At 45.1% G+C, this 72,089-nt stretch overlaps 1 protein-coding gene and 1 pseudogene across 1 annotated transcript; one reads left to right on the top strand and one right to left on the bottom strand.

Moving 5' to 3' along the window:
- The first annotated feature begins 3,135 nt into the window (after positions 1-3,135).
- On the top strand, positions 3,136-5,909 carry LOC136551714 (RING-H2 finger protein ATL48-like). Its single transcript, XM_066543255.1, has 2 exons — positions 3,136-3,330; positions 5,460-5,909. Exons 1-2 carry the CDS (start codon positions 3,225-3,227, stop codon positions 5,645-5,647), a joined length of 294 nt encoding a protein of 97 aa, XP_066399352.1. The 5' UTR covers positions 3,136-3,224; the 3' UTR covers positions 5,648-5,909.
- Positions 5,910-6,699: 790 nt separating this feature from the next.
- LOC136549795 (CST complex subunit CTC1-like) lies at positions 6,700-25,312 on the bottom strand (annotated as a pseudogene).
- Positions 25,313-72,089: the final 46,777 nt, after the last annotated feature.

Genomic DNA, 72,089 nt, shown 5'->3' on the forward strand with positions numbered 1-72,089 from the left:
TGGCCCGGCGTAGCGCGGGCTAAGCTTGCCGCGCCGGCCAGGCACAAGGGATTGGGCCGGACGATGAAGAAGGCGGAGGAGAACCCAAGCCCCGACGTCGAACGTCAAGGCACGGTGGTGCGCGTCGTAGTAGCGCTTGGCGTAGTTCTGAGCCTGGAGAAGACGGTCACGGACGTCGGCGAGGAAGGCGTCGCGGTCCTGCAGGAGACCGTCCACCGTGGCAGTGCGCGCTGTGGCCGGTGCGTAGGGAAGTAGTGCCGGTGGCGGCCGCCCGTAGACCACCTGAAATGGAGTCGTCGCAGCGCCGAGTGGAACGCCGTGTTGTAGCAATATTCGGCCTAGGGGAGCCAGTCGAGCCACGCACAAGGCCGGTCGCCGGTGATGCACCTTAAGTACATTGCGATCGTCTTGTTCACCGCCTCGGACTGCCCGTCCGTCTGCGGATGAAAGGCGGTGCTCAGTGCGGAGCTGCACCCCAGCCATCTTGAAGAGGTCCCTCCAGACATGTCCTGTGAAGACGGGGTCACGATCGCTCACGATCGAGACCGGAAACCCGTGAAGGCGAACCACGTCGTTGAAGAACGCGCGCGCGACTGATGACGCCGTATAAGGGTGGCCCAAGGGAAGGAAGTGCGCGTACTTGGAAAAGCGGTCCACCACGGTGAGGATCACGCTCTTGCCGTTCACCTTGGGAAGGCCTTCAACAAAGTCGATCGAAATGTCAGACCAGACCTGTGTGGGGACGTCAAGAGGCTACAATAGCCCGGCCGGGTGCAGGGCCTCCGTTTTGTTCTTCTGGCACGTCTGGCAGGAGCGAACGAAGTCCTGGACCACGACGCGGTCGTGATCCACGGCGAAGTCGCGGCGTAGTCGTTGGAGCATCCTCTGGACGCCTTCATGCCCTGCCGTGTGCGCGAACTGAAGCACCACCTTGGAGCAGGTTGGACGTCGGGGGCACATAGACGCACGCGCCCTTGAGGATTAGGCCGTCCTGGACGTGCCATGGCTCGCCGCGTGTAGTGGCGATGGAGTCACGCAGCTGGCGCAGTTGCGCATCGGCCTACAGCTCCGCGCGGAGGTCGTCGAAGAGGCTGAACGTCGGTACGGACAGCACAGCCAGGTGCTCGACATCGGAGTGACGCCGAGACAAAGACATCTGCTACTGTGTTCAATCGCCCCGGCCTGTACTCCACAGTGAAATCAAAACCAAAAAGCTTACTGATCCATTGGTGCTGAGGCACCGTCGATAGGCGCTTGGTCGAGCATATATTTCAGCGCGTAGTGATCCGTGCGCACGGACGAACTGGCGACCCCAGAGGTAGGCCCGCCAATGGCGAACCGCCTGCACGAGCCCAATGAGCTCACGCTCGTACGCCGCCACCTTCAAGTGTCGCGCGGCGAAGGGCTTGCTGAAGAACGCCAGCGGTCCAGCAGCCTTGGTGGAGCACGGCGCCGAAGCCTGTCCCGGAGGCGTCGCAATCCACCATGAAGGCCTTGGTGAAGTCGGGGAGGTGCAGCACTGGCGCCGTGGACAAAGCCTCCTTGAGCTGCGGTGAACGCCGCGGTCGCCTCGTCGGTCCAGCGGAACCCCTCCTTGCGAAGAAGTTTGGTGAGGGGCGCGGCCACCGTGCCGAAGTCCTTGATGAAGTGCCGGTAGTACCCGGCGAGGCCGAGGAACCCGCGCAAGCCGCGCGCCGACGCTGGCTGTGGCCAGGAGGCCACGGCCTCCACCTTGTCACCGTCCATGGCCACCCCGGACGCCGAGATGACATGGCGAGGTAGGCCACGAAGGACGTGGCGAAGGCGCACTTGGAGCGTTTGATCCGGAGTTGGTGCTCGCGTAGGACGGTGAAGACGGCGCACAGGTGTTGCAGGTTCTCGGTCCACGTCTTCGCTATAAATCAATATGTCGTCAAAAAACACCAGGACCACTTACGAAGGAAGGGTTGCAGGACCGCGTTCATCAGGCTTTGGAACGTCGCTGACGCGTTGCTGAGGCCAAACGGCATCACGAGGAACTCAAAGTGCCCGTGATGCGTCCTGGAATGCGGTCTTCTCGATGTCATCCGGGTGGACGCGCACCTGATGGTAGCCGGCTGCGCAGATCAAGCTTGGTGAAGAACCGTGCGCCGTGCAGCTCGTCGATGAGTTCCTCCACCACAGGGATGGGGAACTTGTCCTTCACCGTGTGGTCGTTGAGAGCGCGGTAGTCCACGCAAAAGCGCCACGACGTGTCGGCTTTCTTGACGAGGAGTACGGGCGCGGAGAAGGGCGATGTGCTGGGACGTATGAGGCTCTGCTCCAGCATGGTCTTGCACTGCGCCTCCAGCTCGTCCTTCTGGAGCTGGGGATAGCGGTACGGATGGACCGCCACGGGCGCTGTATTTGGCAGCAAGTGGATCCGATGGTCACAGGCGCGCGGTGGCGGCAGGCCCGACGGTGGCTCGAAGATGTCGGCGAAGGACTCCAGGAGACGGTCGAGGAGGGCGGGCTCGGTGCTGGTCGCGACGTGGAGGCGCCCAGTGGGAGGAATGTCGGTCCGCTTGGACCCGATCCCCTTCCACAAGACACGCTTGTCGTGGTGCCAGAAGGCCATGCAGAGGTCATCAAAGTCCCATAGAATGGGGCCCAGCGTGCGCAAGAACTTGACGCCCAACACCATGTCATAGCAGTCGAGCGGTATGGCGTAACAGTCGACGTTGATGTACTCGTCGCCGATTCGGATGGCGACGTCGTGGGCGAGGCCGCGACAAGCGACGCGGTCCCCGTTAGCGACCACCACATGGGCGCCTTGGCTGTCGTTGAAGTGGAGGCCTATGCGGCGCTCCGCCCCCGAGCTGATGAAGTTATGTGTCGACCCGGAGTCAATGAGGGTCATGAGCTCGTAGTTGCCGATGGACACCCGGACCTGCATCGTGTCTTCAGTCCGGATGCCGGTGATCGCCGAGAGGGAAATGAGCGGCGGAAGCTCGTCCCGCGGCTCCGCAGGGGCAGGGCATGGTCTTCATCTGGCAGGGGAGGCTCGGTGTCGTCGAAGTCGGTGACCTCCAGGTAGAACAGGCGCTGACACTTGTGCCCGCGCACGTACTGCTCATCGCAGTTGTAACACAGGCCTTGCCGCAAGGCTCTGCAAACCCGAAGCGCAGCGCCGCCGCTGTTGCAAAAGGCGCCTCTTTTTTTTTTCTTCTTCTTGTTTCTCCTCCACCCCGGCGACGCAATTCGGAATGGAGAAGGGCAGTGGAGGCAGCGCTCCGCCGCCGCCGCCGCTCCACATGGAGGACTTCCAGCTGGAGGGGAAGAAGCCCGTCAAGAACCCCTTTGTGCCCATCGGTATGTACGCGTCTCCGGCCTCTCTCTCTCTCGTTGACGCCAGCGGACCTACCTAGTCCCTTTTCGCACTGAGGACGGGGAGAGTACCTGCCCCGGATGCAGGGTCGTCGGATGTAATCCGTGCGGGGTTCAGGTTTTGGATTGGTAGGGTGGGGTGGGGTGGGGTGGGGGATCTAGCTCTGTTGTTTCCTATGAGTAGGACCGTGTTTTTTCTGTTTTGGATTGCTTATGGCGGCACTAGACTGATGGAGGCGCTACTGCAGGAATTAAGTTGTGACAACTGTCATGAAATTAGATATCTGTTGTTTGATTTGCTACTGCTACATACATAATAATCCATATAGGCTGGGTTGCAATTTGTCTATTCGTTTTACTTCTTTTGCGTAGCATGCATTCTTATTTGCATTGATCAGTAACTGCACTATGTGGGCTGGGCAGGAGAAAACGAAATTTGAGATGGTAGCAATTTGCCTTGCATGAAATTTTGTCCCTGTTTTGTATGCATATGGTGGTCGAAATTTTCTGCCTTATCAGTAATCAAATAGTGCATAGGTATTCACCCTGTAAAATGTGGCCATAAAGGATTGCTTTGTTGATGATAGGGGTAGACAAACTGTGGAATAGACCTAGGTTTCTATGGATGGTTATTCGTAAGCACATTTACATCCATTTTCATGTACCTCTATGAATGAATGATAATAGCTGAGTTGCTTATGTGTGCATTCTAGGACAATCAATATTTGTTATTCTCGATGCACGTTATGGTGATCTAATATAGGCTTTGGTGGAATAAAGTTAGTTGACTAGATCCAAATCAGTGACTAGTTTGAAGATGTCTGGTGCTGTTATTGGTTAATTGAACTTTCTTCTTTTATATAATACTAGCAAACATGTCCGTGCAACATAACGTACAGTTTGACCAATTAGACTCTTATCCCTAATTCATCACGTACTACTACTATTAGTAAAACTGGCCAGGACTCTTATGCTCTGGGGAGTGGGAGGGACTGACAAACTGGGAGAGGGTGATGGACCTTGGAGGAAGGATTTTCTCCTTTTAATATTAGGTATAGATTTATTGCCAGCAAGATCTTCTTCATCTTATAATGAATTTTGCAGGTTACTCAATGAGTTTCTAAAGCAGTCGAAAGTAATAAAGGTAGCTTACGTGTGTGTGAGTGGGTGGGGGTGGGGGGGGGGGGTGCCGGGGGGCTCATGACAGTGAGGGAGGCGAACGTGTGGCGCTGCCGCGCTGGTGGCTAGTGGCAAGTGATAGGTGGGCCTCAACCCAAGCAGGGAGAGGAGGTGTGCGGGGAGTTTAAATGGGACTTCTCACTAATTCAGGTGCTGTTAACTAATCGAATGGTTTTGTTAATATTTCAAAAATGGTTTGTAAAGTATTTTGCTTCTTGGTTGGGTGTATGAGAACACTAGCTATTGTGTGACCAATAGACTGTTTGATGGAAACAAAAATGAGGTAGCTAGGTTAGCTCAGGGTAACCTGTAACCGTTTGAGATGGGGATGAGGAACTTTCATCTGGTTTAGCCGTTTAGGGGACATACTGTGGTGATTCTTGAGTTTGTAGCATAAATAATGGATGTTGGAGTCAGGACATGTGGCACCCCCATGAGCAACACTTCAAGAGTTGAATTTGATGATGCCCTTACAAATAATAGTAAGAGCATAAAGAATGGAGGCTGGATTCAGGATGTTCTGAAAATTTCAGCCTCTTTGGCATAACTATCCATCAGCTTCAAGATAATTCATGAAGTATGGGCCAATGTCCTTGAAGTATTTAGATTTATTATATTAGGAAGTCTTATTAAGTCTTTGATTTGTTCTGAGTTTATCATCCTTGCTTTGCTAGTTCTCATTTCGAAATCTCAGACCATTCAATAACATATTTTACTGCACTTTCTGGATCTACCAACCATAGGGTTTTGTGTGTGTGTGACAATTTTACTTTATATATAGTTACCAATGAAACTTTCTGTCATGCTGTAATGAAGCAGAAACTTGACTTGGCACTCGCTGCTAAAATTTTAATTTATTAGTAATGTTTGGATTGGATGCCTTAAGCTTAATCACTTGACGACTAAATTCTTATAATGTTCGCATCTTTTTTCAGGTGCACTGGTTACTGCTGGAGTTCTGACAGCTGGTCTGATCAGTTTCCGATATGGGAACTCTCAGCTGGGTCAGAAACTGATGAGGGCACGTGTAGTTGCTCAAGGCGCTACAGTTGCTCTGATGATTGGCAGTGCTTACTACTACGGTGATGAAATCAAGCTGTTCAAGAAAGGGTCAAGCCCATGATCTTCCATGAATATTGCTGCTTTTTTGGTGTATGGAGGAATGTCTTGTATACGCTGAAATTTCACCTGGACCCTGCTGTTCGCCCCTTTTGACATCATTTTGGCCTGACATGTGATAGCTAACAAGAAATCGCTGTTGGTCCGATCGGCAGGCTTGAAAATAAATAATTTGTTTGTTGATTAGGTTATGCATCAATTGCTACATGTTTGTACAAGTGCGTTCTGTTGTCTGGCAACCAGCAGCTGAGGTGACCATCTTGCAATTCTTGCTGACCTAAATTTGAAATGTGATAATATCAATTGCATGATATATAGCTGAGGCGCATTGGTCATGGTAGTCTACTAACTGTACCATAGATACAAAAGTGTGCTGTGTGCTTTTGTGGTCCTCGCAATTCTTGAGTTTGTGTGTCCAAACTCTACAGCTGATCTTGACACCCTCAGATGATAGTGGTAGGGTAGGAGACAGGAAGCATGATCAGTTATCCAAAATTAACGTTTGCTTTTGGGAGCTTGGAACGTTGGATACAAAAGGGCGAAAGGTCCGCTCGTTCAGCAAATCAGCATCAACATCAAAAGGGTACATCGATACGGAGACCGAACAGCCAAATTTGTATACACGTTGCAAATAAGAATCAACATCAAAAGGATATATTGTTCTGCAGCACTACTTCAGCAGTACTTTTCAGCAAATAAACTGTGTTTTCCTCTCACAACAAATTAGCATAAGCTAAAATTCAGCGAAAACGAACAAGGTCATCGTTCGTTCACCGTTCGGATATTCCTTACACGTTGCAAACTCGTCAGTATATTTCTCACACGTTGCAAAATGTGGTGGAACAATCTGGGATCAACTTCAACAGAGATGAGCAACCGAGCACCCAGAGATCAGTCTCTATCATCCCCCAGCTTCACGATGTAAATGAGTTCATTTGCTGTGTCCGGAGGTCATGTTATAGCTTGCTTGTATGATACTCCATCCCGAAAAGAACATAAATCTCGTTTTTTGATGAGTCAATCAGTCCAAATTAAACTAAATATACATAAAATTTATTAATATTTATGATTCATAATAAATATCATTAAATCATAAAATTGTAGTCTACCACACAATCTCCAACATTTCAAATTCTGAAACTTTGTACAAAGTATAAATCAGGCAGGAGCTTGCTATTTTCTCATTGAGACTTGGGAGCAAAGTGCACACATGAATCTCAGATTGTAACTTGTAAGGTGCTGAAACTGCCATTACAGATCACAGCCTCAAAGAGCATAAGTACATAAATACAACAAAAAATTATGCCCCTATACTTTGTTCCAAGAGCACTTAATGCTGAAGTGCTTAAAATGATGATGCAACACCCTCCAATTAGAAAGTTCCGTCTGCCCCCTTGTAAGCACGACAGTATCATGGTGAAAGTGTGAAACACATTTTCTGTTTGCAAAAATCTCAGCAAAGTGGCCTTACGATCTGGACAATCCATCCTTTTTTGGATACTGCGTACTAAATCACCCAGAATGTGCAGTGCTTGCTGAACAACACTAGCTGTTTTCCAAAATATCACAAAGTCTGCGAGCTTCTTCCAAAGGATCTACTGGGAAAACTTCTTCTATCCAAAGCATCCGCATGTTCTGTATTGGAACAGGGAGCTCCACATTAAACCCATTTATATCATCTGGGTCTAGAGCTGATGTGATAACATTCTGCAAAAAATGTGGAGTTCATCAAATAGCATATATTTAAGAAAATTCAAGTATATTACTGATAAGCATAAGGCCTGGCCAACCAATGCAGCAATTTTCTAGTCATTATGAAACTAGAAATTAGAAAACACATAAAGAAAAGGAAAATTAGGTGTATATCTCATGAGACAAATCAAATCACTGTAGAAATGTACTACAAATCACCTGGCTAATGACGCAAATAGCAAATATTTTGTTACAGAACAATTCAAAGGCTGGTAGAATAATGTCAAGTTTTTCTATCTAATATAGCCGTACGGTATTAATATAAAAATATTTTATTAGCTCCAATGATATATGTGCTAGATAATGGATCCAAACTCAAACATGCTTTGACAACCAATGTATAGATAAACTCACCAGAGATCCCTTCCAACAAGCATTAAGGACAATAAATTTCAGAAGTTTGTCTTCCAAGCGATTTAAGACTTTGTCCGAAACAGAAGATGCATCCAAATCTCGGCAAGAGAAATCAGGAGGAATTCCACAGTTCTTTACGGTAACGCTTGTGTGCTTCTTCAACATTTTTTCAAGGCAGCATCCAATAGTGTATTGTAAATTTGTGCTGTTTCCTCCTTTTGAAAGCTTTAAATTAAAAGAAGCATCCAGATGTGCAATTTCCTGCAGTCTAAGCAATAATTCTGCCCTAGCATCATCAGCCCAGCCACAGCACAGGGATGATCCATCATCTGCAAAAAGCATAGGTAATATAACAAGATTAATAAATACATGTGCACTATACAAATTAGAACTGTAAAACATCCCTGTGTATCATTGAAACTATTTCGAATTTGAGTATGATGTATGATATTCTGTAGCTTAAACAGAAAAAATACTGCATATCTTACCAAGGATAAAACCAGCTAGCTGAACTCTTACATTTGGAGTTTCACCATGATTAGTCGGTTTGTTCAATACCAGCACAAGGACAGTTGCTACCTGGAAGAAAGATGATGACATCAGATGATAAATTCAAAATGAGTAAAGCAAAAGATAAAATTGAGCTAGCAACCAAAGAATACATCTGACCAACAGGACCCTGAAAGATTCAAATGTAGTACATCTGTAACATGTAGAGTGAACTTTGAGCAGAAAGCAACCTACCCTGCAGTGAAATTGCATGGGTCTACTGTCTGTAAAATACTTCTGATGAAAGAACAAGCACGGTGAAGCTGTGCTAAGTGAATCATCTTTTAACCAGTTAGACTTTGGTGACGAAATAACACTTTGTTCAGTAAAGTTAGCATGGCTGATGGAGCTAACCTCAATGTATGTCTCGGAGGTTAACAATAATCCATGCCTGCAGCCAGAAAACAGAGAATATAAGAAACAACCAGATAGAGAATGCAATTGCATATTTATAAGTAAATGTACCCTGAAGTTCAGCTTTAAACATTAAACCTGACATTATGTAAAAAGAATGTGATCCCAAGCAATTAGTACGGTGAGTTACTGTAAATTGTAAGGATTGACAAAAGTAGACTCATACTTTGTTGTTGTCGTTGATGTTGTGACAAAAGTAGACTCATAAAAATTAGGATGCAACTAAGTTAATTGACATGTTTATCCATGTGGAGTATAACATGTAAGCAGGGCTCACTAGTACTCACACTCACTTAAGCTGCATAATTTACCTCTACAACTAAAGATATAACTATCGGTTAGCTAGTCAGTTCGCTCAACTCGTTCTATTCAGTGTACCACCAAACTACCATTTTTTACAAAGCAAGCAAGGATAGACATCAGGTTCCTAGTCAGATCACAAGGTAAAAGCTACAATGCTGCATATGGGTAAATAGGGGTCTTTTGCTGCAAGGATCCTAACAAAACAATGGAAGAAACAATTAAAGAAAATCAGAAGAAAGGAAGGAGCAAACTGTTTCAAACGGACGCGATGGAATGTCACTGTTGCCCCTGGTCCTATGCCAACAGTAGAATGTTTATTTGAGTATCCACGGATATATACCTGCAAAGGATTGCCATGAAATGGAATATCAAACTAACAACTACGCACTTAATAAAAAAAAATGTAACCCGGTTATTTACCGCGTGATTATTATCAGCAATATGGATACATAGACTGTACTTCTCATTACCAGGAACACATCTTTCCCACTTACAGACAAGTGAATGTATATTTTCTACTTTTCCCTGTACTGATACTAATAAATCTCCATGAACCACTTCTTTAGTTTTGAAGTTAGCAGACACAGAAGCATCTTTAGGCATCATAATATCAACACATGATGACACACTTAAAACTTCACTGGACGGAGCACACAGCCCATTCAATACATGACATACGGTGTTATATTCTTCCATCTTTTTGCTTATTGCCTCACAAGAAAAATCCAAATGGAAATAAGAATTACGGTAAAAGTCATTCCAAGGCTGAACTAATCTTAGCTCATCATGGATGACATTTCTGGAAAATAGCCCATCCATCTTCACTGAAGTACTCCCTCCGTCCCCAAAAGAATGCAATTCTAGAACAGTGTCACGTTTTAGTATATCAAGTTTAACCAATTATAGATAAAAAAGTATAAATATTTATAATATAAAATAAATATCATTAGATTAATTACGAAATGTATTTTCATAATAAATTGATTTGGGGCCATAAATATGAATAATATTTATTAGAAACTTGGTCAAACATGAATCACTTAAAGTGGCACGCAACCCATAGTTGCATCCTTTTGGGGACAGAGGTAGTACCTCCAATAGATTGATCCCCAGTTGACCCCTTGATGTTTACATTACCATCAATGGTAATGGCAAAGCTCCAAAGTCTATCTTGAGAATCTATCGAGACTTTACCACCTCGCACACATCCACAACTTCCCATGGTGCAAGTAAAACCTCCACTGGAACATTGGAGAATATAGGAACCATTGATTCGCGGTAACTGCATATTAATGTGGTTATGTAGAATTTAGAGATACGCTATAGAAACACAGCTAAATGTGGAGGTGACAATGAAATAATGAGAAAATAGACTTCTTCATCAAAACTATACCTGATATTTCATAAAACTTCCTGCCTTGAACTCCAACAAAATCCTTGTTTCTTTTAGAACAGTACCTTCTGATCCAGAGGAACCGGTAGACACCAGAGTACCACAAAGATTGGTGCTACCAAAGCTTAGCGAACATGGAATATTACATGATTTTGCCATAGAGGCTCCAGAATTACCTACTAAAGTAGAGTGTGACATTATAAAGCCCTCAGCATCCTCAAGAAATTCACCATGCCCAATAAACTTCAAAACATATGGAAGTATTACAGCTTCAGCATACAGGGACCCTGACATGCTTTGACATTGAATCTGAAATGGAAAATCGAAAAGACAGACACTATTTTGGGGCATGGTTATGCTAAAAATCTCATGATTATTGACATATGAAAAACGACTCACGTTGCTGTTCACAGGAAATATGTGGGACAATTTCAGCAGATGAAACAACCTGGTCCTATAATTAATATAAGAAGGAATACTCAAGGAAGGGCCAATATGAATTAATTCCCTCCACTGAACTATAACATAAATATTGAGGTGCTGTAATCTTTTTTTGTAAGGAAGCTTCTGAAACACAGCTTTACAGGACAGGGGATCAGCAACATCATAATGATCTCTGTAAGCCACTGGGCCTTCAAGGGCTAGTTTGTAATCGACGATCTAAATGGCAAAATGAAAACAAGGTTTAATATATACAGCCAAAAGATAAAATGGCAACTTTACTGTTCTGTGAATTTTGTTCAGCGTATAGCAGGAGATAATAGTATACCAAAATCACGACTTATTGTGAAAGAAAACGGAAAGTTCCATTGTATTAGATGTGAAAATCAGAAAAACAACTCAATATCTTCTTGTGAAATCAGACTCATACGAACATTTCTTCTACATATTTCCATTTGAGTGCAAAGAAATATGAAATACTCCCTCCGTTCCAAATTATAAGTTGTTTAGACTTTTTGGGTACATCCATTTTGCTATGCATCTAGATATAATAATATGTCTAGATACATAGCAAAATGGATGAACCAAAAAAAGTCAAAGCGACTTATAATTTGGAACGGAGGGCGTAATAAATATCATCCTAACATAGCAGCATGAACTTTACAAAAAGCGAGGCAACCAAGAATGGATGCCACTTGTAGGTGAGAAGATCATTATGGCAAACAGAATCATGAAGGTTCTACATTGTACAGACAATATTGCCTCCCAGCAAAAAACTTCCGGCAGGTCTAAATAGACCATCTTTGTTTTTTGAGAAAACAGTAGGGGTAAAAAACCACTACGTATTATAAAATTACTACTAAAAGAGTTAAAGATGCAAACAAATAGAAGATCAAACCAGAAACAAACAAGGAAATGAAAAAGATCAAAACAACTACACAAAAGCATCTTGCCATTGCTTTAATAACTGGGAAATGCTTATTTCTTGGCTCGATGGTTAACCAGAGAAAATTCCTTAAAAATAGATTTGCACTGCTGGGTTCTCGGCTTAACTACCCTGAAGAAGTCATTTCTTGAAGCCCCAAATACCCCATCACATGAGAATGATGATCTCCATGTAGAATGGAACTCCCAACTGCCTTTTGAAACCCTCCGATTCATAGAAGGGGAGGTCCATATTTTTTTCTTCTGAGAATATTATAATACTGAGCCTGTCTTTTAGGTAGGAGCAGCCAAAAGTAAGGGCAATGGTGATTTTGCCCTTACTTTTTAAACTTTGTAATTTTGCCCTCGCGATTTTAAAACGAAGCCTCCGTTTACCCCTTGTTTGTGACACCGTTAAATCTGAGTGAATTAAATGGCCAAAAAATAGAAAATAAAAGATACCCACGCAAAAAGACAAGATTGCCCTCTTCTTATCTTTCTCTCCTGACTGACTTCCTCTGTTCCTCACCGGTTCCTCTTTTGGGTCGGTCACTGAAACACCTCGAGGGCTAGGGTTAGCACCAGTGAGCAACCAGCGCAAGCTCGGCCCGGCGGCGGCGGACTGCGGCGCACGGGAGGCCACCGGCGGGCGCACGGAGGTGCGTGGGAGTCCCCCAGCAGGCGCGCGGGAGTTCCCGGCGGGCACGCGAAGGTGCTGGGGCAGCCCCCGGCGGGCGTGAGGCAGCGTGCAGGACGCGAGCACGACGAGTGCGCGGGACTGCTTGTGGACAGCCGGGCAAGCTCACGTGGGACGCGACTACGGCGAGCGCGCAGGGGCTCCTGCGGTGGTCGCACGCGGCATGCGGATGGCCGGTCGGGCTCGCGTTGGATGTGTACGGCAGGCGACCGGACGGGCGAATGTGCATGGCAGGTGGCCAGGCGAACACAGCAGGGGTCCTTGCAGGCAGGCGGCAGCTCGTGCTCTTTTGGGGAATAGCTTCTAGTTCGTGTTCCGTTAGCTTCTAGTGATGACGCCCAAGAGGTGTTCGACGAATTGGCAGCAAGGTTTGCTCTCCATCCCTTGTTGCCTGCATAGTACGCCAAGGATGCCATGTTTCTACAGTGCTCACCGAGGTATGATCCCAGATGCTTCAGCACCTTCTCGACCAAATTCATCAAGAAAAGTTCCCTGTCCGATCTAGTCTCCAGAGGAAGCATGAGCAGGAAATTGAGGACTTCCACAACTAGTGATGATTGGAGTGATGTCTGATCTAAAAATTGTTGAGTTTTGTACTCATTGAATTGTATAATTATGTATCAAAATTACCAAATTGCTGATCTAAAAATAGGGGTAAAAACATAAATATCAAAATAAAACAGGGGTAAAAACGCATGGGCAAAGTTGTCCTTTTGTCCAAAAGTTAACACCGTTAGGTGGACTTCACGGAATAGGGGTAAAGTCTTCCTTCGTTTTGAAATCGCAGGGGTAAAATCACAAAGTTAAAAAAAAAGGGCAAAATCACCATTTAGCTTCAAAACAAGGGTGGAAACACTTAAGCCCCAAGAAAATTTTGTATTTGCGTTGACAGGACTTACTCCAAAGCCACTTAAAACTGGATGCATCTCAAAATGTCCAATTAAAGACTTCTACGCCCGGGCTGATGTATAAAGATAAGAAGCACAAGTGTGTGTCCACCAACCAGTTTCATATGCCCGGCTTATCCCCTGTACCCCTAGTTTCAAAGCTTGTAGCTGGGCATATGCTTATCTTTAGCAAAAGAGTGAAGTTTCAGATAAGTCTGACAGGTGAGTCTTCCTTTACATAGATCTCAAAGTAAACAGATTTTACCATCTTCAATGATTACTGTTGCAATTCCCTTATAAGTGTCCAGAAGCTTCAAAATGTCCCTACACCAAATTGCCAAAATGAACCCTTATTTATGACTCAGCAACTTACCGCTTCGGTATTTTTTCCCCCAAACTCATTCAATCCATGGGGTATCTTATTGAAGAATTTGTGCAAACTTTTTCATCAGCAAAGCATCATTTTGTGTCCTCAAGTTTATAACCGCTAAACCACCTTCATCCCTGGGCTTGCATACCATGAATCAAGTAGCTTTTGGTGGAGTAAACTTATCCGCACGTTCCATCACTGTTAGTGCGTTGTGAATGTGCACACGAAGAAGGTTGGGAATGAGGCAAAGACTGAGTTAGTTAACTGCAGCCAACCTGCCTGTTAAAGATAGATGGATGTAATTGTGAGTCTTCACTCACATCTAGTGACCAATTGCAAGAAATCTTCCATTTTTGGGTTTGTAATTCCCAAAGGAAGTCCCAAATACGTGGAAGGTATAGTGCCTCTGGAGCAAGCAGAAGCTTTTGCAAGGATATCAAATTTGGCAGCCTCCACATTTATTGAATGCATTACTGACTTTGAGTAATTTACTTTGGATCCTGAAGAATCAGCAAAAGGTGTTGAGCAAGGGTTCCAAGATAAAAAGGTGTCAACTATACTACACCCTTCAATGATTATAAGTGTATCATCAGCATACCGATTGATGGGAAAATCTGCATTTGAGGAGACTGGAATTGGGAGATTTAAGAACCCTTGATTCTTTGCTTTATTCAAGATGGTATGGAGCAAGTTAGTAGCTTACACAGATAAGAGGGGAGAGAGTGTGTATCCTTGCCTCACACCTAGCAATGAAAAGTTTTTCCGGCTACACTATTTGATAGCATGTAGAAGTTCCTGAGTTGTTGTAGAAGTTCCTGAGTTGAAAATGAGCGGCAAAAATTCCCTAATCCCTGATACCTCATTATTCTCATCATAGCTAACCAATTCTTTTTTGGATTGGTGGCGAACAGGTCTGTAGCCTAGTGGTCACAGGAGCCTTAGTAACACCTCCCCTGTGGGAGCGAATTTAAACAGGTCCGGGTTAAAAAAACACCCCTTGTTGTGTTCACTACTCGTTCTTCTCAAGAAGTAACCGTGGGAGATGGGAGGACGTGGCTTGGGGTCTCGGCGGCGAGCGCGCGACGCCGTCCTGAAGGCCGGCGTCGAACACCGAGCGGCAATGGGTTAGGAGCGGAAGAGGTTAGATCAATCTCCAGCTTGCCTTTCATTATTCCATCTTTTAGGCTATATAACCGAGTGTTCCATACTTTTCTAACTGACTAACAAACTCAAGTGAATAATAAACGTGAATCTGAGATCCTAAACTCAAGGTACTGCTGGAGCCCGTGGCCGTGACCACCATGCAGCCGCATGTCCTCCGCGAACGTCGCTTGGCCCGTTTAGCCACGGCTCCGCTTGCGACGCTGGTAGACGCGGCCCACCATAACATCACTCCCGCCGTCGACAAACAGCTCGTCCGCGAGCTGGAAGTCCGGGTAGGCCGCGCGGAACTCCTCCACCGGCTCCCAGGTGGCGTCAGCTTCCGGCAGCCCTGCCCACTGGATGAGCACGTGCCACACCCCGCGACGCAGCTGAGCACGCATGGCACGTTCGGGAACCTCCAGAAGCTGACCGTTGCGCAGGGGAGGCAGCGCCGGAGTGGTTGTCGGAGGCACACCATGGAAGGGCTTCAAGACGCTTACGTGGAAGACGTCGTGGATGTGGGCGTCGTCTGGTAGTTGTAGGCGGTAGGCGACGTCGCCGATGCGCTCCCGCACCTGGAATGGCCCGGCGTAGCGCGGGCTAAGCTTGCCGCGCCGGCCAGGCACAAGGGATTGGGCCGGACGATGAAGAAGGCGGAGGAGAACCCAAGCCCCGACGTCGAACGTCAAGGCACGGTGGTGCGCGTCGTAGTAGCGCTTGGCGTAGTTCTGAGCCTGGAGAAGACGGTCACGGACGTCGGCGAGGAAGGCGTCGCGGTCCTGCAGGAGACCGTCCACCGTGGCAGTGCGCGCTGTGGCCGGTGCGTAGGGAAGTAGTGCCGGTGGCGGCCGCCCGTAGACCACCTGAAATGGAGTCGTCCGCAGCGCCGAGTGGAACGCCGTGTTGTAGCAATATTCGGCCTAGGGGAGCCAGTCGAGCCACGCACAAGGCCGGTCGCCGGTGATGCACCTTAAGTACATTGCGATCGTCTTGTTCACCGCCTCGGACTGCCCGTCCGTCTGCGGATGAAAGGCGGTGCTCGTGCGGAGCTGCACCCCAGCCATCTTGAAGAGGTCCCTCCAGACATGTCCTGTGAAGACGGGGTCACGATCGCTCACGATCGAGACCGGAAACCCGTGAAGGCGAACCACGTCGTTGAAGAACGCGCGCGCGACTGATGACGCCGTATAAGGGTGGCCCAAGGGAAGGAAGTGCGCGTACTTGGAAAAGCGGTCCACCACGGTGAGGATCACGCTCTTGCCGTTCACCTTGGGAAGGCCTTCAACAAAGTCGATCGAAATGTCAGACCAGACCTGTGTGGGGACGTCAAGAGGCTACAATAGCCCGGCCGGGTGCAGGGCCTCCGTTTTGTTCTTCTGGCACGTCTGGCAGGAGCGAACGAAGTCCTGGACCACGACGCGGTCGTGATCCACGGCGAAGTCGCGGCGTAGTCGTTGGAGCATCCTCTGGACGCCTTCATGCCCTGCCGTGTGCGCGAACTGAAGCACCACTTGGAGCAGGTTGGACGTCGGGGGCACATAGACGCACGCGCCCTTGAGGATTAGGCCGTCCTGGACGTGCCATGGCTCGCCGCGTGTAGTGGCGATGGAGTCACGCAGCTGGCGCAGTTGCGCATCGGCCTACAGCTCCGCGCGGAGGTCGTCGAAGAGGCTGAACGTCGGTACGGACAGCACAGCCAGGTGCTCGACATCGGAGTGACGCCGAGACAAGACATCTGCTACTGTGTTCAATCGCCCCGGCCTATACTCCACAGTGAAATCAAAACCAAAAAGCTTACTGATCCATTGGTGCTGAGGCACCGTCGATAGGCGTTGGTCGAGCATATATTTCAGCGCGTAGTGATCCGTGCGCACGGCGAACTGGCGACCCCAGAGGTAGGCCCGCCAATGGCGAACCGCCTGCACGAGCCCAATGAGCTCACGCTCGTACGCTACCACCTTCAAGTGTCGCGCGGCGAAGGGCTTGCTGAAGAACGCCAGCGGTCCAGCACCTTGGTGGAGCACGGCGCCGAAGCCTGTCCCGGAGGCGTCGCAATCCACCATGAAGGCCTTGGTGAAGTCGGGGAGGTGCAGCACTGGCGCCGTGGACAAAGCCTCCTTGAGTGCGGTGAACGCCGCGGTCGCCTCGTCGGTCCAGCGGAACCCCTCCTTGCGAAGAAGTTTGGTGAGGGGCGCGGCCACCGTGCCGAAGTCCTTGATGAAGTGCCGGTAGTACCCGGCGAGGCCGAGGAACCCGCGCAAGCCGCGCGCCGACGCTGGCTGTGGCCAGGAGGCCACGGCCTCCACCTTGTCACCGTCCATGGCCACCCCGGACGCCGAGATGACATGGCCGAGGTAGGCCACGAAGGACGTGGCGAAGGCGCACTTGGAGCGTTTGATCCGGAGTTGGTGCTCGCGTAGGACGGTGAAGACGGCGCACAGGTGTTGCAGGTTCTCGGTCCACGTCTCGCTATAAATCAATATGTCGTCAAAAAACACCAGGACACTTACGAAGGAAGGGTTGCAGGACCGCGTTCATCAGGCTTTGGAACGTCGCTGGCGCGTTGCTGAGGCCAAACGGCATCACGAGGAACTCAAAATGCCCGTGATGCGTCCGGAATGCGGTCTTCTCGATGTCATCCGGGTGGACGCGCACCTGGTGGTAGCCAGTGCGCAGATCAAGCTTGGTGAAGAACCGTGCGCCGTGCAGCTCGTCGATGAGTTCCTCCACCACAGGGATGGGGAACTTGTCCTTCACCGTGTGGTCGTTGAGAGCGCGGTAGTCCACGCAAAAGCGCCACGACGTGTCGGCTTTCTTGACGAGGAGTACGGGCGCGGAGAAGGGCGATGTGCTGGGACGTATGAGGCTCTGCTCCAGCATGGTCTTGCACTGCGCCTCCAGCTCGTCCTTCTGGAGCTGGGGATAGCGGTACGGATGGACCGCCACGGGCGCTGTATTTGGCAGCAAGTGGATCCGATGGTCACAGGCGCGCGGTGGCGGCAGGCCCGACGGTGGCTCGAAGATGTCGGCGAAGGACTCCAGGAGACGGTCGAGGAGGGCGGGCTCGGTGCTGGTCGCGACGTGGAGGCGCCCAGTGGGAGGAATGTCGGTCCGCTTGGACCCGATCCCCTTCCACAAGACACGCTTGTCGTGGTGCCAGAAGGCCATGCAGAGGTCATCAAAGTCCCATAGAATGGGGCCCAGCGTGCGCAAGAACTTGACGCCCAACACCATGTCATAGCAGTCGAGCGGTATGGCGTAACAGTCGACGTTGATGTACTCGTCGCCGATTCGGATGGCGACGTCGTGGGCGAGGCCGCGACAAGCGACGCGGTCCCCGTTAGCGACCACCACATGGGCGCCTTGGCTGTCGTTGAAGTGGAGGCCTATGCGGCGCTCCGCCCCCGAGCTGATGAAGTTATGTGTCGACCCGGAGTCAATGAGGGTCATGAGCTCGTAGTTGCCGATGGACACCCGGACCTGCATCGTGTCTTCAGTCCGGATGCCGGTGATCGCCGAGAGGGAAATGAGCGGCGGAAGCTCGTCCCGCGGCTCCGCAGGGGCAGGGCATGGTCTTCATCTGGCAGGGGAGGCTCGGTGTCGTCGAAGTCGGTGACCTCCAGGTAGAACAGGCGCTGACACTTGTGCCCGCGCACGTACTGCTCATCGCAGTTGTAACACAGGCCTTGCCGCCGACGTTCCGCCATCTCCGTGGGCGAGAGGCGACGGAACGGACGTGGAGGCGCGGGCAGCAACGCCGGTGCCGCGTTCACAGGCGCGGCCGGGGCCGGAGGTGCCGGTGCCGGCAGTACGGGCAGCTGAGGGCGCGCCGGAGGGCGCGGTGGGCGAGCAGCAGCGGGCGCCGCCTGTGTGCCGACGCGCCGTTCGTAGGCACGGGCCAAGCCCATGGCGCGCTGAAGATCCGTAGGGCCTTGTAGCTCGACGTCGGTGCGGATCGGGTCCGGAAGGCCACCGGTGAAAAGTTGGACCTACTGGAGCGGAGAGTGGCCCGGCGTGCGCCATCCGGGCCTAGAACGCCTCCTGGTACCCAGCCACCGAGCCCGGATACGGCAGCCGCGCCAAGTCGGCGAGGTGGTTGGTGGCGAGCGGCGGTCCGAAGCGCTGGTGGCAGAACGCTTTGAAGAGGGGCCAGGAGATGTTGCTGACGTCGCCGGCGTCGCGCTCCAGCATGCAGTACCAGTGCTGGGCCACGCCGTTAATGTGGAACGACGCGAGCCACACCTTGTCGACCTCCGGCGTGCGCTGGGCGCGGAAGAAGTGCTCACACTTGTTCAGCCTCGCCAGAGGGTCGTCCGCCCCGTCGAACGTCGGGAAGGACAGCTTCTGGAAGCGGGGTACGCCGCGGGCGTCCGGGTGGCCCTCGTAGTGCCCCGACGCGCCGCGGTCGTTGGAGTAAGCGCGACCGTCGGGGTAGCTGTCGTAGTGGTTCGGCGGTGGCGGTGCACTGAACGTCGGCAGCGGCGATGGCGAATGCGGGAAAGGGATCTGGGTAATGGGCAGCGGACCGGACGGTACCTGGGGCGCAGGTAGCGCGGTGGTGTGGATCACGATGGACCCGGTGGTGGCTGCTGCCGCTGCCGTCGCCGCCGGTAGACCACCGTAACCCGGGATGCCGTAGGGAAATGACACCAGGGGTGGACTGCTCGCGGACAGTCCCGTGACGGACGACGAGGCGCGCCCCTCCAGAGCGGAGAGGCGCGTGGCGAACTGCCCCATCTGGCGCTGCAGTCCAAGGATGGCGGCCGTGAGCGGATCGGAGGCGGAGGACTCCGCCGTGGCAGGCGACACAGTGGTGGTGGGTGCGGTGGTGGTGGTGCTGGGAAGGCCAGAGGTGGGCACACCGGTCGTCGGACTTGGCATTGGACCCGACATCGATACCAGATTGTTGTGTTCACTACTCGTTCTTCTCAAGAAGTAACCGTGGGAGATGGGAGGATGTGGCTTGGGGTCTCGGCGACGAGCGCGCGACGCCGTCCTGAAGGCCGGCGTCGAACACCGAACGGCAATGGGTTAGGAGCGGAAGAGGTTAGATCAATCTCCAGCTTGCCTTTCATTATTCCATCTTTTAGGCTATATAACCGAGTGTTCCATACTTTTCTAACTGACTAACAAACTCAAGTGAATAACAAACGTGAATCTGAGATCCTAAACTCAAGGTACTGCTGGAGCCCGTGGCCGTGACCACCATGCAGCCGCATGTCCTCCGCGAACGTCGCTTGGCCCGTTTAGCCACGGCTCCGCTTGCGGCGCTGGTAGACGCGGCCCACCATAACACCCCTCTTCAGTTGTGTCCCGGCCATGTGTCCTGGGCGTTTTGTGGCACATCCAGGGCAGCCGGCCTTAGGGGTGTTGATCAGCCTGCATGCAAGAAGCTGCTTCTTAATGCAATGCTGCGGGGGTGGTCTTCGCCTAGCAGGTCCGGTTTTTCGGATTGGTGGCATAAGTGTAAATACTCGAAGGACCAATTGAGGCAACCTTAAATTGTCCTTGATTTAAAGAACCCATATTGGTTTTTATGTATAAGGGTCATGGTCAGCTTCTGCAATCTGTTTGCCAAAAAAATTTTATGAGAATAATTGAACAATTGAGAAGGGAGATAGGCCTGAGATCAGCTACTCTTGATGGACCATCCTTATTGGGAACTTGAGACTTTCCTAGTAAATTGAGAGCTGGTAATCTCTACTAGTACTACATGAAGCTAACAAAAGTGAATAAGTCAGGCACTGTTAGAACTGTAACAGCGATACACCATTGTTCTGTACATTGAGTCATTACATTGCTTTAAAAACCCTTATATTAGGATAAGTATGTTGCAATCCGACATATGGAATTAGTAGCTGGTAATGCCTGTAGAATCATTAATCTGCAGATATATATATCTCAACGCATTTCTACAGAACAGAATTCTGTCCGCAGTCTGCACAAGATTGTGCAGCAAGGGAGTAAGCCCTGGAGGAGCTACCTCTTCTGTGTCTGCTGAGGAGACAAAAAAGCTGTTACTGGATTATCGGTTTGCACTGCCACCACTATGGCACCAGCTGGATTATACCCAACCTCATAGTGCTAGTTGATCATAGATTTAGGGTGACATAACATCCACCTCTACCGGATTTCTTAAACAACCATTCAAAGGTCTTTATTCTGATGTCAAAGTGATTAAGTGAAAATCATAAACTTTACAACAAGGCAGGCAACGCAATCGAGTAACAAAATTACAATAATAAGATGCATCACATATTCACAACATAGCCTTCTAGTCCCAAGCAAATTCTAATGCATATTTCATAGTAAACTATGGTTATTACCTCATAGATGCCATACAAGCTCTGATTCGGTGGAAGATCAGGTATAAAAATATCTATACATCCAGTGGAATCAACCAACTGCAGTCTCCCTGACAGTGGAGAAGTCTGTATGCACAAAAAACACAGGCATTCAAAATGTATCCTAATACTGATTCTTAAGAATTAGGTCATGAAGTAAAATCACCTATGCGGCTACGCAGCAAATTCATTCACTAGTCCGCACAATCAACATGCAAATGAACTATTTCCAAAAACCTCCATGTACTACTAAAATGTTTAACAGTTGTCAAACTCTATGCCTTCAAAATTGTCACATTAATTGGCCTAATCTATTTACTTGAACTCTATGCATCTGGATACAATAATAGATGAACTAGGGCTATACATGTTGAGTTCCAAGGTAAATGTCCCATCAGAGAATTCAGAAAGAAACAACAAAAACAAATTTTACTAACAAAGATTAATATTCCAGCTATTAAAAAATTAGTGAAAGGAAAACTCAGGGTTCAAAAATCTTACAAAATATTCGAGGTACCACAATTCTAGTATCTTATGACTTGATAAAAGTTTTTTAAAAGAAATATCATTACTTTGAGGTAGATAACGCAAGAATTAGAAATAACCTTGATGCTTCCCACTAAAACAAAATCCAGATCTTCACTTGAAATTAATCTTTTGGTACTGCTGGTATAGGAAAAACCATCGCATAAGAAACCCTGGCTCTTGTCCACTTCTTCAGAACCATTCCATAATTTAAGCATCGATGATATCCACAATGATTCACCCTTGAAGACTAGATTAGAGAATGGTATGGCCTAGTGAAGTCAATACTGAATTAGTAATGAGGATAAACCAAACTAGTTTCAAGTAAACAATTAAAGAAGATAGTAAGATACCAGTACCAATTTGAAACCCTCCAATTTAGATCCAAGGCTTAAGCTACCACAATTATGTCTACAGAATTTCATTATTAAACTTTCCTGCACAACCAAGTTCAAGCTAATTATTTCACAAGGAAAAGAGGTGGGATAAAGAACATTAGAAAGGGCTAATACAACAAGCACAACTAACATTAAACACTGTTGGTAAAGTTGGAAAAACTATAAACAGAAATTGTAAGTGTCTACATGCTGTACTTTAACTTCCAGCAAAAAAATTGTCCATGGGCATGACTCGCTCAAAAACACACCTTCTGCTCCCCTGCCAGTTCGAATAAAAAATTATACCAACTAAAGTTTTTTTTTGATATAAGTAACTTTCATAAAGAACCCTGTCCCTGAGGTGTGCCACAAGATATTCAGAATTTTAGTGCCTCATATCAGTCTTTTGTGTGTGTGTGTGTGGGTGGGGGGGGGGGGGGGGGGGGGGGGGTGTTTAAAAATATCAAAAGTTGAAACAAGCATATATTGGCAATTAAGGGCTACCCAAAAGCAAGGATAATTTCCTTTTGGCAGTGAACCAAACCAATTGTTAATAACATGCAATATTTTTAGCAGAAATCATATGCATTGCATACATTCAATGATACACTACCTCCATTTTCTTTTAACTTGGTATGACACGTTCTCTTAAATTACACTTTAACTATTTCTTTATTTTATATTATATTGTATTATAATAGTTGAAAATTGTTGGCTAAATTATTGGTCAAAGATTTAAAGTTTGAATCTTGATATGTGCGTGCACCTTATAAAAGAATATGGAGGGAGTAGATATACTACTAATAAACTTGCCTGAGGTTGGCACTTTGACAGGAGAAGTTTAGTAGCATAGGCATGAACCACTCCTTGCTTCTGTTGGTACCTTACAATACAAGAGTTTTAATTCAGTAAATTAGCTGCAGTTACAGTGGAGTGACAGTAAATAATTAATAAGTCTATAAACTGTTCCAATGATGAAATATAAACTACAAACATACATTTTGTGAGCCCAAAATCTCTTTATCAGAAAATAATTTAGTGAACTTCTGTTTAAAGCATGATATCAGGAGTAACATCCTGAAATAGAAATGGAGAAAACAATGAGCATACCTTGTGACAGAAAATTGTTTATTTTGTCAATCATTTATCATGGCAAGTATATTTCAAGAAGTTAAACCATAAAAGTTCAAACCAAAATCGAGCAGGCATCTCCAATGAGTCAACAAATGTTCCCAAGAGGCCCTTGTTCTCTGTCTTCAAATGACTTCTGCACCAAGAGTAGAAGCTGTTGGATGATATCTGTAATACTCCCTCTGTCCAGTTTGTAAAAAGGTGTGTTTTGAATCGGATAAATCAAACTTTGTAAGGTTTGACAAACATGTTAGACAGGGCTATGTTATGGGCCTTAGGCCTTATTAGCTTCAGCCATATGGGCTCATGTCCAGCCGGACTGATCTCTGTATAGAGGTCGGCTAGGGCTGTGGAGTTGTATTTGGACTCCAAGTCTGGGTCTCTAGTAGATTGAGTTGTATTAGGCAAGGATACTGGAGGTCAGTTGTGTTTCCATAAGCCGCCCCTATCCTCACCTATATATGTACATGTTCTTGTCCTTCAATAATCAATCTATAGTTTCCCCAACTTACAAAACAATTAGTTATATTATATGCATGTTTCGTCTATAAAAGTCGTATCAGTATATTTGTATTTCAAAATGCTTTTTATTATTATGTTTATTTTGTAGCAACTGATAATCTATTGAAAAAAACTAAAGGTGATAACCTCCTTTTGAAGACATCATCAAAATATATCCTACATTGATGGACAGAGGGAGTAGTGTATGGTGACATGGAAATATAGTTCCTGTCTTACTTGGAGTCCACCGAGGAGAAATAATTTACAGTAATGCAGGTTTTACAGCATGTTGCAAGCAGAACAATCCGTGTCCAAGCAAAATTCAGACATGTTGCCCGAAAGTTCTTTACAGAGACCTACACAGAAGTAGAATAGGTAAGTATCACCTTAAGATGGAAAAATGGAAGACTGAAAATTTGAAATTGAAGGTGGAAATTTGCAACATACAATGGCACCAACTCGAAGGGAATGTGGTGGTGGAAGCTGCTGATCATCAATCAGCAGCCATGCAGTGTTATCCAGCTCGACCACCAGACCCTGCGAATAAATTCCAGTGATAACCCCAGCATAGTCCCCACCGCACTTCTCAGGGAAGCTATCCAATGGCAGACTGCCCCTATAGGATGGGCACCATGCTATGGCTGTCTTTGCAGATGACACCAACATCGTGTGTGAGGCTTTGTCCCCAACAGAAACCATTTTTTTCTTTAACCCGGAAACATACACCAGCCTCCCCACAAGCCACACTAGAACCGGCCGCCACATGCTCCCCGCATCCACAAAGTAGACAAATTTCATCGTCTCAAACTTGTGACTCTGGGCATCTTCCGGCGGTGTCGCCCTGCAGCAGCGGCGACACCCACAACACAAAATCTCCGCCAGAAACCCGACTGAATCTCTGCTTCCTGCATCAGCCTTGGCGAGCGGCATACTGAGCACCACGCTGACGGACCTGACCAAACCAAATGCGCAGCCGCGGGTGGCCAGGTCGGGCTCTTGGTCGGGGAAATGGAACGGGACCGTCGCCAGGAAGTTACGTTTCGGGGCAGGAGCTTGCTCCTCCTCCTCCTCCTCCGCGAGGCGCCAACGGACCACTTCCAGCACGCCCGGGGCGGCGTGGAGGCGCACTGAGGGGAGGTAGTTCCACGCGAGGACGAGGATCTCGCGGCCCAGCGCGGCGGGGTCGAAGTCGAGGATGCAGCAGCAGACGGAGGCAGCCGCCGCGGAGGCCGGGGAGGCGGCAGCGGTGGGGGATGGGTCGGAGAAGGAGAAGCAGTTGCTGCGGCAGGAGGCCGGGGAGGACGCGGAGGGGAGGGAGAGCGTGCCGGAGAGGAGCACAGGGTGGGATATCGGGGCGAAGGGGACCGTGCCGGTGCTCCAGGTTGGGGCTGGGGCGGAGAGCTTGTGCCTTTTACGGGGCCGGGAGGTGGAGCTGGAGCTGGAGCTGGAGGTGGGGACGGAGGGGCAAATGAGGGAGGAGGCGCCGGTGGTGGGGCGGCGGAGCCGGAGGAGGTCGGCGACGGTGAAACGCGGCGGGGCGGGCGCAGTGGCCTCCATGGCTAGGGATTGGGGGGGGTTTGGGGTTTGGGAATTTTTTGGGAGGGGAGGGAAGAAGAAGAAGAGGGGGCGGCGAGCGGGCGGGAAACGAGGAGGTGGGGACTGGTTGTGGGGCCCTATTGGCCGTGGGATGACGTGTGGGACGGGTTGTGAGCTTAGATGGGCCTCGTATCTTTGGGTTGGGTCAGGGAAGACGGGCAGGCATGTTGGGCTCAGGTCTTGTTGAATTGTTGGAAAAACGAGTTTTCCTTCTTTTGTTTTTCTGCTACTGAAACGAGAGGACTCGGAAAACGGGTAGTACAGCAGAAGTCAAAACACCACTTTTTCCTACTGTAGTTACTTGCAGCCTTAATTAAGCTGAAAAGAAATGGAGTCAACATGAGACTTGGCTCTATCGAGCATAAACGCCGCGTAGTATTTCTATTCACGTCAACAGTAAAAATAATGAGGCACTGAAATTACTAACGCAGGCGCATGTCGGTGTGTAGCAAACGGTATGTTCGTTCGGGTTTGTTTGGCTGATAAGTCATGACTGAAAGTACTGTTGACTGATTTGGTATGAGAGAAAAATACTATTCGTTGGCTGAAAAAGTACGAATTATAAGCCAAATAAGTCCAAACAAACAGGACGAAAGAAATTGCGGTTGTGAGTCGTAAACTCGCCCGATGGCGCCACTCAAGAATTAGCCTCTCCGTGCATGCTCATGCTTCGTCCACTCACATCCATATGTATTTAGGCTTTGTTGGGATGTTATCAGATTCACCTCAATTCACATGGGTTACGGATTGATGTGAACCAAACAAAGTCTTAAAGAGTAATACTCACAATTCCCCGATTTAGAACGGAGGCTGTACAAGTATAACCTCAACTGTAAATTAGCCGGGCATATCTACGTTTTTCAACAAGAAACCGGAGCGACGAGCCACTGATCAGATCATATGCGCTGCCCCTCCAGTAATGTTATGATGATGACAACAAATCCTTTACCCTCCAGGGCACGGAAGGAACACAAATAATGAACCACGCATGCAATTAGCGGATAGGAATCGCTGAGTGGTCATGGCACAAGCGCCATCATTTCATTTTCTAAGGCTGATGACGCGATGGAGGGTTTAATCATTCATGGGCTGATGGCTCATGGCTCATGGGGGCCATGGCCGTTCACCAATCCAACACAAGGACAAAAAGCAGCGCAACTTGGACATGGGCGACAGGCGCACACACGCCAAATTGCAACTAGCTACTACTAGTATTTTTTATGCTAATAATGAAATTTTTGTGGCAACATTACGTGCTGGTGCTGCTGGAGTTTTTGACAACCACGAAAGGGCAAAGCTCCACGAAAACAACCTGTGGGCTGATGGATGCCTTGCCTGGAATCAAACCCTTTTTCCCGTGAAAGCAGCAGACAGTCAGCAGGGTGCGGCAAGTTGGAGCGGACGAGGGCCGCGTGTCCTGCCCAGGGGCTAATATGCGGCGCGCTGTGCGCAACCCTATGCTGATAGGTTAGGGCATTTAGGCTAAGGGGGCATCTCTTTGGTTGCTCTGACGTTGATTGTCTTTGGTCTAAAACACCGTCTCAGTTGGTATTTGGGCATGGTTTAGATTGCAAGTTTTTTCACTCTCTCTTCATCACATTAAATCTTTGATACATGCATAGAGTATTAAATATAGATAAAAAAAATAATTAATTACACAGTTTGATTGTAAATTACGAGACGAATCTTTTGAGCCTAGTTAGGTCATGATTGGACAATAATTGTCAAATACAAACGAAAGTGCTACAGTGCTAAATATTGATTCATAACCTCAATCTAAACAAGGCCTTGGTTTCAACTTGCAAAGGGCTGTCATCTGTCGTCTCCAAAGGTTGAAAAGACACTTGCCCTATACAAGTATCACAAGGATAGTCTTTAGTGACCACCTCAAGGGAGAAAGTTAGCAAGAAGCTATCCTTGAGCAGAGTTTGTCCCACTCGTTTATTACTTCTCGAGGACGAGGTATGCATGAAGTCACGGACTCAAGATACAAGGGCGTGTTGTTAGGTTGTACAGTAGATTTCGAATGATTTCGGATGATTTAATAGTGTTCTATGAGAGAATAAGCTGAAACAATCTGAAACATGAGCAGCCGAACATGCTGTTTCGTTGTAAAAAAAAGTTGGAAAAAAAACAAAAATCAGCGCTTCAACACTTCGGTAAACCCACTTCCAGTCTTTTTTTTATGACGAAAAAAGCACACTCCAACTATTGCTTATCCAAACTCCCGAGCTATCCATCCACGCTTAAAAAATCAGAGACATTCATACACAAAGATACACGAACTACCCTTGGCCTTGTTGTTTTTTTATCTGGGCTTCATATTTGTCCCCAACTGTCGTCCCATGGAGGTTAGCCGGGATTCAATATCTGACCACTGTTTTTAAATATGAGAATACTGAGAGATAGAGATGGAGCAGGCAATGAAGATGCTATTTTTTTAGGTTCTAGGTGGGTTATGGTGATGGAAATGTCCGGCCATGTACCGACCGGCGCTGCCGCCTAGAAGGTTAGAGCATCTCCAAGAGTTTCTTAAATATTCCTTCTAAAAAGTCTATGTTTACCGACTCCTAAAAATATTTTAGGAGAAAAAAAAGTTTATTTCCAATAGTTCCTAATATTTGACTTTAAAAAATCAAATGCTCCGTCGCCGGCGTCCCCGAGCCCCGACGACGGAGTCCCACCGGAGCTCCACTGCAAGATTTGCAACAAAGTGATGGCGGACGCGGTGGTGGCCTCTAGGTGCTACTTTGGCGGTTTCTGCGGCGTGTGCATCATGGGCCAGGTCGCCGCCAAGTCCAGGTGCGTGTGCGGCGCGCAGGCACGCGCCGATGACCTAGTCCCCAACCTGACGTTGCGTGCAGCCATCGCCAAACTGCTCGCTACGAAGGCCGCCGGCAGCGGATCAGCTAGCACAGACAATCGGAAGAGCTCCGCCGACAGCAACGCAAAGCCCACGTCGTGGAGTCCGACCGCCTCGCAGGAGAACCATAGTCACGTGTCAGCTACTGCCGCCTCAGAGCATAGCGACGGGTACGCATCATCATCGACATCGAAGAGCGCGGCAGCTCCGGTGGCGGCGCGTGAGCCAGGAAGAACGAAGCAGACTACGACGTCTCTGCGCGTGGCTTCGTCCGCGTAAAGTTACGCGGAAGGGGGATGAATTTCCCAAGTCCTAAAAGATTAGGAGTAAATATTAGGAGTTGTTGGAGATGATTTTTTTCCATCTTTCTAAAAAAAATAAGTATTAGGAAGATGTTTAGGGAACTCTCGGAGATGCTCTTAGTTCACCAGAATTGCGGTTACTAGTTTTAGACTTGAGAATAATGAGAGGTAAAGCAGGCAATTATACCCAGTTTTAAAGGTTTTGGATGTGAGATAGGATGTCAGGGATGGCCGGCCACGACAGCGAGTTGCGGCGGCTCTGCATGTAATGTGTGTTGATGGCAACGTGTATGCTTTATGAACCAGTAAAAGAGAACCGACGGCGGATTGTATTTTATTCGTGCCCAATAATTTTTGTAAAGGTTCATAAACTAGTTTTTAGGACCTAGAGCATCTCGAGTAGTGCTACCTAAAACACACCCTCTACTTCTCTATTTAGGTAACTACCAATTTTTATACTACCTATATTTCGTTGTTTGCACCAGCACTACCTAAAACTGACCACCAAATTCATCCTTTTACAGAGGACGGCATGTGGGACCCACATGTCATCCTCTATCAGCTTCTTCTTCCCATGGAGCAAAGCCAGCAAGGCAGGGTGGCCGCTGGAGGCTGCACTGGTGCCGCCGTGAGCCGCACCCACACCGGGGAGGGGCGCCGCTGGCCGCACCGTCGGGGCAGGACCGCACCCCTGCAGGCCACGATGGGGAGGGCAAGCGACCGGGGCTCGCCGCGACACCCGCAGGCCGCCAGGGCTGGCCGCCGCCGCCCGCAGGCCGTCGGGGTTGGCCGCAATGCCGGGCAGGGTCATAGGGGTAGGCCGTGTCGGGCGCGTCGCTGGGGAAGAATCACGTCATGGAGGGGAAAAAAAGTAGGAGGAGTGGAGTTAGGGGCCAACAGAAGTAGACGGTGGAGGTGGAAAAGTAGGAGGCCAACAAATGTGGAGGTCTAGTAGGGGGGTCCACTGGTGTTGGTTTTTTGGCTTCCACTACCTAAATTTGGAGTAGGGGGGTAAGTAGGGGTCTTGCTGGAGATGCTTTTACTCCCTCCATCAAAAAATAAGTGTCATTTTGGATTTCGTGCAGGTTAAATTTTCTTAACTTTAACTAGATTTATAAAAAATATTAACAATATTTTATCTCTAAATAAGTTTATTATAAAAATATATTGAACAAATAATCTAATGATACTTATTATGCGGCATAAATACTAAATATTTATTGTATATATTTGGTCAAAGTTAAAAATATCTGACTTGGTAGTGAGAATGACACTTATTTTAGGATGGATGGAGTAATTTTTGTGATATTGTTGGAGATGACCTAACTTCCCCACCCCACCAGACCTGCTAATTTTTCAATATATCATGCCCTATTTTCACTAGTCGTGGTAAAAAAAATATACAGGGTACAAGAACTTAAACATATATTCCATGTAATATAAGGTATCCTAGAATTCTAGGGCAGATTATAGGGTAAAACAAAATGTCGTATGTAACCCTCTCTTAATCATGGGGAGATCTTGTGCTTACTCATATTTTTCATCTTATATTTCATAACCAATAAAGTGAGATATTTAAGGCCTTGTTTAGATACCATCCAAATTCCAAATTTTTTCACTCTCTCTCCATCACATCAATTTTTAGCCGCTTGCATGGAGTATTAAATGTAGGTAAAAAAATAACTAATTACACAGTTTAGTTGGAAATCACGAGATGAATCTTTTGAGCCTAGTTGATCTAGGATTGGACAATATTTGCCAAATAAGACGAAAGTGGTACTATTTACCGGGTTGAAATTTTTTCACAATCTAAACGAGGCCTAAGTCAGGACTCAGTAAAGGACATCCATATCCATATTGAGTTATTGACGCCGTCACTGGTCTAGATAGGTGAGCTCAGAGACGTCACCAAATCCTCTTCGTCCAACTCTAGCATAACCCTCAGAGCCGGGAGTATGTAATCTTGAGGACAGTTTCCCTTACGTCACTATAATTCTAGCGGCCTGGCTAGCGTCCGGATATCCGGTGCTAGCCCCGTTCAGACACCCGCGCCTGTCCTGCCTGATGAAGCGATGAGCATGTTGCTGTCGCCTGCCCTGCATGCGTCTGCTGCTCCACACCTGTACATGTTGTCCTGCCTACTGGTCATTATCGTGGACACCAGCTAAAAGCACGACATTTTGTAGTACTCCGCATGCACATGCTGCACTCGCCTGCATGTGCCTGTTGGCTGCTGCTGCTGGCGCGCCTACGCACGCTATGGCACCGTTTGGATGCCAAATTTTTTTGCAAACGGTAGTATTTTCGTTGTTATTTGATAAATAGTGTCCAATCATAGTTTAATTAGGTTTAAAATATTCGTCTCGTGGATTTCGTCTAAACTATGTAATTAGTTTTATTTTTTATTTATATTTAATACTTCATGCATGCGTCTAAAGATTCGATGTGACGAAAAATCTTGAAAAATTTTGTAAAATGGGGTGGAACTAAACTGGCCCTATGCTGCTGCGCATGCACGCGGGACCGCCTCCGTCTTGGCTCGTTTTTCATGCCTGCTAACAAAAACACTTGTAACATAAATTAGCGCTTGTTTAGTTTTAGAAAGTTGGAATTTTGGGCTACTGTAACATTTTCGTTTTTATTTGGCAATTAGTGTTCAAACATGGACTAATTAGGCTCAAAACGTTCGTCTCGCAATTTCCTACCAAACTGTGCAATTAATTTTTTCGTCTACATTTAATGCTCCATGCACGGGCCGCAAACATTCGATGTGATGGCTACTGTAGCACTTTTTGGGATTTTGGGTTAGAACTAAACATGGGCTTACTTAATGTAACATACATCTAAAACGGGTAAAATATTTAAAACATATACTTACAACATATGTGTATAGCATGTTTCACATACGCTTGTAACATATATGTATAGCCACTGCAACATACAACATATAGGTAAAACACTTGCAACATATTTTTGAAAATAGCTGAAACATTTAAAACATACACTTACAACATATATGTATAGCCACTGCAACATATGCAACTTCCAGATAAAACATTTATAGCTTGCAACATGAAAACACTTGCTGCAACATAAGGCTGAAACAAATGAAACATTTGCAACATATGTACGAATAATATGCAACATCCAGATCAAAAATGTTTGCAAACATACATGTAAAACAGATGAAATATTTTGAACAAACACTTACAACATTCATCTGAAACACTTGCAACATATGCAACATGTGCTAAATTCTAGATTTATTTTTGTAATATCCATATGAAGCATTTACAACATACCTCTGGAACAACTGAAACACTTCAAACATACGCTTGTAACATGCGCTTTCAGCGCAACGCAACATCTCATCGCTGCTTGGGAGAATGGAGGCTCGTCAGCATGTGAAGTTCACCGGAGGCAACAGCCTAGCGGCGCTTGTAGGCTACGGGCCGACGACGGCGGCTCCACGATGTGGCAAGGAGGTAGCGCCCGCACGACTGGGATAGGGAGCTAGATCTGCTAGGGAGCCACTAGTGCCGAGCCTACTACGCTGGTCTGCCCGTGACTGAGTCGTTGGCGCTATTGCGCCACCGCATCGAGGGCTGCTTAGGGCTTCGCGTCGTGGCCTACTCGTGCTGAGGCCATGGCGAGGCCACTACGCCAAGATGCTCGCCCTTACCGCATCACAAGAGAGATAGAAAGAGTAGTGCTGGAGGCACGTGAGAGTGAGAGAAAGCGGAAGCAGGGAGGCATGAGAGAGATGAGCAGTCGCTGTTATTTTTCAAGGCACGTATGCGGATGAGAGAGGAATGTGTGATGATATTTTCCAAGGCACGTATGCAGACGGTACGTGCAGGCCAGGCGGGTCAGAGTCCGTCCTCAGCCTATCCTTATCGTAATTCTAGACGTCGCTTCCAACGTACATTCCTCTTAAACCCTTCCAAAATCTTTTGTTTGAATTCATTGTTGCGTAACCATGAATAAACATGTTCTTTATTACCCGACAGATTATGTGTATTAACATATTTAAAGCTAGTTGATGTGTATTAGCATATTTACAAAAACATGGTTTATTTTTGGTTTTCCAAATAATCCAACAGTTTGTTGTTTGACCAAACACATGAATGACCCATGGGTATTAGCACGTACGACAAACACGACCCTAGCCATATGGGGTGGGCGCAAGCACCGAGTGGTAAGAGGTATGCAAACCTCACTAAACACTAGGCCTAAACCTAGAGCAAGCGCATAAGCGATGGTCTAATCAACCTAAGCACTTCGCAAAGCACCTATGCTAATCACCTAATGAAACACTAAGCACTATGCAAGTGGAGATCACTAAAATGGTGTATCAACACCCTTGGTATGTTTCCTCAGCTCCACACTACTCATTTGGCCGGTTGGGGGTTGTATTTATAAGCCCCACTGAGAAAGTAGCCGTTGGGGACGAAATCCCGCTTTTCTGCTACTGACTGAACGCTGGAGTCGTCTTGATCGGACGCTACCAGCGTCCGGTCACTTGCCACCGGACGCGTCCGGTCACAAGTTCGCCGCTCTAGAACCTCTCTGTACTCGATCGGATGCTGCTGTCCTATGTCCAGTCGGTTTGTCGCCAACATCCGGTCACTTGCTGAGTGTGTTGTCGGACTGATGAATAGTGCCATCGGTGCATCCGGTCGATTCACTTGTTCAGCGTCCAGTCGTTGCTGCTGATGCCGAGCCACTGATCGGAGCGTCCGGTCACTTTTCTCCAGTGTCCGGTCACTTCTGTGAGCTCGTTTCTTCGTGATCTTGCGTACGGCTTGGTTTCTATCTCCGTGCTTGGACTTTGCTTGATATCTTGGGTCTTCTCTTGTGCTTCTAAGGTCTTGCTTGAGGTGTTGATCATCGGATCATCACGTCGCCTTTGTCCAAGTCACGTCTTGCATCCTATTGAACTACAAAACAATCACTTGCAAATTCATTAGTCCAATTTGGTTGTGTTGGTCATCAAACACCAAAATTTAAAGTAAATGTGCTAAGGGTCCATTTTCCTTACAGAGGGAGGGCTATGCCGATTATCTAGAGTTTGAAATCTATATGAAGGTCATCATCTATTTGATTTACATGTTAGCTAGAAACTTTATCTTGTATAACCCGAGCAAATCAATCTAAAACGTAGGCACCTTGTAACTTATCCCCACACTATATAAGACGAGTACGGGGTTTGAGTATCAAACATAGGGGTGGATTAAATCCGAGGATTAACGTTATGATAGTTCGATTAATTCTCTGACTAATTCTCCTAATCAGCTAGGGGCTCAGGGGCTACACCCATCGTATACGCTCGCGCGTACACTCTAGGCCAACTCTAGGAAAGGGCCTTGGTGCCTCAGAAAAAAGCCAAGAAACTATGTCCCTATTCAGGTCGCCTACACCTAGGGGCTCAGGGGCTCGACTAGGCTAAAATAGCTCCTGACCTCGAGGAGTGACCGCTGAGCAAGCATCGCCACACGCGCCCTAGCCTTGACTTAGACCAGTCTCCAATAGTGATCGACGCCGGGAGTATACTCTAGAATTTGTCATGCATCGAGAGCCTGACAGGCAGGCAGAGTAGCAGGGTATGAGGTCCTATCGGTGGCCTGTTTTCTTTGTTTTCCAAGAGCCATGTCGACCACTCTTATCATAGGGACACTCCTATCATGACGAGGACCTCAGTGCGCTTGCAGTATGGACGACTCTAGGACTGCATGTGGGAGGAATCTTGGCATATGAAGGAAGCCATGAGAAGGTGAGCCTAGGGAAGGCACAACGGTAGCAGACGGCACCTGACGGTCAGCTCCAAGCAGCGGCAAAGGATGTCAGGGGGCAGTTGGGACATTGTCGCTGTAAGGTCAAGATGGCGGACTAGAGGGGGGTGAATAGTCCTTTCTAAAATTAATCGCGTTGGCTAACCGAAACAAGTGTGGAATTATAACTGTCGGTCTAGCCAAGACTACACCCTTCTATCTATGTTCTCTAGCACCTTCCAAAGATACTAATTAAGCAACAAAGGTGCCGGGCTAGCTAGAGCTCACCTAACCAATTCTAGGAGCAAGGTCACACAAACCTATGCCACTAGTACTTTAAGCAACAAGAGAGCTCCTACACATGCTAATCAGCAAAAGCACAAAGCCAACTAAGCTCACTAGCAATGCTCAATAATAAAGGCAACCAATGCCAAATTAGAGAGCGCAAATACTTAGCTACACAAGCTAAGCAAAGTGACAAACCAAATTAGCCATGCAAGGGAGCTACTTCTATGCTACACAAGCAAGAAGGTAACTAGAGAGCTACACAAGCTAACTAATCATAAGAGCAAATACACAAGCATAATGTATATAAAAGTAATCACAAGCTTGTGTAAGGGGATTGCAAACCAACGGGAAGAACAAGGTTCACACGGTGATTTTCTACCGAGGTTCACGTGCTTGCCAACACGCTACGTCCCCGTTGTGTCGACCACTCACTTGGTGGTTCGGCGGCTAATTGGCATCACCCGCCAAGCCCGCACATTGGGCACCACAAGAACCTACCCTAAAAGTGAGGGTAGCTCAATGACACGCTCAACTAGAGTTGCTCTTCGCGGCTTCCGCGGGGTGAGCACAATGCCCCTCACAAAGCTCTTCTCTAGAGCATCGCACAAGCTTCTTGCGGACTTCAACGGAGACCACCACCAAGTCGTCTAGGAGGTGGCAACCTCCAAGAGTAACAAGCACCACCGACTTGTAACTCGATCACCTAGTGCCACTCGATGTAATCTCACGATGCAATCGCAATAGAATCGCTCTCTCATACAATCGAATGATCACTATCAAGTATATGTGAGATGGAGGGCTCCCAAGCACTACTACATAAGCCACCAAGGCTCTAGTGTGCTCAGCTACCGGCCCAAGGCTGACCATGGCTTCTATTTATGACCCCACGAACAAATAGAGCCGTTACCCCTTCACTGGGAAAAAGTTAGGACCACCGGATGCTGGACCTCAGCGTCTAGTCGTGCGATGCACGCCACGTGTCCGCTTCTTCAAATGCTATTCATCCGATCTCAATGGTCATCTGACGACTAGACGCTCCAGCTTGAACTGACCAGACACAGCAACCCCAGCGTCCGGTCGTTTCTAGTAAGGTACCAGACATGACCGGACGCGTCCGGTCGGTCGTGATCGGACGCAGCACCAGCGTCCGGTCACTTCCAGCTTCTCTGCTCTGCCTGTGTCACCATATGTCACCCTGACCGGACGTATGCAGTCAGCATTTGGTCACTTCCAGCGCTAGCGTCCGGTCGATGATCGACGCCTGCACGCTATCTGCCATCACTGACCGGACGCTAGAACCCAACGTCCGGTCACCACGTGACCAGCGTCCGATGCACTCTATGAGACCCTATCTTTTTTGTCTAGTGCGCCGGTGGCACCATCAGACTATCCACACTCTACGAGCGGACACTCCACCGGTGGAGTTTCAAACACTTCTCACCTCCGTTCCATCACCGAGTTGATCCACATCAACTCCAACTTCATCTCCTTTATAAATGTGCCAACACCACCAAGTGTACACCACCATGTGTAAGTGTGTTAGCATTTTCACAATCATTTCCCAAAGAATTAGCCACTCAACTTGCCACGCCACTCGATCCTGGCGACGATGCAAAGTTAGATCACTCAAGTGGCACTAGATGACCGATATGCAAACAAGTTTGCCCCTCCTGATAGTACGGCCATCTATCCTAAACCCGGTCATCAATTTCTCTACACACCTATGACCAGTGAAATAAAATGCCCTAGGTTATACCTTTGCCTTGCGCATTCCATTCCATCTCCTCCAATGTCGATGCAACACATGCACCAACATGATCAATAATGATATGATCCACTTCATATCATCATGTGATCATATTGGTTCATCGATCTTGACTACACTTGCTTTTCACTGTTGCTTTCGTCCATCGGCACCAAGTCTTGCTCAAGCTTCACCGCCACGTGGTCCATCGCTCCAAAGCCTCTGACTTACCCTTCATGCTTGCAACCGTTCCATCAAGCCAAGTCTTGTCTTGATCTTCTCCACCTTGATCACATGACTCAATGTCATGTCTCATGTGTAATGCGCTCCTTTATCATCACATGTGTGAGCTTTGCAACATCTCCAAGCTATTTTCACCTTCACGGCATATGTTGCTCACATATATGTACCTGTGGACTAATCACCTGTATATCTCCCATAAACACAATTAGTCCACCTAGGTTGTCACTTAATTATCAAAACCACATAAGGACCTTTCAATCTCCCCCTTTTTGGTACTTGATGACAACTCTATAAAGATATGGAAATTAAGCTCTTTTGGATTCATGTTGCTTGCCAAGCAATTTTATCATGTGAAAATGATTTTGGACAAGTACCACAAACCTGAGATGGTAGTATTAGCTCCCCCTACATATGTGCTGGAGTGTTTGATTTGAAGGTCGCACATATGCATAGGTTAAAATTGTGGGAGAGTAATTACTATAAAATGATGCTAAGGTGTATAGAATAAACCTTTGAAGCATGTACCAATCGGAGTTGCACCTTTAAGTTCATCCTTAGCACCATGGTTAGCTAGATATCACTTGGAAATAAAGGCACTAGATACCTTGTGAGATCAATATTAAAAGCAAGGTACTAGCATTACTTGAAAAACATACCAAGTGTCTAGCTATCATCCTATGCATGCTAGTTATCAAATCATCATTCAAGTTCTACAACTAGCATACACCACACAAGCATGCATATTGAATTTGAAAGCTTATGCAATGCAAGTAAGCACATAAATATGCACATATCAAATGCAATCAATCAAAGTTCATGAGCTTGCTCCCCCTACTTGTGTGCTTCTCTTGTCCAAGAATTTTGATCCATCTCTTTTCTTCAATGTGGCTCCCTCTTTGTCCATGTTCATGTCCAACCTCTACTTCTTTGAGCTTTTATATCTTATCTCTCCCCCTTGTACAATCTCAATCTCAAAGCTTTCATATCTTTGTACAATCTCTCCCCCTTTATCACCAATTTCCATAAAAGGTGTGCTTCTCATTGATGCAAAGGTATGCATTTGGGGTAGATGGTTGAGGATTGAATCTTGCATTTTTTATGGACATCATTTGATTGGTGGAATGACACCACTTGAAGATACCACTTGTAACTTATACCACTTGTATCTTGTGTAGGGCTTCTTGAGATACCACACATAGGATCTTTGATCTTGATATCAATTTGTGGTACACCTCCCCCTATCTGATAGCATGGGTCATCCATTTGATATACTTGACTACTTGAGCTCTTGTAGGTGAGGGATGCATTCTTCATTTGATGATCACTTAAAGTTGAGGATCACTTGTGGAACCATTTTCTTGCATGATTGATATTATGTGTAGATGTGATATCACTTGAAAGAGTCTTCTAGTATGGAACCACTTGTTGGATTTTTTAATAAAAAACCATTTCTTGAACATTTGCTATCTTCTTGAGTACCACTTATAGGATATCACTTGTTAGTTGATCTAGACATCATTTGTAGATTCTTGATAAAATACTTGAGTCTAGATATCATTTGAAACAAATAAACAAACTAGATATCCAATTGCATTGTTGTCTTGTGCTTGTACTCTTATCACTATCATGAGCTTCTATGATTGACTTGAACTAAATTGATTTGCCTAAGCTTCCAAGTCTGGTTTGAACCAATGACAAGCTTCTTCACACCTCTTGAAAGGGTTATCTTTCCAATGGTGTACTTGTCACTTGGGATCACTAGCTCATGAACAAATTCATATATTAACCACTAGATCAAGTAATAATTCAAGCAATAGTGGTAGGTTATGAATTTAAACATTTCATTTGTTATGCATGATCCTATGAAGTATGAACTATATGCACTAACCGCATACTAGTAAGGGATGAAATGATCATGCACACTATAATGATACCTTTGCTATATTGGAGTAGAGGATAGTCACATAGATTCCAATTCATTACTCCAATAGCAATATAAAGTCCAATTATAAACTTGGTGAAGACCAATAGATACCATGTTGAATTTCATTCTTCACCCATATGAAATGAATACCACTTATGATCAAGTGTACTTTCTTGTTGTGGTTGGCTTGCTTTATCTTTTGATCTTTGCTTGCATGAGAGTATCAATTTGAGAATATCACTTGAAATATCATGACTAGCTCTCTTTTGGGTGTTGCTTGCTTTTCTTGATCAACCCTTTTGATTGCTTCAACTAAACGTCTCAAATGTTCCTCGGATCACCACTTCCATGTTAGCCTTCTAAGTATCACACTTGATTCACCTACACATAGGCGGTAAGCCCCTACACTAGGGAGAAGTGACCTCTCTCCAAGAATTATTCTTGATACTCACTTGAAATGACTTGATTGATTGATCCAAGTAATGGACTTAACTTGGTGAGTAACCTTGATTCCTTCTTTAAGTCCTTTTCTTTCTTCTTGTTTAAGTCCTTTTCTTTCTACTAAATGATTTCCAATAGTCACTAGAACTTAAACTTCAACTTCATCTTGAGTTTGATCTTGATCTTTCAATTTGAGTACCGAATGTGTGCAAAGTACACTCCACAATCAAATAGCCTTGTACTCTTTGCTTGTCATGCTTCTAGATCATCTCAAAACCAAACTTAGGTACCTTAAACACTTATAAATATGTTTCTAACTTGAGGACCTTTCAATCAAAGTGACTCTAGATCAATCCAACATTTGTCACTTTTCTGACAAATTTTGTACCCTTTAAAGAAATAAGCATATCTACCAAAGTACAAATCCAAATACCACTAAATTTGGTGGAGGTGTGCAATACTAAGATACCTAGCAGCTGTAAAAATTTTGGTTTCATTTGACTTCTAGATTGCTATCAGATTTCAATTCTTCCACCACTGCTACATGCTGAAAAACAGCTGCACTATTGCTGACAAGATCCACACCAAAACCGAAGCATTTCTTATTCAATTCTCATGAAAATTATACAGCATATTATACTATAAGTCTAGAGCATGTACACCAATTTTTATACCAATCCAATAGGTGTTGATTACTCAAACATGGCTAAGATCACAGCTCACTCATATTTTCAATATAGGATATATTTCAATCACTTAAGCTTTACTTCATCAAATATGAATCAAACTTGAAACTAACTCGTTTGAATACTTTCACAAGACATAAATCCATTCAAACCACTTACTAAAAGTCATCTCTTGAATTTATCCAACACAAATCAATCCAAACTTGACTACTAATCAATTATCCATTCAATCATCTCATAGCAAGCAACATTGCATATTTATCCAATTCAGTCAACTCATATGCACCCAAATAAAATGATCAACAAGAGATATACCTTGGTTAGCTCATGATCATCCAACTAGCGAGCTTCAACTCAATTATTTGTAAGTCATCAAATATATCCAATGAATTACCAATAACTTGAATTATAGCACTTGTATGTTGATAGCACTTGGACTTCACTCAATTTGTCATGGCATTGGGATAATGATTGATGAGGACATGACACCTATGCATATGGCCATGTTTGGTGCATGGTATGGAGGGGTAGGAGGCCAGCAAGGGTGTCCAAATCAAGAAGAAGGCCCCAGGCTAATTCGGTTCGAGTCCCCGAGGTGGAGGCCCAAAGCAACTCAAGTTCAAGTCTGCCTCGGTCTCTAGGACCAGTCAGCCTTAAACTGATCACCCAGGATGCATCCGGACTTCGTTTTCGACGATCCACATATGGTTGGAAAGATAATTTGATAAGGAAGCCAATTCAAGTGGTTTCATGTGAAAAGACCTTCGGAATCAATGGAAATCATCAAAACAATTTAGTATCCAGAATCTACCAGTGTGCTGCAACACCGTCTTTTGGTCCGTTGGACCGTGTATCGTGTTTGGGCCCATTAGGGGGCGCATCCAAGGGGGTGACGCCCAAGACTCTATAAATAGTAGCTATCACTCTCCTTAGGGTTTGAGTTTTATTTAGTTCTTGATTTCCTTATGAAACAGACGTCGTTTTGCTACAACTGTCGCCGTTAAGGCCGTTTGCTGTGAACCAAGGCCCCAGTTCTTGATCTTGTTCGCCTGTGGCGATTAGTCCTTTCAAATAAAGACTTGAACTCCTTCTTGATTTCATAAGCCTCATATTTATTTGCAATTTCATATTGCATTCATCCCGTTCTTGCTTGTTGAAAGCATCTAGGCCCCTAGTTGGATTTCGGTGATTAATGTCAATACAAGATTACTATGACTAACATGTGTTTTGCAGAGGTAATTAAGTTAGGTCATGGTAATGGAGATCGATTGGGCAATCAAGGTTGTCATGCCCCTACGATGGAAATCATTTCGGTTTTCAAAGGATGGACGACAAGATTAAAGATGACTAGTTCTAAGTGTCAATTAGAGTTGGAGAGACACTTAGAGTAGTTTAGGACTTTGTTTTTTCTTTTGGCCATACTATGAAGGGGGGTATGAACGGGTAGCTTGACCTAGTTGAGTCTAGTGAGTTAGGTGTGGTGCACACTTGTTAAAATTAGCTCTTGGTAGCTCCTATGAATGCCTAAGATCCTTTGGAGCAAACTTCATTCATTTATGTTTGAAAGTTTGAAGTGAATGGAGTGTCAAACACTGATCGGACGCTGGCTCCGGTGCGACCGGACGTTGGCCGCAGGGTCCGGTCAATTCATTTGACTGAGGTGATCAAGTCTGGGGTGACCGGACGCTGGAAGGTCGTGTGACCGGACGCTGAGGGCCAGCGTCCGGTCGACTCCAGTAAGGGTCCAGACTTGGGAAAGAGTGACCAGACGCGTTCAGTCAGTGATGACCGGACCCTGAGTATCTAGCGTCTGGTCGTTTACAGTAAGCATCCAAGAGCGACCGGACGCGTCCGGTCGGTACTGACCGGACTCTGACAGCGTCCGGTCATCACTTAAAAACTGTTCGTGGGTTGAACTGACCGGAGCGTCCGATCAAAACGATCGGAGCGTCCGGTCATCCCGTAGAAGCTCATAACGGTTTGTTTTTTAGGCTACCTTATAAATAGGAGCTCCACTCATGAGTGGAGTAACTTTTGCTCATTCTAACAGCTGAGAAACACATTTGTGAGTGCCAAGAAGAGCAAGGTCCTAGTGAGGTGTTTGTGATTTGAGAATCCAAGAGAGTAGCCTCACTAGCAAATCAAGAGTAGCAAAGTGTGCATCCATCTTCTCATTAGGCTTTGCGTGGTCAAGTGAGAGTTCGTGCTTGTTACTCTTGGTGATTGCCATCACCTAGACGGCTTGGTGGTGATTGGGAGTTTGGTGTTCACCTGGTGGAGCTTGTGGGTGACCCAACTCAAGTTGTGAGCGGCTTTGGGTGATTCGCCACGACGGAGTGTCGAAGAATCAACCCGTAGAGAGCACTTGATCTTTGTGCAGATCAAGGGGGAGCTACACCCTTGCGCGGGTGCTCCAACGAGGACTAGTGGGGAGTGGCGACTCTCCGATACCTCGGCAAAACATCGCCGCGTTCCTTTCTCTCTCTATTTACTTTGATCACTTACTTTGAGTATTTACTTTGAGAAATTCAATACTTGTTTTACATCCATAGAATTGCTTGCTAGAGTAAGTTTGGAATATAGGTTACGAGGTTGTTGTGCATTAGTTTGATATAAACACTTTTCTAGGTACAAGGGGTTAATTGGGCTATCCGTAGGATTTGATTATTGCAAGAGAATTTAGAATTAGCCCAATTCACCCCCCCCCCTCTTGGGCATCTTGATCCTTTCAATTAGTATCAGAGCCTCGTGCTCACGTTTTTAAGCTTAATCGCTTAGAGCAAGATGTCTCACGGGGATGGACCTCCTCCTATCTTTGAGGGAGATGATTTTCCATATTGGAAAATCCGCATGGAAGCGTACTTAGAAGCTCTAGACGTTGGAATACTTAGAGCCGCCTCTCAAGGGTTCCCAACACCTAAGAATGCCGCACAACTTCAAGGCGATGAAGTGAACTATGAAAAATGGAATGCAAAGGCTCGCAACACAATCTTTAGAGGCCTTTGCAAAGATGTGTTCAATCGTGTAAGGAACCACAAAGACGCCCATGCAGTATGGTCGGACGTTTGTGCGCTCCATGAGGGAACCAAGAGTGAGCATGAGGAATGCTATCATCTTGTAATTAAAAAGCTAAATTCTTTTGAGATGTTTCCCAAAGAAAGTGCTAATGAGATGTATTCTCGATTAAATGTTCTTGTAGAGGAAGTCAATGGGCTTGGACTTACTCAAATGTCACCATCCGATGTTGTGAGAAAAATCTTGAGTGTCCTCCCCATTGACAAATATGGGCACATTGTGACCGTGCTACATCAAGGTGATCTTTCCGCCGCTACACCGACACAAATCTTGGGAAAGATCAATGCTCATGAGATGTACATGCACATCACACCACAAGATGGCTCATCCTCTACAAAGAAGAAAGAGAAGGACTTAGCATTCAAAGCTAGCCAAGACAAGGGCAAAGCAAGACTTGAGTATGAGAGCTCAAGTGATGAAGATGATGAAGAAAGCCTTGCCCTCATGGTGAAGAAGACCACCAAGATGCTAAAAAGGCTAAATAAGAGTGGCATCAAGTTTGATGGCAAGAAGAGGAAGTTCTTCACTAGCTCAAGAAGAAAGCCAATCTCCGAGATGGATTGCTACAATTGTGGCGAACTTGGCCACCTAGCTCATCAATGCACAAAGCCCAAGAAAGACAAGTTCAAGAACAAGGGCAAGAAAGATAATTCAAGCGATGAAAATGAAAAGAAAAAGAACAAGCCCTACAAGAAGAGAGATGGCAAAAAGAGGGAGTTCTACAAGAAGAAGAAGAGTGGCAAGGCCTATATTGTCGGTGATTGGCTCACGGACATTGATTCATCAAGTGGATCATCCGATGATGATAGTGACGATGAAAAGGTGGCCGCCATTGCAATTGATCTTGCATCTTCACCACCATCATCGCCATCATCCTCTACACACCTATGCCTTATGGCCAAAGGTGAACGCAAGGTAACTAAGAGTGATGATAGTAGTGATAATGAACATGCTAGCGATAATGATAGCGATAGCGATGATGATGACTCACCTACATATGATGATCTTGTCAAAATACTAAGAAAATATACTAAGATCATTAGAAAGAGTAGAGCTACAAATGAAAAACTTGATGCTAAAAATGATTCACTCTTAGCTAAGTGTGATACATTAGAAAAGGCAAATGATGAGCTCAAAGAAACAAATGATTCTATATCATCCAAACTCAAGGAGCTCAAATCTTCTAAGAAAGAGCTTAAAGATAAAAATGATAAACTTGAGTGGGTGCACAATGAGCTTATCACTAGTCACAATAAGCTAAAAGATGAATATACAACTCTAAAGATCAATTATGATACCCTTATTATTGCACAAGAATTCTTACCAAATGAGCCACATGATGCTACTAACCATGTTGTTAAGATTGATATAGCTACCTCATATGATGATTTAATTGATGAAAGCATTGAGCATGGATCTAGTAGCAAGGGCAAGCAAGTGGTTGAGTGCAATGACTATGATGAGTATGTCAAGCTCAAGAGTGACAATGAGAAGCTCATGAAAGATCTTGAAGAGATAAAAAGTCACAACACCATTGTACTAGAAACTCTTGATCATGACAAAGAGGTGATCCTTGAGAATGAGAAGCTAAAAGAAGAAATCAAGAAACTCAAGGAGGAGAAGAACAATGATATTCTCAAGGAAGAGAACAAGAAGCTCAAGATGGAGAAAGAGCATCTCAAGGTGGGATTGAGCAAGTTTGCTAGAGGCAAGCATCTCCAAAGTGAGCTACTCATGAATACCGTCATGAAGATGGATAGAAGTGGCATTGGATATATGGCAAGTGTAGAGAAGAAGAAGGCTCAAGCTCAACACCAACAATCAAAGCCAAAGCCAAAACCAAAGAGATGTTTTGAGTGTGGACAAGAAGGCCACTTTGCTCATGAGTGTCAAACTCCACCACCACAACCCTTGCCCAAGCATGCTAGACCCTTTGCTTTCAATGCTCACTACATGCTTAAAAAAGATTCAAGTAGAAAGATGAAAGTCATGTTCTTAGGTCCCCCCAACAAGAGTAGGCCTAAGAAAATTTGGGTGGCTAAGTCACTTGTTGAGAAGGTGAAGGGCCCTCAACAAGCTTGGATTCCTAAAGCTTGAATCTCTTGTGTGTAGGTGAACTACAAGACCGGTGGAAGTCATTGGGTTATTGATAGTGGTTGCACTCAACATATGACCGGTGATCCTCGTATGTTCACCTCACTAGATGAAGAGGTAGATGGACAAGAGAAAATAACATTTGGAGATAATTCAAAGGGCAAGGTTAAAGGATTGGGCAAAGTGGCAATCTCAAATGATCATTCCATCTCCAATGTGCTCTATGTTGCTTCATTAAGCTTCAACTTGCTATCCATTGGGCAATTGTGTGATCTTGGCTTTCAATGCTTATTCACCGAGAAGGAGGTTGTTGTATCCAAGGTAGATGACAATCAAGTGATATTCAATGGATTTAGATACAACAACTTATTCTAGTCGACTTCACCTCCAAAGATGCAAACTTGAAGACTTGCCTATTCACCAAAACAACACTTGGGTGGCTATGGCATAGAAGACTTGCTCATGTTGGGATGAGCTCACTCAAGAAGCTTATGAAGAATGATTTGGTGAGAGGGTTGAAGGATGTGAAGTTTGAGAAGGACAAGCTTTGTAGTGCATGTCAAGCCGGCAAGCAAGTTGCAAACACTCATCCAACCAAAGCTTTCATGTCAACCACAAGAGTGCTAGAACTCCTACACATGGATTTATTTGGACCAACAACATACAAAAGTTTGGGAGGAAATCTCTATTGTCTTGTGATTGTGGATGACTATTCAAGGTATACATGGGTGTTCTTTCTTCATGACAAATCCGAAGTTGCATCTTGCTTCAAGAAGTTTGCCAAGAGAGCTCAAAATGAATTTGAAGTGAAGCTCAAGAAGATAAGAAGTGACAATGGCAAAGAGTTTGACAACACAAACATAGAAGCTTATTGTGATTAAGTTGGAATCAAACATGAAGTCTCTGCAACCTATACTCCTCAACAAAATGGTGTGGTTGAGAGAAAGAACTGGACTTTGATCACTCTTGCAAGGACAATGCTAGATGAGTACAACACCCCCGAAGCTCTATGGGCAGAAGCAATTAACACTGAATGTTATGCATCCAACCGCCTATTTCTTCAAAAGTTCCTTATCAAGACTCCGTATGAGTTGCTCAATGGGAAGAAGCCGGACGTCTCCTTTAGGGTGTTTGGTTGCAAGTGCTACATCTACAAGAAGCGGCAACACCTAGGAAAGTTTCAAAGACGTTGTGATATAGGTTTTCTTGTTGGTTACTCATTGAAGTCCAAAGCATATAGAGTATTTAATCATGCCACCGGCTTGGTTGAAGAAACATATGATGTGGAATTTGATGAATCTAATGGCTCCCAAGGAGCACATGAGAATCTTGATGATGTAGGTGATGAACCATTGAGGGAGGCTATGAAGAATATTCCGGTGGGAGACATCAAGCCAAAAGATGATGAAGATGATGTACAAATCATTAACCAACCTTCTTCATCAAGTGTACCACAAGATGGTGAAAAAGATGGGAGAGTAGAAAATGAAGATACTCATATCTCCCATGAGCAAATGGTGGTACAAGCACAAGATGTTGATGCTCCACAACCTCCTCCTCAAGTGGTCAATAGAAGAAATACACCTCTCCTACAAGATCATCCACAAGATCTCATCATAGGGAGTCCAACAAAGGGGGTGATGACTTGATCTCAAAAACTTACTTCATTTATTGCTCATCACTCTTTTGTCTCTTGCTATGAGCCTACCAAGGTAGAAGAAGCTCTTAAAGATCCGGATTGGATTAATGCCATGCATGAAGAGTTGAACAACTTCACTCGCAATGAAGTTTGGAATCTTGAAGAGCGACCAAAAGGTGCAAGAGTCATTGGAACGAAGTGGGTGTTTCGAAACAAGCAAGTTGATCAAGGTGTTGTTGTGAGGAACAAGGCAAGACTAGTTGCAAAGGGGTTCTCTCAAGTTGAAGGTTTAGATTTTGGAGGGACCTTTGCACCAGTTGCAAGATTAGAAGCCATCCGTATCCTTCTTGCATATGCATCACATCATGAAATGAAACTATATCAAATGGATGTGAAAAGTGCATTCTTAAATGGCTTTATCAATGAACTAGTCTATGTTGATCAATCTCCTGGGTTTGAAGACCCTAGATATCCTAATCATGTTTATAGGTTGTCCAAGGCACTATATGGACTTAAGCAAGCCCCAAGAGCTTAGTATGAGCACCTTCGGGACTTCCTTATTAAGAAGGGCTTCACCATTGGGAAGATCGACACTACACTATTCACCAAGAAGCCTGATGGGCATATCTTCATTTGTCAAGTATATGTCGATGATATCATCTTTGGATCATCAAATGAAGACTCATGCAAAGAATTTGGTGAATTGATGTCTAAGGAGTTCGAGATGTCAATGATTGGTGAGCTTACATTCTTTCTTAGTTTTCAAGTCAAGCAAATGAAAGAAGGCATCTTCATCTCTCAAGAGAAATACACAAAAGATCTTCTCAAGAGATTTAAGATGGATGAATGTAAGCCAATCAAGACCCCAATGCCTACAAATGGACATCTCGACCTAGATGAGGGAGGTAACTCGATTGATCAAACTCTCTACCGTTCTATGATTGGTAGCTTGTTATATTTAACCGCATCTAGGCCTGACATCATGTTTAGTGTGTGTATGTGTGCTAGATTTCAAGCTAGTCCTAAGGAAACACATTTAATTGCCATAAAAAGAATCCTTAGGTATCTTAAGCACACACCAAGCATTGGCCTTTGGTATCCCAAATGAGCTTTATTTGAATTAATTGGCTATTCCGATTCGGACTACGCCGGATGCAAAGTTGATAGAAAGAGCACATCCAGAGGGTGCCATTTGCTTGGTAGATCACTTGTGTCTTGGTCCTCCAAGAAACAAAATAGTGTGGCTTTGTCCATCGCCGAAGCGGAATACATTGCCGCGGGTGCTTGTTGTGCACAAATATTATACATGAAACAAACTTTACTAGACTATGGAGTAGTTCTAGAGAAAGTACCTCTTTTGTGCGACAATGAAAGTGTGGTAAAACTTGCAAATAATCCGGTTCAACACTCTCGCACCAAGCATATAGATATCCGCCATCACTTTCTAAGAGATCATGTAGCTAAAAATGATATATCACTAGAATGTGTAAGATCCGAAGATCAATTAGCAGATATCTTCACTAAACTGCTAGATGAGGCTACATTTTGTAGATTACGGAATGAGCTCAATGTACTTGATTTTAGTAACTTCACTAAAAATTGAGCTTGTGTTGTCCCTTGCATTCGTTGTAATATACAACATGTTTAATTTATGACAATGCACATAGGGCTTGTCTAACATGGTTAAGATAACCGCCGAAAAGCGTGTGAAGAAGCTTAACCTTGGATCAAACTTGACAAGCAACTAGATTTACTTACAAGTATTGCATATGCATGAATGTTGTTTTTATCGTTTTGTTCCATTTGCTCTCTTGTTGCCTATTTTCTTAAAAAGAATTATGGCCTAAGGCAAAATATTTTGAAAAATATGAGGGTTTGAGAGAGGTCACTCACATCAGTCCTAATTAGTGTTTATTTGGTTCTTATTCAAGTTGGGACTTGATTGGGAACAAGCAGTGCGAAGGAAGGTTGAAGGTTTGCTGGAAAAGCTGCACCGGATGCTGCATCGAACACTGCTGTCCAGCGTCCGGTTAGTTCACAGGAGGTGAACTGCTACTGAAGGAGTGACCGGACGCTGCGTCTATGCGTCCGGTCAGGAAGGGTTCAGCGTCCGGTCGATTGAAGGATGACCAAGTTGTACTGACCGAACCCTGCCTGCGTCTGGTCATGGACCACCGGACGTGTCCGGTCTTGATTCTAGAGGATTTGGACCTCTCTGGAATTGACCGGACACTGAGTGGTAGTGTCCAGTCGCTACCACTGGAGCGTCCGGTCAGTGGATCTTGCGCGGCTTCAGGACTCTTTTCCGTTTCCTTCTCTGTCGCGTCGGTGGATCTATTTATAACGGCAGTTCCTTCGCCTTGACTCACTATGACCTAGCCCAAGCCGCCGCCAAGTCACGCCGCCGCAGCCTAGCCACGCGCCACCACCACCGCGCTCGGCCCCCTCGCCAGCCACGCGCCGCCGTCCCGCGCGCCACCGCGCTTGCTCACCCGCACCTCTACAGCACCGCTGTGCTCCAGCCTCCTCGCGCCCAAGCTCACCGCTCCACCGTTGCCAAGGCTGCCGGTCATCACGCCGAAGTGCCCAAGCCCTACCATCCCCTTGATTGGTAAGGCAAATTTTGTGTTTCAATCTTGATCTCCACTTTTGTGACCTAGATCAAATTTTCAATGCACTGATTCCCCATTGCGTTTAGGGCTTTTGACCTAACCCTAGCCGGTTCCGAGATCCCCCGCGTGCCATCTTATCTCTTCTCGGATCGCTGATCGTTAGGTAGAAAGCCACTCGATTCAAGTTCGCATCTACATTACTTTCTCTATTAGGATTTCGCATCTATTAGACATATGGTATTTATTTGTATATCCATCTACTCTATCGTGCAGCGAGTCGGTTCCGTTGTGTTATGTCTGGCAGTTGGCAGTCAACTCGGAGCCAAGCTCGCGAGTAAGGATCGAGGCCAAGCCTCGAAAGCGGCAGTTTGACAGTTGATCTTCATCAGCGGTAGTTCACCATCTTGTCAGTTCAGATGGCTCGCACCAAGAATGTTGGCGGTGGCCCAGGTGATGATGATCGGAGGCCCCCGCCTCGCCAGCCAGCCGGATCTAAGGGCAAGTCAACTAAGCAGGTGACATCCAAGAAGCGGAAGTACCCCGATGCAGAGACAGCGAGAGCAGCAGCTGTTGCAAAGGCCGCAGAGCGTGCCGAGAGAGGTGGTGCCCGTAGTGGAGTTATCATTGCAGATCAGCCAGTTTCACCCGCAGTCAGAGCTGCGATTGAGGATGTTGAGCGTCGTCATGGTAGTCCAGCTGGGACTGTCACGTTTGCAGGACGACGGGTTGCCATTGAGGAGGGTCCGTCAGCATAGCAGCAGCCCCCACCAGCAGAGCCTCAGCCAGCCCAGGAGACTTAGGAGGGTCAGGAGACCGAGCCGGCACCTCAGCTATGCTGCTCGAGTCATACCAGTGCCGTAGTTCCACCAAGGCCAGTTACACAGTGCAGGGGTTCACGCCCTCCGCCCAGACCACAGGGTCCGCCTCTAGTAGTACACCTCGACTTGAGGGCCGCTACAGCCAGGCAGGTTCAGCAGCTGCGGTTTGTTGAGTTTGAGGTCTGGTTTCCTCCGAGGAGGGATGAGAGAGCAGCTGAGGGGTTCTACATGCCACTATAGGAGGATTTCTACAATGCCTATCTCAACAGTGGAGCAGTGTTCAGATCTCAGAGAGTCTGTCAGATAGAGTCTATTGTGGCAGTAGCTGGAGAGAGCATTCAGCCATACTTATCATATTTGCCAGGACTAACAGATTTGATTGGACGGACGGGCATATATGTATCATCTTGGGTCCATCAGTTTTATGCTTCACTCTACATCGATCCACATCACAGATTCATTCACTTTGCTTTCAAAGGCAAAGACTACAGAGTGACGAGTGGTAGAGCCAGAGAGATACTGAGGCTACAGGAGCAGCCTGTTAAGATGCATGAGGTTTGCTATGGACAGCAGGAGCCTCCCAGGCGTCCTCATGGAGGGTAGGTGCCCCCTACAGATTTAGTGCGGCATTGCTTCAAGGAGCCATTTGGTGAGGGGTCGAGCAGGAACCCCAGTGACTTGACTCCTACAGTGAGGGTACTAGAGGCCATCATCAGGAGGACACTGCTTCCCAGGTTGGGATACAGGGAGGGCCTGACTCGCTTACAGCTCTGGCTTCTCAATGCCATCATGTAGAGGACAGTATTTGACATCTGGGACCTCCTTCTTTCAGAGATGGAGGATACTATAGCTGAGGGGTTCAAGGGTCATAGGCAGCTTCCCTATGCTCACTGGATCACATTCCTCATCCGTAGAGTAGTGCTTGATAAGCCCCCTGGCATGATGGATGAGTATACAGGTGCTACCACAGAGTTCTCAGCTTACAACCTGTCATAGAGGATCAGACACACCACTCCTCAGGCACCTAGTCAGCCTAGCCATCACCCCGACGTGCCAGAGTCCGCAGCTCAGCAGGATGAGATCATCAGAGAGATTGCAGCCACTGAGGAGGAGGAGCTAGATGCACAGCAGGAGGTGAGCGAGTATAGTGACAGCTCTGACGATGACTACCAGCCTATACCTCAGATGCCTCCACGCAGACACGATGCAGAGGTCGGTAGCTCCAGTTCTGCTCCACCTGCTCCGCAGACAGACCCCGCTCTCATTGCTATTCTTGAGCGAATGCAGCAGGATTAGACACGACAGGCACAGGAGACAGTTGCCAACTTCGCACAGTTTCAGGTTCGTCAGGACGAGTTTCAGCGGCAGCAGTAGCTCCTTCAGCACCAGTAGTTACTTATGCAGCAGCAGCTCATGGGATTCATGTAGCATGTAGTGACAGCCATTGGGATCCCACTGCCACAGACTTCGCCCTAGCTTGCACAGCCTCCTACCACTTCGACGACTCCAGCAGTACAGCCCATCAGGCTCCAGAGTCAGGGACAGCCTCCAGCTTAGTTTACTTCACCTCCTGTACAGGTGTCCCAGTGGTTAGCCTCACCTAGTGTAGCCCCGCAGTTCACTCCTTATCACACGGGTTTCTCACCAGAGCAGACTTCCTCGCTATTCGTGCCTGAGACATCAGTCTCTAGGAGTCTTGGAGCATTATTTAGCGAGTTAACCGGCATGCCTACTCTGCCTCACATGCATACTGTCGATCCGTCTACAGTAGCTCTAGCTATCATGACTACTCAGAGGCTCCCCTCGTCTATCGCCTCGTCAGATCCTATGATAGACATACTTGCAGCTTCACAGGCAGCACTAGCCCCAGCTCAGACCCAGACCGCTTCAGCGACACTTCCTACTTCAGAGGGTCAGTCAGTTTAGAGCTTAGGGTCAGATGATGATGGCACCCAGTTCCATCTTGCTCCACGTACTTCAGCGCCCAACTCGTCCGCTGCAGCCCCACCGATCGACCCGTAGGTTTTGGTGTTTGACGCCAAAGGGGGAGAGGGTTTGAGTATGTAGACTTAGGGGGAGCGAGTTTCAGGGGGAGCTAGTTATCTAGTATTAGCTTATTATATACATTTGGAGTTTTATTTGTGTGATACACTATTACTTATGCATTCGTGTGTTTACTTTCATGCATATTATTATATATATGTGATAGTGCTATCTACGTGATTGTGACATATGACATGTGTGTGATTTCTACTTTGCATTATCTATATGCCATATCACTAGTGTAATGCTCATTTGCTTTTGCTTCCGCGTTTATACTTCGAAGCAAATGAGCTTTGTTATTTATACTCATGCTTAATTCATATCCTTTGAGTACACTGTGTTGGCTTGGCTCATATAAGCTTGACTAACTCTTTTGTTCTTATCGACAAAAGCTTATATGAACCAAGCCCGTCAAAAACCTCACTCCATAACATACTCAAGGTAGTATTGTCATCAATCACCAAAAAGGGGGAGATTGAAAGCATCTAGGCCCCTAGTTGGATTTCGGTGATTAATGTCAATACAAGATTACTATGACTAATGTGTGTTTTGCAGAGGCAATTAAGTTAGGTCATGGTAATGGAGATCGATTGGGCAATCGAGGTTGTCATGCCCCTACGATGGAAATCGTTTCGGTTTTCAAAGGATGGACGACAAGGTTAAAGATGACTAGTTCTAAGTGTCAATTGGAGTTGGAGAGACACTTAGAGTAGTTTAAGACTTTGTTTTTTCTTTTGGCCGTACTATGAAGGGGGGTATGAACGGGTAGCTTGACCTAGTTGAGTCTAGTGAGTTAGGTGTGGTGCACACTTGTTAAAACTAGCTCTAGGTAGCTCCTATGAATGCCTAAGATCCTTTGGAGCAAACTTCATTCATTTATGTTCAAAAGTTTGAAGTGAATGGAGTGTCAAACACTGACCGGACGCTGGCTCCGGTGCGACCAGACGCTGGCCGCAGGGTCTGGTCAGTTCATTTGACTGAGGTGATCAAGTCTGGGGTGACCGGACGCTGGAAGGTCGTGTGACCGGACGCTGAGGGCTAGCGTCTGGTCAACTCCAGTAAGGGTCCAGACTTGGGAAAGAGTGACCGGACGCGTTCGGTCAGTGATGATCGGACCCTGAGTATCCAGTGTCCAGTCATTTATAGTAAGCATCCAAGAGTGATCGGACACGTCTAGTCGGTACTGACCGGACTCTGATAGCGTCCGGTCATCACTTGAAAACTGTTCGCGGGTTGAACTGACCGGAGCGTCCGGTCAAAACGATCGGAGCGTACAGTCATCCCGCAGAAGCTCATAACGGTTTGTTTTTCAGGCTGCCTTATAAATAGGAGCTCCACTCGTGAGTGGAGTAACTTTTGCTCATTCCAACAGCTGAGAAATACGTTTGTGAGTGCCAAGAAGAGCAAGGTCCTAGTGAGGTGTTTGTGATCTGAGAATCCAAGAGAGTAGCCTCACTAGCAAATTAAGAGTAGCAAAGTGTGTATCCATCTTCTCATTAGGCTTCGCGTGGTCAAGTGAGAGTTCGTGCTTGTTACTCTTGGTGATCGCCATCACCTAGACGGCTTGGTGGTGATTGGGAGTTTGGTGTTCACCCGGCAGAGCTTGTGGGTGACCCAACTCAAGTTGTGAGCGGCTTTGGGTGATTCGCCGCGACGGAGTGTCGAAGAATCAACCCGTAGAGAGCACTTGATCCTTGCGTGGATCAAGGGGGAGCTACACCCTTGCGCGGGTGCTCCAACGAGGACTAGTGGGGAGTGGCGACTCTCCGATACCTCGGCAAAATATCGCCGCATTCCTTTCTCTCTCTATTTACTTTGATCACTTACTTTGAGTATTTACTTTGAGAAATTCAATACTTGTTTTACATCCATAGAATTGCTTGCTAGAGTAAGTTTGGAACATAGGTTACGAGGTTGTTGTGCATTAGTTTGATATAAACACTTTTCTAGGCACAAGGGGTTAATTGGGCTATCCGTAGGATTTGATTATTGCAAGAGAATTTAGAATTAGCCCAATTCACCCCCCCCCTCTTGGGCATCTTGATCCTTTCACTTGTGTTCTCGATTCGCTTATAGGAAAGCCTTCTCGGCGAGGTTAATCGTGTTCGCGTGGTTGATAACCAACGGAGCAGTGGTGTAACGGTTGCGGAGGTCCAGATTAGTCTTGGTTTGAAGCCTAGATCGTGAACGTCAAGTCTCCACCAATCGACGCTATCATACCTTTCGGAAGATCGGACCTTGTCTACATCAAGTGGTATCAGAGACATTGTTGCCCGTTAGGTATAACTTTGTTTTCCCCTTTAGAATGTTACTATTTTTGCATTACCTATAGTCCACAAAAAGCCAAAAAAATATACATCGTCACATATTTCCTGTCCTATAGCCTCATTGTGCCGTGCAATTTCGTCTTTGTTTCGCGTTGTTAAGTTTGTGCCCTAGGTCAAGTTCTGGTTGCTGGTTTTAGATCGTTTTTAGTCCAGTTTGTGTTTTCCCCTTTGTTTTTCATCATAATCCATAAACATCTCCAAGTCTTGTTGAGTTTCTTTTGTATCTATCAAACCCTAGTCCATGCCATCTAATTTCCTACACTTGTCTTCACTGTTTCCATCAAATCATTGCTGCCATGACCAATTTTGCTTGCATTGTTCCCGTTTTGTCCTCTAATTCGGAGTGCATTCGTAAAGCTGGTCTAGTTTTCGCATACGAACTCGGATTTCGATGTTCCATATATCAAAATCGATCAGAAAAAAATTCGGATCCATCCATCCTTAGCTTTGCTAGGGTCAGAGATTTTTATTTTGGTCAAAAAGTGGTCACAAGATCTTCTTTTCATGGTCACAAGGTTTTTGTCGATTTCGAGCACGTCTTTTGAAAATTTCACAGGCCACGTCTTTCACTTGTTTAAGCTCATATTTTCTATGGTTACTTCTTTTGTGCTCCTAAGTGAAGAAAAAATATCAAAAAAAGAAGAAGAAAAAGTCAAAATTTCTCAAAAAAAACAACGACAGTCCAAAAAATAGAAAAAAGAAAGGGGCAAAAGTGGAACAATATCTAGAGGAGCACATAGAGAGCGTCATTTGAGCTGTGTTTGTGTGTGCTGATTTCTGCCTTGTTCCTAATCATATTCTTGTTGTTCACATCACTTGATACATCTGATACTTGGAACGTGAGTAGGCCAGCAACTAAGACAAGTACTTGGGATACTTATTCAGCTTTGTTATTCAGTTGTGAATTTTGCTATTCCTTGCTACTATATTGTGCCTGTCCAAGCTCCACTTTCTTCTAACCAAGTACATGTTCGCCTTGCAACTGTTACACTCAAGCTACAACGGTATCACAGTCACCGACCGATTGCACCGCCTGTTGCTTTGGTAAGAACACTTGTAAGACCGTGGTAAGACGCTTGAGAGTTGAGTGTATTGATTTTTCCTTGTCCACAACCTAAGTAGTTGGTAGGGATAATACTTTTGTGTTGTCTTTTGCTGTCTTCTAACAATGACAAGTTGTTCGTATCCACCGACTTATGATGGTATAGGTGCTGATGAGTACATAGAGTGGGAAATTGCCATAGATAACATATTTGCTACTCGCTTTATGTGTCCAAGAAGGAAGGTAAAAAATGCATCTAGTGTTTTGCGACATTCTGCTTTATCTTGGTGGGAGTCTTTAGATCCTTCTAATAAACCTCAAACTTGGAATGATATGAAAGGTCTTATGAGAGAAAATTTTGTTAATCCATCTCTTGTAATTAATTCAAATGATGAGGTGCATCAACTAGATCAATCTCTTGTTATTTCTCTTGCTATGACTAACCTTCTGTAGGATAATGTACATAAGCGAGAGGATGACATGGAAGAAAATGAGGAGCTCACAACCTCATATACAAATTCAGAGCCATCACTTCATAATGCACCTATTACTCCTGCTGAGAACACAGGTAATGCCCATGGTGCTACACTCATAGAAGGTGAGAATTGTTTTAATGTACTAAATTTTTCCACAAACTATGCTATCACAGAGCAATTGTTAGTGGAACCCTCTCTTGATTTATCTTTGTTCCATGATAATTTGCTTGATGTTCCTTGTGATAAAGATGCATTGGTTGATGATGCTTCAGTTTTACATGTTTTGGAACCAGTCACTTATGCAAAAAATAAACATGTTATTCATATTGCTACTAAAACTGATGAGCTCAAACTATTGTCTTCTTTATATACTTTGGGTTACATTGAATTTGATGTTTTGTGTAACCTAGATTGTTTGAAGGAGAGTCTTTTTAAATATGCTGATTTGCCTTAGTTTTCTAAACACACATATCATGTTATTGGCAAATATAACAACAAGGGACAATATATGATACATCGAATATACATTCATAGTAATATGAATTTTCCTTTTGTTGTACAAGATTATGATCATTTAGAGGGCAGCCTTAATAATACAAACATTTTCTCATGTTCCTTAAAGAAACAAGTTCACTTCCAAGAAGAGGAGCATCATTGGTTGCTACCTATGTCTGCTAGATCATCTATTCCTACATTGTCTTTGGTTAGTTCTAATCTTTTACAGGATAGTGTTGACATACATCGTGTGCATTTGAATCATGGAGTCTATATGCTTACTGAAATTTTTATGTGAGATAACATGCTATAAACTTGGAAACATGGTCATATTCCTTCTCATAATTATTTCAGTTCCCTTTGTTTTTGCAACCCTGTTCTCCTTTATGTTGTGCATGATCAGTTTCAAGCACAATCGACATCGAGGACGGCTTTTCGTCGAGAAGGGGAGGATGATGAGGACATGACACCTATGCATATGACCATGTTTGGTGCATGGTATGGAGGGGTAGGAGGCCAGCAAGGGTGTCCAAATTAAGAAGGAGGCCTAAGGCCAATTCGGTTCGAGTCCCCGAGGTGGAGGCCCAAAGCAACTCAAGTTCGAGTCTGCCTCGGCCTCTAGGACCAGTCTGCCTTAAACTAGTCACCCAGGACACATCTGGACTCCGTTTTTGATAATCCACATATGGTTGGAAAGCTAATTTGATAAGAAAGCCAATCCAAATGGTTTCATGTGAAAGACCTTCAGAATCAATGGGAATTATCAAAACAATTAAGCATCCAAAATCTACCAGGGTGCTGCGACACTGTCTTTTGGTCTATTGAACCGTGTATCGTGTTTGGGCCCATTAGGGGGCGTGTCCAAGGGGGTGACGCCCAAGACTCTATAAATAGTAGCCATCGCTCTCCTTAGGGTTTGTGTTTTGTTTAGTTCTTGATTTTCTCGTGAAACAGACGTCGTTTTGCTACAACTGTCGCCGCTAAGGCCGCTTGCTGTGAACCAAGGCCTCAGTTCTTGATCTTGTTCGCCTGCGGCGATTAGTCATTTCAAATAAAGACTTGAACTCCTTCTTGATTTCATAAGCCTCATATTTATTTGCAATTTTAGATTGCGTTCATCCCGTTCTTGCTTGTGTTCTCGATTTGCTTGCAGGAAAGCCTTCTCGGTGAGGTTAATCGTGTTCGCGTGGTTGATAACCAACGGAGCAGTGGTGTAACAGTTGCGGAGGTCCGAATTAGTCTTGGTTCAAAGCCTAGATCGTGAACATTAAGTCTCCACCAATCGACGCTATCATACCTTTCGGAAGATCGGGCCTTGTCTACATCAATGATCATCACTTAGCAATACTTGGCTCAACTACATGATCAACAAGATGAATATCATTTGAACCAAGCCTCCAATGCCGATGGTTCCTACAAACAATCATCCACTTTTTGATGGTACCCAAACTAGTTTGGGTCCTCTCAAGTTAGGAGCAACATACCTAGGCATAGCCTTAGTATGAATAGCGTGATGTTTTGCAATAGTAACCATAGAGGTACCATTACCATCCTTTCTAAGCACATTATTATCAACAATTGAAATAGGCTTAGCAATGTCACCTAGGGGACATGAATGTGCCATGTGTCCCCTTTCCCGGCATGAGTAGCACTTTCTCTTTTCTTAAGCCTTCTCTTCTTTGCTCATGTGATGCTTCTCATTGCCTTGCCTCTCATGGATTGCTTGAGCCTTCTTCTCAATCTTGGTATGACACTTAGAGGCAAAGTGTCCCATACTTTCACACTTAAAGCACTTGATGTGAGCATAATCTTTCTTCTAATCTTCATTCTTGCTCATCATCTTGGCATCTTGAGTTTGTATTGGATGCCTTGCCTTTTCACCCCTTCTTGTTTTCTTCTTCTTTATCATCAAATCACTAGCATCTTCATGGTTGATCTTGATTTGCTCTTGGGGTGTCTTCTCTTGCTCAACTTATGGCTTTAGTTGAGGTTCACTTGTTGCTTCACCAATTGCTTGGTTGGGCACATTGAGGTAAGATGACCCCAAGTGTGGCACTTGAAGCACTTGACATGCTTGATCCTCTCTCTTCTTTTATCTTCTTGAGCTTCTCAATGTTAGGGCAACCATTTGTAAGGTGTCCCGCTTCATGACACCGGTAGCACATGGTATGAGAAAGCTTTCTTTGTTGTAGCTTCTTCATCTTTGTTTCTCTCTTTCTTTCGCCCTTTGTCATCTTCTTCTTGAAGCCAAGGCCACACTTGTCATCATAGTTTCTTTGAGTCTTCAACATGTGCTCAAAGGTGACTTTTGAGTTGTAGCACCTCTCTAGCTTGTTGCTCAATTTCTTCACTTCATTTTTGAGCTCATTGTTCTTCTTTAAAAGGTTAGTCTCACAAGACATAGAAGTAGAACAAGCATCTAATTGTGAAGAGCATGGCATATCTAATAAATCATTACAAGAGGTGGATATATGCTTCTTGCCTACATCACAAGGGTTAGCAACATTTTGTAATTTATCATTTGATCCATGTGATGAGCTCTCATTATTTTTAAGTTTCTTTGTAAACACTTTAATGAGAGAAGCATGTTGTTCTAATAATTCATCATGAGATGCAAGTAGTGTCTCATGATTCAATTTTAGCTCATCATGTGAAGAATTATAAGCATCAAGTAATTTCTTATGTTCTTCACAAGAGTTCTTTAGAATGAGTTTTCATTCTCTAAGTTCAATGTTTTAGCTTTCTCATTTTCTAAAGACATGGTCATGCTAGCAAGTCTACTAACAAGCTCATCATATGAATCAATATGATCAACCACATTATCATTTGTTATCTTGGTGTCACCTTATGACATGAAGCAATGTGGTGATGTAGTTGGAGAGCTTGTAGTAGCATCTTCATCATGGCTTAAGCATGAACCATCATCACCATCAAGTGTGCATAGGGTAGCATCATCACTTGCAACACTTGTGGCATCATCATCAACCTTGTCAAGTGGACTTGTAGTAGATCGATCATCATCATCATCACTTGACCATGAGGTGGAGCAATCTTCCACAATCACCAAATTGTGGTTATGCTCAACACACTCATGCACCTTCTTCTTGGGCTCATCCTCCTTCTTGAATTTGCCATCATCCCATGTGGAGGAATCATCGAAGGTTTCCTTGATGGACTCCCATATCTCACGAGCGGTTCCCTTGATGTTTACTTGTTTCATTAAATCAAAGCTTAAAGCATCCATTAGAAAACAACAAGCATGTGTATCAAATTCATAGAGAACTCTTTGAGCTTTGGTGAGATTTCTATGGTCCAAGACATGGGTGAGACCATTTGTGACAACCCATCAAAATTTAGGTCCCTTTGCACGAAAATGATCAAGCATGTGATTTTTCCAAAGTGCAAAGTTTGTGCCATAAAAAATATGTGCCTCACAAACATCTAGCCCATTAGACGCCATCCTCTCGGGTTGGTGAAGACTACAAATGAGAGACCTCACTATGATACCACTTGTAAGGTCGAGATGGTGGACTAGAGGGGGGTGAATAGTTCTTTCTAAAATTAATCGCGTCGGCTAACCGAAACAAGTGCGGAATTATAACTATCGATCTAGCCAAGACTACACCCTTCTATCTATGTTCTCTAGCACCTTTCAAAGATACTAATTAAGCAACAAAGGTGCCGGGCTAGCTAGAGCTCACCTAACTAATTCTAGGAGCAAGGTCACACAAACCTATGCCACTAGTACTTTAAGCAACAAGGGAGCTCCTACACATGCTAATAAGCGAAAGCATAAAGCCAACTAAGCTCACTAGCAATGCTCAATAATAAGGCAACCAATGCCAAATTAGAGAGCGCAAATACTTAGCTACACAAGCTAAGCAAAGTGACTAACAAGGTTACACAAACCAAATTAGTCACGCAAGGGAGCTACTTCTATGCTATACAAGCAAGAAGGTAACTAGAGAGCTACATAAGCTAACTAATCACAAGAGCAAATACACAAGCATAATGTATATAAAAGTAATCACAAGCTTGTGTAAGGGGATTGCAAACCAACGGGAAGAACGAGGATGACATGGTGATTTTCTCCCGAGGTTCATGTGCTTGCCAACACGCTATGTCCCCGTTGTGTCGACCGCTCACTTGGTGGTTCGGCGGCTAATTGGCATCACCCGCCAAGCCCACACATCGGACACCATAAGAATCTACCTCGAAAGTGAGGGTAGCTCAATGACACGCTCAACTAGAGTTGCTCTTCGTGGCTCCTGCGGGGCGAGCACAATGCCCCTCACAAAGCTCTTCTTCGGAGCACCGCATAAGCTTCTTGCGGGCTGCAATGGAGACCACCACCAAGCCATCTAGGAGGTGGCAACCTCCAAGAGTAACAAGCACCACCAGCTTGCAACTCGATCACCTAGTGCTACTCGATGCAACCTCACGATGTAATCGCACTAGAATCGCTCTCTCACACAATCGAATGATCACTATCAAGCATATGTGAGATGGAGGGCTCCCAAGCACTACTACACAAGCCACCAAGGTTCTAGTGTGCTTAGCTACCGGCCCAAGGCCGACCATGGCTTCTATTTATAACCCCATGAACAAATAGAGTCGTTACCCCTTTACTGGGCAAAAGTTAGGACGACCAGACGCTCCGGTCTGATCGATCGGATGCTGGACCTCAGCGTCCGGTCGTGCGATGCATGCCACGTGTCCCCTTCTTCAAACGTTGTTCATCCGATCTCAATAGTCATCTGACGACCAGACACTCTAGCTTGAACTGACTGGACGCAACAACCCCAGCGTCCGGTCGTTTCCAGTAAGGTACCAGACATGACCGGACGCGTCCGGTCGGTCACGATCGGACACAGCACCAGCGTCTGGTCACTTCTAGCTTCTCTGCTCTACCTACATCACCATATGTCACCCTGACCGAACGCATGCGGTCAGCATCCGGTCACTTCCAGCGCCAGCGTCCGGTCGATGATCGACGCCTACACGTTGTTTGCCATCACTGACCGGACGCTGGAACCCAGCGTCCGGTCACCACGTGACCAGCGTCCGGTGCACTCTATGAGACCCTATCTTTTCTGTCTAGTGCGCCGGTGGCACCGTTGGACTGTCCGCACTCTACGGGCAGACACTCCACCGGTGGAATTTCAAACCCTTCTCACCTCCATTCCATCGCCGAGTTGATCCACATCAACTTCAATTTCATCTCCTTTATAAATGTGCCAACACCACCAAGTGTACATCACCATGCGTAAGTGTGTTAGCATTTTCACAATCATTTCCCAAAGGATTAGCCACTCAACTTGCCACGCCACTCGATCCTAGCGACGATGCAAAGTTAGATCACTCGAGTGGCAATAGATGACCGATATGCAAACAAGTTTGCCCCTCTTAATAGTACGGCCATCTGTCCTAAACCCGGTCATCAAGTTCTCTACACACCTATGACTGGTGAAATAAAATGCCCTAGGTTGTACCCTTGCCTTGCGCATTCCATTCCATCTCCTCCAATGTCGATGCAAACACATGCACCAACATGATCAACAATGATATGATCCACTTCATATCATCATGTGATCATATTGGTTCATCGATCTTGACTACACTTGCTTTTCACCGTTGCCTTCGTCCATTGGCGCCAAGTCTTGCTCAAGCTTCACCGCCACACGGTCCATCGCTCCAAAGCCTCCAACTTGCCCTTCACGCTTGCAACCGGTCCATCAAGTCAAGTCTTGTCTTGATCTTCTCCACCTTGATTACACGACTCAATGTCATGTCTCATGTGCAATGAGCTCCTTTATCATCACATGTGTGAGCTTTGCAACATCTTCAAGCCATTTTCACCTTCATGGCATATGTTGCTCACATATATGTACCTGTGGACTAATCACCTGTGTCTCTCCCATAAACATACTTAGTCCACCTAGGTTGTCACTCAATTATCAAAACCACACAAGGACCTTTCAGTCGCCCCCTACAAGACGTCGCCAAAAGGACGGGATCAAAGTCTAGGACTAGAAACCCTAGGACACCCCCCCCCCCCCCCCCCCCCCCCCCCCCCCCCCCGCAACCACATAACTTGTACTCCTAAACCCTAAACCTGAAGAACATCACTGCTGGAAGTAGGGATTAAATGCCTAAACTAGGATAAAACCTTTGTGTTATAAGTGCTTAACCCACCAGAGACTCACACATCGACCCAAGTAGAACAAACCGATTACTGTTGCAGAAAATTGAACCCACAACAAGGGGCCTTGATTGGCACCTCATCTCATACAAGCAACCCTCGTCATACGAGGCATGGAACAATAAACAAACACATGATGTATGGTGTTACCTCCTCACGAGGCTCGAAACATGTGTACATTTCGTGTCCCCAGTATGACTCTCTAGTTCTTTTTTCTGTTGTGCTATGCCCTATATTATTGACAAATGCCAGATAGGGGAAGCGCGAGGAAATCCCATTTACAAGAGCTATATGTTGTCAAGCATCAAGATAGTCATCGACTTCGCCCCTAGTTTGTCTCACCAGCTTTTACAACTTGGATTTCATCGCTGACTCGATGGAGCATCTAGAATCTAGACTTAAAATTTAAGTCTAGACTTTAAATCTAGATGTTTACCTTCAATAATGATTGGACACCTAGCCTTTGTCTACCACTAGAAGAATAATTCATCCTTAACACCTGTAAACACAGATGGCATATCTACCATAAAAAAAACTATTTCCTCCGTTCTAAAAAGACTGTTACAATTTTTTGTTTGGACGGAGGGAATAGTTACCAACAATTTTGGTTAACTTGACATGCTGCTGTGTCGTGCTACTGACCTTGTACCAGTAAGAAGACAAGTATGGATTTAGGCATGTACTGTACTAGTAATAAGAAGATAAGTACTCGATCACGGATACAAGGAAGGAGCAGACGAAAGATCAGTCGGAACTTCTCGTTCCAAACACAAACGTCCACCACACGCCACGAAATGCAGTGCCGGGTCTGCCGAACGCTCGGCCCGACGCGTGCGCACAGGGCACGTGCACCTCAGTGTGATTATTAGTACATCTATAATCTATTCTTTAATTTAGCGCACACAGCCTGTTTGCTGATTGGTTTTTAACCAATAAATCTAATCGGTGCCGGTTTAACTGACTGACCAGCAATCCACTAAAACCGACGAGCAAACAGGATGACAGTCTGATTTCCAGCCGTGTTGGTTACTGCCAATTTGCGGCAAGCTCAATGGGTGAGACATTTCTGTCACGTACGCTGCGGTCTGCGGCCTAGTACGGGTACGGCTCAGGTGGCGAGAGATGGGCGACGTGTCTGACGTGGAGCCCTGCGCGGCACAACCGGCGATTGGCCTCGCCCCCACAACCACATGAGGTTGTCTGGCATCTGACGCACGACTGCAGATTTTTTTTAACACTTCCCTCCAGCTGTGTTTACTTATCAGCAACTTTTTTGCTATAGTAAATTTGATCATCTACTTTTTTTTCTCAAAAAAATCTTAGATACTTTAATGTATATAACACTAATAAAGTATGTTCAATAAAGAATTATATATGTGAAAATTTGATGTATCTAAAAATCTTTTGTAGAAAAAAACGTATGATCAAATTGCTACAGTAAAAAATTCGGTGACAAGTAAACGAAAACGGAGGTAGTAACTAGATGAGTGCCCATGTCTTACAGTACAACATAAATTGAACGAGATATTTATCAGCTAAATCAAAATTAAGAATATATCAATTCAAATTTTCACGTATATTATACCATAATAATGTCTAGAAATATGTTCATTATCGTAATGAATCTGAAATAAAAGTTAGGCTTGGAGTTCATTGTCTGAAAGTTACGACAAACATTAGTTGCCTCAAAGGTTGAAAATTTATTGCTAGACATCAAATTAAATTTATCCATGCTCTATTTTACCAAAATACGTATACTCGGACTTACAATATCCTAGCCCGCATGCGCCATGACAATAATTCATTTTTTTTGGGAAAAAAGTATTTGTTGTCAATACGCAACGTGAAGGACGACGAACGAGATTTGGATCACGATCATGATCATTGCGTGGTGATATTCCAATAAATTCCTTTCTCTTCCCATAATTCTCTTTTTATTTTTATTCTATTTTATTTACTTGTCTTTCAGTGTCTCCATGCGGTGATTATTTATCTGCCAGTGATTCCGTGAGTTTTATTCTATTTTATTTACTTGTCTTTCAGTGTCTTCATGCGATAATTATTTGCCTGTTAAATATGAATCGTAGAATATACGGTGATTATTTACCTAACGGATATAGATGGTACGAGTGTTTTGTTTATGTCAGGTAGATGTTGACGATCTCTATAATTATTGAGATAGAGATAGATATGTGACTCAAGAGGCGCACGAATGCAGATTTGACTCCACATGGACGCGACAAGTGGCGGCCAGGTACCTACGGGCCCACAACATAATGACCCATACCCATTTGCTGCTGCTTATCCAAGAGAGCCTCTTCACCACACGCCCGAAGATTCTAGAGGACGTCTCGTCAATTCTTCTAGCGATGAAGAATCTTTGGAGTTTTCGAAGTCCAAGCTACTGTGACTGTTGTACAACGTGAGACAGTTTCACGTGGTAATGGAGTAGGGCTATCTAGGAATACAATTTTTTTTACAAAATCCATTCATTTTCATAGAAACTGTTATAAAAATTAGAAAATTCTCGTATTTTAAAAGGAGCCATAGCGAGAGATGCTACCACAAGAAGATAATACTTGCTTCGTTGAACAACATGAGACGTATTTTGAAGCAAAGAATATATAAATTCTGTTTTCAAACAAACATAAGATGGATTGTATTCTATAAACCAACTCAATGCTAAGTTCTATTACTCTCTCCGTTCACAAAAAAAAATGCAATTATAGACGTTAAAGTAGTTTAAATCTGACCAAATTTACACCGAATAATATTCACATTTATGTCTTCAGATTGATTTATTACGAAAGTATATATATTTCATAATGAATTTAATGATATTTATTTTGTATCATAAATTTTTGTATTTTTCATATAAATTTGATCAAACTTGAAAGTATTTGGTTTCTCAAAACACGAGAATTGTATTTTTATGGGGGAGTACCAACCAAATACTCAACTCCAACTAAAGTTTAAGATCGTTTTTAAGGGCCGTTTGATATCATTCCATCTCGAAGTATTTGATTAAGATAAGGCAATTGAAATATTTACATATATTACAAAGTATAAAAAATGAATAATTTTAAATGGTCGTAACATATATGTAGATTCATATTCAGGGATCTGTTTGGAACTGGGAAAAAAATTCATGTTCCTATATTTTCCTTGTGAAACTGAACTGATTCCCATAAAATTCATGTGTTCCAAAGAGGACATCAAGATTTCTCAAAAAAATGCCCTTAACGTATCTCAAGATATAAATTTTCAGGATTTCTTGGAGCTATAAATGCCCTCAATGTATCTGTCAAACAGGGCTTTAGTTTCACCATGCAAATTTCTATGAGCAAGCTTTTATTGAGCCAGAACATGGGGGTGGGGGACGATGAGTCCACACCCGAATATATTTGCCCTGTTCGTTTCGTAAACGATCGTGGATTATTTACTGCTGGCTGGTTTGACTAGTTTGATGTAAGAGAAAAATATTATTCTAGCTTATAATCCACGATTGTATACGATCATATAATCCCATTAATTCTAGAAAATGTCTGGTGGGTGAGGGGCAGTGCCCCAAAACAATTGGCTTGGAGCCAGTTACAAATACGGGAGGGGGGGTAGAGAAGGAGATTACCTCCAAACAATTGATCTCCAAAAGTTAGAAAAGAGATAAGCCTTCCTAGGGATACGACATTGCTAGAGAGCTAGTGATCGCTAGCCGGTCAACACTCGGGTGTAGGCCTTGGAACACCACATCATGTTGGTGCTTCCAAAGTTCCCAGCAACAAAGTAGGCTTAGGGATGAAGTCGCCAAGGATGTGTCCCCATATCAGACTTAGCAATAGGAACTGGCTTTGTCAACATATCAGCAGGATTATCATGTGTGCTTATCTTGCATACCTTCAGCTTACCTTACGCGACCACATCGCGAACATAATGGTATTTGACATCAATATGCTTCGTTCTCTCATGGAACATCTGATCTTTAGTGAGACATATAGCACTTTGACTGTCACAAAATAAATTAATGCAAGAATCATCTCCACAAAGCTTAGCAAACAAACCTTTCAACCAAACTGATTCTTTACATGCTTCAGTAATAGCCATGTATTCTGCTTCAGTGGTAGACAGGGCAACAACGGGCTGTAATGTTGCCCTCCAACTCATAGCACAACCACCAATAGTGAACACATAACCTATAAGAGATCTCCTCTTATCCAAATCAGCAGCAAAATCTGAATCCACGTAGCTAGTGAGTCCCTTATCAGTCCTGCCAAACTTCAAACAGGCATTTGTTGTACCACGAAGGTACCTGAAAATCCACTGAACAGCCTTCCAATGTTCTTTACCAGGATTAGCCATGTATCTACTAACCAAACTTATAGCATATGATAAATCAGGACGAGAGCAAACCATGGCATACATCAAAGAACCAACAGCACTAGAATATGGAACTCTTGACATGTACTCAAAATCCTCATCCGTACTAGCATATTGTAAAACTGATAATTTGAAATGAGGAGCAATAGGAGTACTAACAGACTTTGCATCATGCATGTTGAAACGATGAAGAACTTTCTTAATGTAACTTTGCTGACTAAGAAATAACAAACCAGAATTTCTGTCTCTTGTAATTTCCATACCTAGAATCTTCTTAGCAGCACCAAGATCCTTCATCTCAAACTCACTACTCAATAGTTTCTTCAACGTAGTGATTTCTTTCTTGCTCTTGGCAGTAATTAACATATCATCAACATATAACAGCAAGTATATAGGTGATCCCTCAACAAATTTAATGTACACACAGCTATCAAATTTAGACCTCTTAAAACCATGTGACATCATAAAAGAATCAAACCTTTTATACCATTGATGAGGAGACTGTTTTAAATCATATAAGGACCTCTTTAATTTGCAAACATGATCCTCCTTACCAGGTACTATGAACCCTTCTGGCTGGTCCATGTATATCTCATCCTCTAGCTCTCCATGAAGAAACGCAGTCTTTACATCTAACTGCTCAAGCTCAAGATCTCGTATAGCAACAATACCAAAAAATGTACGAATTGAACTATGCTTTACAACTGGAGAGAACACATTATTATAATCAACACCAGGAATCTGACTGAAACTTTTTGCTACTAACCTTGCCTTAAATCTTAGAGGCTCACTAGGAGACAAACCTTCCTTTCTCTTAAAGATCCATTTGCAACGAACGGCCTTCTTATGTTTAGGCAAGCACACAACATCCCATGTGCCATTTTTCTCAAGTGACTGCATCTCTTCTTGCATAGCGGAAATCCACTTCTTGCGGTCACCAGAAACAACAGCTTCAGTGTATGTAGCCGGCTCATGAATGTTCTCAACCTGTTCAGCACAACTAAAGGCATAATGAACAATATCACATTCCTCAATTAAACGTGGACGAGGTCCACAACTCCTCTTTGTTCTGCGATCTGCAATAGACTGATTTTGAGGCTGCAAAATAGGAGGTGAGTGCTGAATAATATCATGAACATTGTTATCAACAATTTCAGTTTCCTGATCATCTACGTGCTCCACCTGCACGCTAACATGTTCCTGCTCCTCATCAGAACCAACTGGTGAAACATCTGTGGACAAGCTGTCATTAAACATAACAGATTCATTGAAAACAACGCTCCTGCTTATGAAAGTCTTTTTAGTTTTAGGATTCCATAACTTATATCCTTTAACTCCAGAACCATAACCAAGAAACAGACACTTAATGACTCTAGGTTCTAGCTTTCCATTATCAACATGAGCATAAGCAGTGCAACCGAAAACTCTCAACTGTGAATAATCAGCAGGCATACTAGACCATACCTCAATGAGAGTTTTCTTATTAAGTGGGATAGAAGGTGACCGATTGATCAAGTAACAGGCAGTGTTAGCAGCCTTAGCCCAAAAACGCCTGTTCATATGAGCATTGGATAACATGCAACGAGCCCTCGAGATGATCGTTCGGTTCATGCGCTCAGCCACACCATTCTGCTAAGGAGTGTACGGAATGGTGTGGTGCCTAACAATGCCTTCTTCCCTGCAGTAATCATTAAAAGCATCCGAACAGAATTCACCGCCATTGTCAGTACGAAGCAATTTTACCTTCTTTTCAGTTTTCCTTTCTATCATAACTTTCCACTCTTTAAAAGCAGCAAAAGTATTATCTTTACTTTTCAGAAAATAAGGCCACACTTTTCTAGAGTAATCATCAATAATGGTAAGCATGTAACGAGCACCACCATAAGAGGGCTTACGAGACGGCCCCCACAAATCAGCATGTACATAATCAAGTATACCTTTGGTGGTATGAACAGATGCATTGAATTTTACCCTCTTGTGCTTACCAAAAACACAGTGCTCACAGAACTTCATCTTACCCACAGTGCAGCCATCCAGTAGGTCTCTCTTGATCAATTATGCCATACCAAGTTCACTCATATGCCCAAGACGCATATGCCAGAGATTAGTTTTACTTGGTTCATCATTAAAAATAGCAACAGCAGTGACGGAACCATGTAAAGTACTTCCTCTAAGAATATATAACTTTGCAGAGTTCATATCACCTATCATATAAATAAGAGAGCCTTTTGATACCTTACACACTCCACCTGAACCGGAGTGTCTGTACCCCTCGGCATCAAGTGTGCTGAGGGAGATGAGATTTCTGGCCATCCCTGGTATGTGCCTCACATCTTTTAGTGTGCGTATCATGCCATCATGCATCTTGATCTGAACAGAGCCAATGCCCACAATCTCACGGGGGTTGTTATCTCCCATACGCACAACATCTCCACTCTGCACAGACTCATAAGAACTGAACCAATCTCTGTTAGAGCATATATGAAACGAGCATGCAGAATCAAGTATCCATTCATCACGACCAGCAACACAACCAGCAAAAACAATCAGAACATCTCCTGAATCAGAATTATCAACAGCGGAGACAACAGAGGCCTTACCATCACCATCGGATTTATTTTTCGGTTTATACGTACCGTTTCTTTTCTCCTTATTCTGCGGCTTCCAACAATCCTCAATGACATGAGTATCTTTCTTACAATACCTGTAGAACTTATCCCTGCCTCTGGACTTCGAACGGCCTTTACCATTTTTGCTCTTGTCTCGATTATTGTTGTTGTTGTAGGTTTTCTACTCGGGCCTGCCTCTAACCTGCAACACTTCGCCCTTGGAGAACGACACATCAGACTGAACCATACCTTTCATCTTCTCCCTCGTCTGGAGGGCCTTATATACTTCCGCAAGAGTTAGTTCATCACGGCTTAATAGTATGGTATCTCGAAAATTTGCAAATGAAGTAGGCAGTGAGCATAACAGTAGAAGAGCTAAATCTTCATCATCATATTTTACCTCCATCGACACTAGGTCGGCAACGATCTCCTTAAAGATCGATAAATGGTTCATCACCGAACCACCTTCTTGCAGCTTGTGCGTGAATAACTTCATCTTCACGTGCATCTTACTGGTTAGATCCTTGGACATACAGATCGATTCCAGCTTGAGCCAAAGTTCTGCGGCAGTTTTCTCCTGCAGCACTTCTTGCAAAATATCATTATGTAGATGAAGTTGAATAAGAGACAGAGCCTTACGATCCTTCCGCTTCTCTTTAGCGGTCCATGACTTCTGCCCTTTTCCTCCGAAACCGTCCAGCGCCTCATCAAGATCCGAAGATTGTGCTAGAATCACCCGCATCTTGACTTGCCACAGTGCAAATCTCATCTTGTAATCCAGCAGCGGTAGATCAAACTTCATCGATGCCATCGCGAAACCCTAAGGTCAAACCAAGCTCTGGTACCACTTGTTATAAACGATAGGCAATATAAACGACGAAGAACAGTAGATCAAATACAGCAGACACGAGATTTTAACGTGGAAAACCCTCCCAAGGTGGAAGGGAAAAATCACGGGCACTAGCCAGCAAATCTTCACTATATTGGGTGAGGTTACAAACACCGGAGATTTACAACTTGGGGATACCATAACCTAGGGGCCTTCTCGTATACAAGTCTATGATGTCTATGAGGGAGATGGTCCATATATATAGGGAGAAAAAATCCCACACCCTCGTCTATTAGCAATACGGAACTAATAGATGGTGTAGTCCCTCTTAACGCTAATGGGTCGCTTTGCTTCGGCCCAAACTTGAATTTGGATCATAGCTCAACAGTCCATGATTAGCCATAAGTGCTACAATACTAACATGCGCTAACGATGGATTAATTAGGTTTAATAAATTCGTCTGGCAGTTTCCAGACGAGCTATGTAATTAGTTTTTTTATTAGTATCTGAAAACTCCTTCCGACATCTCTAAAACATCCGATGTGACATCCAAAAAATTTCATTTCGCGAACTTAACACACCCTAACTTGTGGTCTGCTCTCTCAAACGCAGACACTCTCTCATCTCGTTCTTCAGTTAGGGTCACACCCTGCAACAATTGCTGCAGGTGTTGTAGCTCACTTCGTGCTCTCTGAATGAGCCGTGGTTGGGGAAGAGAGGAGAGGCCACGGGTCATCCGCCTGCTGCACCGACATGTCACCGCCCATGAAGTGGGTATGCAGGGCCGGGAACTTAGCTGCTAGAGCGGTGTCTATCACCCACTGATCCTCCCAGAATGAAGTTTCAGACCCGTCTCCAACCTTGACATAGGAGATGCTGCGATAGGCCGGCATGAGCAAGCTTTTAAAATGCTGGACTAACATTTACAACGACAGACTAGATTGGATTGAATCCACCATAAAATACAAAAGGTCGAGTCCACAGTTTTAGTAATGTTGTACATTTAGGGCGCGTTTGGCTGGTCTAAAAGTTTCAGACCAGCCGGCTGGTTCGGCTGGTTCCCCTCACATGCTACCAGTGCATCTTTCAGCCGCTACAGTATTTCTCTCTCACAAAACCGGTCGCTACAGTGTTTTGTCTTCTTTTTTCAGACAAACGAACGGGGCCTTATTGGGTATTGTGAGGCAATGGCACATGGTTGATCCGCCACTATTGAAATTTAAAACATGTCTTAGTACATTAATTTGCTATAAATTATATAATAAAGTTATTAATAGATCTCCTTATGAATTTAGTTAGTTGAAGTTATTAAGAATTTGACAAATAAAACTAAATGACTTGTATATTTTAAATGGACGGAGTAGATCCAAATCTCTGTTTCCGCTGATTTTCCCGGCAAATTGCACGATCATATAGATTGATGCACGCGGTGAATCAAAACTTCAGTACAAGTAATGTGATTATTTTGATCACTTGTCTCACAAAAATGTGCACTGCAATGCACCGCCATTGTTTTGCTGCTAGCTCCGGCCGAGCCACTATCCGCATCTTCGTTTGAGGCCTTCTCAGCAAGTTCCATCGGCAGAGCAGCCAGGAAGGTCTGACCAAATCACCTCCGTGTTTTTACAAACGTGATGGTAAACATAAATAAACCCCAACACCAGTAGTATAACTACATACATTGCTCCGAGTACGTACATACGTACATGTGCTTAGTACTACCAGTAATTACAGTTACAGAATTATTATATTTGAAATAGATTCACCGAATTTCCCCCGACGGCGACATGAAACCCATCCAGATGCAGTCGGGTCGCGTGACGGCACCCACATGGACGCGAAACCAGA

Source organism: Miscanthus floridulus, chromosome 4 (assembly GCF_019320115.1).
Source record: "Miscanthus floridulus cultivar M001 chromosome 4, ASM1932011v1, whole genome shotgun sequence".
Taxonomy (NCBI): Eukaryota; Viridiplantae; Streptophyta; class Magnoliopsida; order Poales; family Poaceae; genus Miscanthus; species Miscanthus floridulus.

Bases quoted from the DNA above. Each gene is read 5' to 3' on its own strand.
- LOC136551714 (XM_066543255.1), top strand. From the start codon at position 3,225: ATGGAGAAGGGCAGTGGAGGCAGCGCTCCGCCGCCGCCGCCGCTCCAC. The intron at 3,331-5,459 runs GTATGTACGCGT...ATCTTTTTTCAG, and splicing joins GAACCCCTTTGTGCCCATCG to GTGCACTGGTTACTGCTGGA.